The 69,461-nt window shown below is 58.4% G+C and overlaps 1 long non-coding RNA gene across 6 annotated transcripts; it reads left to right on the top strand.

The window, feature by feature from the left end:
* Positions 1 to 21,933: 21,933 nt before the first annotated feature.
* LOC123617486 (uncharacterized) lies at positions 21,934 to 41,535 on the top strand. 6 transcript variants are annotated; one of them, XR_012511023.1, is made up of 6 exons: positions 21,934 to 22,270; positions 23,208 to 23,438; positions 29,525 to 29,671; positions 30,006 to 34,631; positions 34,716 to 38,754; positions 39,343 to 41,535. It is a non-coding gene; the product is annotated as an uncharacterized LOC123617486 (long non-coding RNA). The 6 variants fall into 6 exon arrangements; XR_012511024.1 differs by lacking the exon at positions 21,934 to 22,270 and having other exon boundaries at positions 22,293 to 23,438; positions 34,716 to 36,968; positions 37,378 to 38,754; XR_012511025.1 differs by lacking the exon at positions 21,934 to 22,270 and having other exon boundaries at positions 22,294 to 23,438; positions 30,006 to 33,045; positions 34,557 to 34,631.
* The last annotated feature ends 27,926 nt before the right edge of the window (positions 41,536 to 69,461 follow it).

The following is a 69,461-nucleotide window of genomic DNA, read 5'->3' as shown; positions in this document are numbered from 1 at the left end:
ACTGAGGGTCCCGTGTCAACTTGCGGCCTGTGTTCCCCACACTCGTCTAACCGCGGATCCCTTTAGGGCAATCCCCTCAGCAGCCCGGGGCGGGGGCGGGGGTGGGGCTGAGCCGGTCTGGATGCACAGTCACGATGGCTTTGCCTGAAGCGTCCACTTCCCGGGTCTTCTTCCGGGGGGGTGTGTGGGCCGGGAAGCGGGAGGTGAGGTCTGGTTATGCCCGGCAGCCCGACCCCCCCCTCCTTGTGGTCGCTGACCAGGGGCCGTGGCCGGGGTGGGGCACAGTCCACTCCAGGGGCCATGAAGGAGGGGCCGCCCGTCCGACATGCCTCTGACTTGATCAGACGTGCTCAGTTAGGTTACAGGTCACACGCGGTGAGCCGGGTGCCACGCCGGGCGGCGGTGCAGGGCGGTGGGAGCGCCTGGGGGCTGCTCCGTGAGCCCTAACCTGCCCCGCTGCCTGCCGGCCACCTCCCGGCCCCACGATGCACTCTTTCTCCGGGACCCGGGCTCCGCGTTTGGGGTAACTCGAGCCCCAGTTCTCTCTCTGGGCTGCTCCCTGACCCTCTCGCTCTGGGGCCTCCTGCTGGGGCCCCGACACAGGCCCTGATGGCGTGCTGGGGGCCCCAGGCTCAGTCCGTCTGGGCTGGCCCCGACGGCGGGCGCACCGTGGGGCGAGCTCACTCCTCTCTGACCTCCCTGAAGGCAGCAGCCGGTGGGCAAGCCGGGGGGACGCTCAGGGTGAGAAGACCCTCCCGGGACCCTCACGCAGGTGGGCTCTGCCCATCCGAGCGGAGGCAGGTGGCCTCCGGCTCCAGGCCCTCTGTGCTGCCCGGCTGCCAGAGTCAGGAGGCGGGAGGTCAGAGCTCCCGCCTTCGCACTTCCATCGTCTCATTGGGGAAAGAGCGCGGACCCTCAGAGGAGGGTGTGGCGGGCTCTGGTCCCGCCGTCTACGCCGATGCTGTCGTTTTGGGTCCTCCCCCTCTTGTTGGCTCGTGTCAACAGAGCAGTCACGCCAGCAGAGGCGGTGGGAGAGGCAGCCGTGGGCCGGCCCCGTCCTTTCTGGATCGCCGCCTCCACACCCCCGCGCTCGCGGCCTCGCGCTAACAGTCTAGTTCGATGCACCACAGTCTAGTCAGACGTGACAGCTCTCAGGTGCCTGGCCGGGCACAGCTTGCAACCCAAAATTATCTGATCCGTCCAGAACACCTTAATGCTGTCGGTGGGCACGGGGCCGAGCCTGCTTCTGGTGACAAACCTGGAGTCCAGGATCCCACGACCGGGGGTCTGAAAGGGACTCTCTCTGCAGCCAGGAGATGGAGGGGCCGCTCCGCTGGGGATCGGCTGCTTCTGCTCAAGACAGAGGACAGATGATTTGGGACAACGGGCAAATTCTTGGCACCATAAACCAAGTTCTTTCCTGCAAGGAGGACTCATAGGTGAGTAGACCTTACCTCCACCAAATTCTCAGGCATCAAATGAGAAATCCCTGCACAGAATGGGTTTACAGGGGGAGGGGCGGCGGAGGGAGTCAGGGAGGGGGTCCAGCGTTCACCCGCCCGCCCAGCTTCTGTGAATGGATGTTTATTGTCACAGGAGACTGAGCGAGCCCAGACCCCGGTCAGCTGGCCCCTCGGGGTGGCTGTGGCCTCGGCTCCGAGCCTGGAGCACAGGGTGTGGGTCCGATGGATGGGGGAGGCCACAGGCTCTGCCCATGGGGGTCTCTGAGGGAAGCACGGAAGAGGAGACCCCACGCTGGGGCCAGGGCATCAGTTTGGAGCGGGGCGCTGTGTCTAACAGGCAGAGCTCCCGCCCCAGTCTAGGGGAGGGAACCAGGGCACCTGGCGGTGGTTGGCAGGGTCGGCCCTTGGGTGGGAGGTGACGAGGTCGGGTCTGCAGATGGGGAGGCTCATATCAGACCAGCGAGAGGACGGGGGCCGGGGCACCTGGGTCCCTGTCCAGGTGGGAGGCGGGTGGGAGGCAGGTGGGAGGCAGCGACCAGCGCTTAGTTATTTCGCTTTGGGTATTTTGGGTGGAACATTCTCAGATACGCCAGGTTCTCTCTGTTGAAGCAGCCTCACACACCCGCCACACCCGCCACACCCGAGTGTGGCACAGGCTCCTTCCTCACCTGCAGCCTCCTCTGGCCAGCGCTCACCTCGGGACTCAGCCCCCCACGGTCCCGCGCCTGCAGAGTGACCACCCGGCCCCCAGACTCAGCCCCACACTCAGCCCTCTCCTCGTCTCCTCCTGGTCTCCTTCTTCTTGCTTGTCTCGGGGTCTCCTCTGGGGGCAGAGAGGGCCTGCGCCTCCTCCCGCCTCCCCCTGCTCTCACCGTGACGTCTGCTGACATGGACGTGGGGCCACAGCTGGCCTTTCCGCTTTGTCTGTCACTGACTCCAAAAGCTGAAAACAGACATCGTCCAGTCACTCTCCCGGTGCAGGAAATGTTCCCGGGGCCAGGCCTTGCGAGGGTGGTGCCTTACCCGCACCCAACCTGGGGGTGCCGGCCCCCCCGCACCCGACCTGGGGGTGCTCCTTACTTTTTGCACGCAGCTCTTTCGGCCCCAGGGGTCATCCCTCTGGCTTCCTCACTTTGCCTGCGTTCACTGAGGTGAGATTCATGTGACATAATCATTTAAGGGTGAGCAGTTCAGGGGCATTTAGTGCATCCACAGTGTTGTGGGGCCACCACCTCCATCCAGCTCTGAAACACTCCCCCCCCAAGAGGGGACCCCCATCAGCAGCCACCGCCCACCCTCCCCTCCCCCGGCCCGCGGCAGCCACCACCCTGCCCCCTGTCTCCACGGGTTTGCTGTTCTGACACTTCCTGTCCGTGGGTCCGCACGGTCTTTGCCCTTTTGGGCTGGTGTCCTTCACTGAGCGTGATGCCTTCAGGGCTCGCCGTGTTGTGGCCAGTGTCAGAGCTTCGTTCCCTGCTGAGGCTGGGCCGTGCTCCGTGCAGAGGACGGGCCACCTCTGTGCGCCCACCATCAGCTGGGGGCGCCGGGCTGCGGCCTCCTCTTGGCTGCCGCGGCTCTGCTGCTGTGAGCGTTGTGTCTGAGTGTGCCTGAGTCTCTGCTCAGGTCTCCTGGCGGACACCCGGGCGTGGGATTGCTGGTCATACGCAGTTTTTTGTGTGACTCTTGGAAGAATGCCCAGCCCACCTCCCACCTCTTATTTTATTTCCAGTTTCATTCTCATTTCCCTTTATTTGAGCTTTCTTCCGACAGCTTGAAAAAATGCGAAGAGCTTTTCAGCAAAACGAAGGAACCAGCGACAACTCGCATGCGAGTTAGGTGGGATGCGTTTAGCGTGTGTCCCCCACCCCGTTTGGTTTCCTCCACGTATCTGCCCCCACACGCGGCGTTCACTTACGCAAGGCGGCGTCCTGCAGCTCTGCTTGTCTCTGTCCTGAAAAAGACCTCTGTTCAGCGTCTCTGGAAGGTTTTAGTCATCTCTCTCCCTTTTGTTTTCCTGAGAAATTATGAAACGCCAGTGGGTTTTAATAATGAAACAGCGGCGAACCGCAGGCAGGCTAAGGTTTTAATTTTAATTGATGGGCAGGACTAATAACTGAAACGTACATGGGGTCTGAGGCGCGGTGCTGACGCGGCCGCCGGCCTGGAGGATACCATTCTCCTCCGGGTCGCGGGGCCTCGGTTGGGGACGCGCTGCCGGGAGCCCCCTCTGCTGCTCCCCACCCGCTCCCGACGCCCCTGCCGGCTCTGTCCTCTCCCCGGCTGCTGACGTCCCACCTCCGGGCGCCTTCTTTGCTCTCCCTGTGCCCCGAAGGTCAGCCTGGAGGGCGCGGCGCGTCTCTTTTCTTCACCCTCTTCCCCGATGGCTCCTGGGTGCAGCCGGATGCACAGCATGTGCCTAATCAGCGCTGGGCAGGTGGACGGATGGGTGGAGCCCAGCGTGCCCTCCCAGAGTGGTTTGTTTCCGTCCTGAGATGCCACACGACTGTCATCAAACATGGGGACCCCTGGAGTGCCCCCCAGCACGTGCCCGACTCGGGACACCCCGGACCTGTCCTCCCAGCTGAGGGAGGGTCCGAGGGAGGGTCCGAGGGAGCGGGTTGACGGCGTGGGGGTGGGGGTGCAGTGAGGGTCTGCTGGGCTGGGGGGTGCAGTGAGGGTCTGCTGGGAGCCCCGTTGCTGTCACGGGGTCTCATCCCGCACAGCTCAGCCCGGTGACCCCTGGCCGCTGCTGCTGGCCAGGCCGGGGCGGGAGGCGCTCGCTGTCCGCGGATTTCTTGCCTGTTTGCCAACTTCCCACGTGCTTCTCGTGATCCCCACCTCGGCTGGGAGTGTGTCATCCCTCGGCAGACGTGTTCCAGAGTTTCCTCAAAACTGCCGTGTTATTGGACATTCACGTTGTTTTCGTGCTTTCCACGCGTCAGCATTCCTACGTACGGTGTCTTCTGCTGGTCTGAAGGGCTGTGCTTCTGAGACGTGAAGGCCGAGGCGAGCTGTCTTGGAAAACTGCTTTCCCAGAAGACGGGCTTTTATCTCCTCGGATTGTGTATTACGGAGCTTGGGTCAAGGTTCAGAACACAGTGACCCCGTGTCACTTCCGTTCTAACGTGCCTGGTCCGATCGCTAGTGTGAGACATTGAACCTCAGAGAAGCAGGTGCATGGAGGCAGGGGCACCTTCGCCTGACGTCTCCGTTCCGCCTCCTCCCGGGAGACGTGCGCCACGGATGGAGCTCCCTTCCCAGCCCCGGCCCCACCCCCCCGCCCGGGGCGTCCAGGACCGCGACTCTGGGTTCCGCCCACGCCACGTGTGCCGCCACGACGGTGTGTCTTCCTTGTGGGCACGTTATTTCGATTTTTATAAGATGCAGCCACAACTTGCCCTCCTGTGTTTTCCAGAACGGTTTTCCTTCGCTCGCACAGGCTCAGTTCACCCACCGAGCTGCAGCTTCTCATCCCAGAAATGAACGCCTGGCATTCATTTTTTGTGCCTTGACCATCAAGGCGCTTTCAGTGTTTCTCGATGACAGACGAGACGGGAATAAGTGTCGTGGCCTCCCCTGCAGGGCCGGGCCCGTCCCCCGTCTCTCTCTCTCTCTCTCACACACACACACACACACCGGAGGGGTGAGGGTCCTGTTACAACGCAGCTTCTGCTGCAGCAGGTCTGGGCGGGGCCGGAGACGCTGCCTTTCCCCAAGTGGTACTTCTGCTGGTCCAGGATGACACGCTGCCCGGCAGAGCTCGGGGCATCTGTCAGTCTGGGAACAAAGTGCCTGGGCTGTGGCCGTGCTTTCAGCCGACGCTGCCGGATGCTGCCGGCTACCCTGGAAATCTAGGGGAGCTTCCTGAGTAATGGGGGACACTGTTTATGCCCTTGAAAATCTGTTGAGAGGCTGGCTCAGACCCTCTCCTTCTGTCCACGAATGTGGTAAATTGTGCCAACAGATTTGATGTGGCTCCACTCCTATCCCCGGGACAAAGCCTCCTTGGTTGAGACGAATAGACTGAAAAAAACGCTAATGTTTTACATTGATGTATGCTCACATCTGTGAGGAATTCAGCTTGCTGGTGACTTACTCAGTGCTTTTCCAGTTCTGGGCTCCCTTCACTCCCAGCGAGAACCCGATTACTTTTTTTCCCTGTTCCGCTGTTTTTCACATGGTTTCGTCTGGTTTCTGTCAAGACTGTCTTTATGTCATGGACTTTCAGGACTTTGTGGCCTGAGCTGCGTCTGGGACTGGCTGTGACCTTGCTCGTCCGGGCTGGGGGCGGTTTGAACTCCTGGCACCTGTGAGTTAATGTTTCCCACGACGTGTCTGGCCGTTACGTGTGTTCGGCAAATATCTGTATTTTCCTTCCTCCCTCTCGTCCTGGCCTCCCAGGCGCGTGCACGTGAAGCCACTGGATGTTGCCTGAGGTTCTGTTCACTTTCCCTCAATCCTTTTCACTCTCAGCATTTTGGGTCTGGCAATTTTTATTGTTTTATCCTCAAGTTTCCAGTTTTTCCTTTGGCCACCTCCAAGTGGACGTCAAGGCTACCGAGTAAATTTATCTCTCAGTTACTGCAGTTACCTGTTTTAGAACCCCTGTCTTCTTCAGTGTCCGCTTGTCTACGGAGCTCCCATCTGTTTACTCATCGATACGATGTTTTCTTATACTTCTTTATACACATCGTTTTTAGTCTTTGTACCTTTATCTTTTGAGCACATTTGTAACAGAGGCTTTGCTGTCTTTTCCTGCTAAATCCAACCTTGTGCCCACGTGGAGTCAATTTATATTGATTGCCTTTTTTCCTGATGGTGGGTCCAAATAGCCTGTTTGCCCATCTAACAATAGGCTAAAAACTGGACGTTGCAGGTGATGCACTTCGGTGACTCAGGATTTCTCTGTGTTCTTCTGGGGGTGATTTTTCCTTCTCGGCTCAGCAGGCTTTTCTGAATGGACACCGTACGTCTTGCTTCCCTGGCTTTATGTCTCTGCTCTGCTTTCATGGCTTCCCATGATGGCTGTTTTCAGTCTGGTCCCTGGAGGGTCTCCCACACCTTTATAATTTGGTGGCCAGCCTAGGGTTTGGGCAGGGATGGGCCTTCCCTCGGCCTCCTTATTTCTCGAGATCTCCCCTCACTGGAGCAGTGCGGCTGTGCGGCTGGTGCTTCACGCCCGCAGCATTCAACTTTCTGCTGCTCAGGACCTCACAGCCGGGGATGTACTTGGTGGCCGGTCTCCCAAGAGCAGATGTCTCTCTGACCTCTGCCTGCTGGTCCGCAGGCCCCCGGAGCCTTCCCTGCAGGCCTGCAGTACCGCCATCAGCCACAGATTCGGGGAGTTTATACTCAGAATTTGGGTTTCGCTCCTTCCCCCACCACCAGGGCTTCCCTGCATGTTTCCAGCTCCTTGAGGGCCCTGAACACCGCTCCCCGGGACTTTCAATCAGGATGGCTGTGTCTTTCCTCCACCGCTTCCCGCAGGCACCGCGTGGTCCTGGAAGACACCATCCTGGTTCTTACCCCTTCCAGATACCGTCTTTCAAGACTGATCTTCCTGTAACTCTGCTTTGGGGAGCTTTCCAGTGTCTTTAAATAGGTTCTGGGCAGTTTTACCCGGTGTCATGACTGTCGCCTGTGAGAATGGCCATACATCCCCTTTACTGCTCTGCCGTTATTTCGAGGAGTCCCGACAATACATTTGATTTTGGCCGGGCAAGTCTTTTCCCACTAATCTTTTTCAAATTATTCTTAACTATTTAAATATTTTTTTCAGGTTCATACCCACAACTTTAAAGTGAAGACATAAAAGTCCACCTTACGATTCCCAGAAGTTGCCTTGCACAGCAAGCTTACGGATTTCCCCTCTGAATCCTGCGGAATGCCCGCGGGTCTCTGGGGACCAGGCTTCTTCCTGGCAGACAGGAGCCGATTCTGCTTTAAAGCAGCTTGTAAGGAAACGACTCTTTGCATGGGGTTTTGTTTAATTTGCCCTGAGCCAAGAGCCTGGAGTCCATTTCCCATCACGTTAACGAGACAGCTGCAAAGACCCTCCTTCCGGGATCAGTTCCATCCTGGAGCGGCAGCCGCTTAGCGCCCACAGCCCCGCACTTCTAGCTGAGTAAGGGTCAAACCATTCGACGTCTGGGCAGCTGCCCGCCCATCACACTGGACGGGAGGCCACGCTGGAAAGGTTAATGGATGTAAAGCACTGGATTTACCTCAACAAGCAGGTAACGATGCCTTGGAAGGACATTTCCATTTTCATTCTGTTTAATGGATGGGTATTTGTGGTTTTCAGTTCTGCCAGCTCCATTAGGGTGTTCGCCTGGGAAACGCCGTCTTGCAGGGTCAAGGCCGTCCTTTGCCAGAAATCTCCTCTCTGATTACCTGTGGGAGCAGGAGAACGGTGCCTGATGGAAGCAGAGGCGATAAATTAGCAGATCATAGCCCCCTTTCCAGTGACGCCCCGTGAACCAAGTGCATTTTAATTAGTCCCTGCCTACGGAAGGTGGCGGGGGTGACAAGTGACTGTCGTGGGCAGCTCTCCCTGGGGCGGGCCGTCTCTGGCTGTACCTGGGGCAGGAGCCCGTGGTCCAGACAGGCTGCCTCACCCCCTGAGCTGACGGGGGTGGGAGGTTTCTGGGGACAGGGAAGCCATCCAGCTGCAGGGAGGGCTCTGAGGGAAATGTCGCCAAGTCCAGGGCGTGGGAGTGGCAGGCCCTGCACTGGAGGATGTGCCCTTGATTGTCTACAGGCCGGAGCACACGTCGGGGAAGCCTGTTCCCCCACCGAGGGGGCTGACCCCATGGTCGTGTGCTTGTCGGCAGGACCCTCACCCTACTCCAGGTGTGCTGGGGGCCAAACCTGGGCATTAAGCCCCTTTCAGACCATGCGAGCCAGGGGTCCCCTGAGGCTCTCCTCGCTCGGTCGGGGCAGAGCCTGGAGAGGACCTTCTTTTGCTGCCACAAGTTCCTGGCCTGGAAAATGGCCTTGGCCGTCAACAGGTCAGGGGCCATTCCTGGCATGGCGGGCCGTCCGGTACCACTGGACGCAACACTCAGGGCCAGGCCCCGGCTGGCTCTCGGTGTGCATGCCTGAGCGAGCAGGGCTGCCTGAGGAAGTGGGCACTGGGGGAGGCCTCGGGACTGACCAGAGGGCCCCTTGGGGCTGGGCCGCGCTCGTGAGGGTGACCCCAGCATCTGAGGCCGGGGCAGCTGAAGTGGGGGCGGATGCCACGGTGCGTGTCTCCCCGTCTTCTCTTGCCACTGGGATCGAAATGAGGCCATTTCAGTTTCTCCGCGTTTTCTTTTACTTTTTTTTTTTTTTTTTTAAAGAAACCTGGATGAATTACTTGTTTTATTGGGGGTTGAATAAATACCAAACAGATGTTGGCAGCATGTGGAAGACAGCCCCCGTACAGAGAATACGTTTCTTCTCATTATCTGGCTGTTTGTTTAGGCTTCATAAACACCCCGAGAAGAGGGGCCTCAAGCGCGTGGCGTGTCTAGAGCCTCTTTGGAACCTGGCGCGGCCCCGCCCTCTGCCCTTCCTCCGCCCGCGGGCGAGCGTCACTTCCATCCCGGCCGCGGGCTCCCCTGGCGGGCGGAGCCGGGCTCTGAGCTTCTGCAGACTCGGCTCAGGCCCCAGGCCCACGTCTGGAGCTCTGCCCCGGCGTCCAGGGCCGGGTGTGGTCTTTCCGCGTTTGCGCGTGGCTGCGCGTCCCTCAGGAGGGCTGCATGGAGCTCCCCCGCAGGGTCCGCATGCCCCTCTCCGTCCTGCTTAGTTCTGGGGCGGCCTACCCTTCTGTACCTGCTGCAAAGCGGGCTGCTGTCTCCCACGCGCCCCCTAACCTGCGACTTGTACTCTCATGCTGCAGTTTTACATCCCGGCCCCACGCTTGGTTGTCTTCCTTGTGGTGGATTTGCTCTCTGGGTGCTCGTGGGTTTTCCAGGAGCACAGTGACACCAGCATACATCGCACCTGGCCATAATTTACCTCCCTCGCCCCAGTCCTTGTCCTCTGGTTCTTCCTCTCGGACGGCTGGATAGGGTCTGGCCTCTAGCGCGGAGGCGCTGACTTGTGGTGAGACAGCGGCACGCGGTCCTGACTGCAGGGCCCGGGGCGAATCCTGGCAGGTGGCGCCCACCTGCCCTCCCACAGCCGGGAGGGCACGGGTCTCAGTCAGGAACGCGCACAGAGATGGTGACCTGATGTTTTCTCCTTATACCTACTGAACCGAAGAATTAAAACAGTAAAATTTTTAAAATACGATTTTAAAGGTTTCACTCCCATTTCCAGTTAATCCAAAATATTGGTTGTATTTCCCGTGTTGTACACCCAACAGCTTGTGCCTCTGGCCCCCCTCCCACATGCCCCTCCCCCACGATCCCCACTGGTTTGTTCTCTGTACTTGTGTTTGCTTCCTTTTTGTTATATTCGCCAGCTTGTTGTATTTTTTTCAGATTCCAGGTGTAAGTGATACCATACAGTATTTGTCTTTCTCTCTGACTCATTTCACTTAGCATAACACCCTCCAAGTCCATCCCTGTTACTGCAAATGGCGAAAGCCTGTTCTTTTTCACGGCTGAGTAGTATTCTACCATGTGTGTACACCCCCCTATCTTTATCCACGTCTCCCAATGGGATCTTAGGCTGCTTCCATGTCTTGACAACTGTAACGAGTGCTGCTGTGAACGCTGGGCGGCAGGCGTCTTTTTAAATGGTGGTTTCTCTGCATGCGTGCCCAGGAGCGGGGCTGCTGGGTCACAGGGTAGCTCTGTTTTCCGTTTTTAGGGAACCTCCACGCTGCCCTCCCCTGGCTGCCCCAGTTTGCATCCCCGCCCACGGTGTACGCGGGCTGCCTTCCCTCCACACCCTCGGCAGCGCTTTCTGTCTGTGGTCTTTTTGATGACGCCCTTCTGACGGGTGTGAGTGGCTACCTCACGGTTTTGATTTACGTTTCCCTGAAGGCTTAGCGAAGTCGAGCCCCGGCCTGATGGACTTTGTCGGGACGTTTCCTGGTACCGAGTCAGGCGGGCCGGCTCCGTGCTGCCGCGTCCTCTCGACCGCTCTTTTTGACGGCGTTTGCCCCGAGACGTGCCAGGGCAGTTCACTGCGTCGTGTCAGGCGGCACTCGCTCCACCAGGAGGGCAGTTCTCCCTCTTCCTTGGCGTCTGCAGAAGCCCCGCTGGCCTTCGAGCGCTGTCCCCCTGGGAGCCTGTCGGGATTCCCGGTTTTAGGGGCATTTATACTTTTCCTATTTCTTCTGCGGACACCTCCTGGTATGGTTTTGGTAGCTGACATTTTCCTAGAAAATCACTCATTTGAACTGAGTTTCCAGCACGTTTACAGGCCGCTGTGGGGGCGGCCCCTGACGACCTCGTTAGTCTCCCGTGCTGAGGTCACTCCTTTGCCAACTGCTGTTGTGGGCCTGGTTCCCCTCTTGTTTCTTGATCAAACTGGTTAATATTGTGTCTCTTCTGCTGATGTTTCCAAAGATGCAGTTTTAAAACCCAGTTACGAGGCTGCCGGGACTGCCGCGCTAGCCCTGCTTGTCTTTCCACAGGCCTTTCTTTGCGCTTTCCTCAGACGTGCGCTGTTCTTTCTAGAACTTTCTGCGTCAGATGCTTAACTAATCTCTTCTTCCTTTTTCCCTCTGTTTTTTGCCATAAGAACTCGTGGTTATGGGAGTTCCTCCAAGTATGGCTTTAACCCCCCGAGATTCTAACTGTCACGTTTCCATCATTACTGGATCTTTTTTGATGTTCTGTAATTTTGGTTTAAATTTCACTTTAACTCACATTTTTTTAAAAAGCACCTTTAAAATGTCCAGGTGGAAAAGCTTTTGTGTTTTCCACGTTTTCCTCAGTTCCTCGTTCTACTTACTGGTACCAGAGGCCGCTGTGCACACGCAGACTCACCAGGCGCGTCCAGCGTCGCTGCACTGACTGACCTTCCTCTGCCCATTTTTTGTGACCGAGCTGAGGGCCCGGAGGGGGCGGAGCCACCCCAGTCATTCTGTTTCCAGGTTTCTGTGTCCCCACCGCCTCCTGTGTGGGCCGTGAGCAGGTGACTCAGCGGCAGGTGGGCCGTGAGCAGGTGACTCAGCTCCAGGTGGGCCGTGAGCAGGTGACTCAGCGGCAGGTGGGCCGTGAGCAGGTGACTCAGCGGCAGGTGGGCCGTGAACAGGTGACTCAGCTCCGGGTGGGCCGTGAGCAGGTGACTCAGTTGTCTGTGTTAATTTCCAGGGGAAAAGCTGGACCCAGCCTGGTCCTACCCTCCATGCGACATCCGTGCAGAGCCTCCCTCTGTGCAGGAGGCTGCTTCTAACTGTCCTTCTTCTGACCCGAGGACAGTCCCTTTCTGCTCGAGGCCGATAACCCACAGCCCCTCCCTCCTTCAGACGCCCTCTGTCTGTCTGCTCTGAGCCCGGCCAGGCAGCCTGGAGCCTGCAACAACCCCCCACCCCCAGCCTTGTCCCCTGTGGGTACTTTTCATTCTTCATCCTTTTAACCTTTAGCATCTTGATGTGCACAGACTTGCTTTACCTGATTTTTCAGTAATGAATGGTCGGTACCGACTTCCTGATGTTACAGGGAGCTGCGTTTATTTCAGGGGCCACCTTCTCTCCCTCCTTTTCTTGCTAATCTGCCATTCGCACACTGTCCGGATCAGTAGGTGTTCCTGTGCGTCCTGGCGCTGCAAACCCGGATTTGTGCTTTGATCTTGGAGCTCGGCGATGCCTCCTCGGTGTCCCTTGGCAGACATTGGACATCGGGGCACTCACCTGTTGGCTCCCACAGGCACACGCTGATCCCCAGTATCTGCAGAGTCAGAGCTGCCGGCCCTTCTCAGTCCTAAAGGCCCGCAGGACCAGACACTGGACTCCTGGGTCAGCCTGTCTCTCATCATCAGGAAGGGACCCTCCACCGACCTGAGGCTTTGGAGGGGAGCTCACCCTGTGTCCTTTGCTCTGAAGTGGCCGAACCTTCCCTCTGGTGTCCAAAGGGCGGCTGCCTTACACTCCAAGCCCAAGAATGTCACCTGCCGGCCCCGTGCTGAGCATTTGGCATAATTCCCCTGAAGTGTGGTGTGTCCTTTCTCATTCAGCTTCACTTCTCCTTTTGCTGGAATTATATTTGTAAATTTATCCATTATCCCTTAAACAAAAATAATGTATTGATTTAAGGTTAAACTTTTCCTCAGTTCAAATGTTCTGGTTTTCCCTGGTCCCTGGGGCTCCGCCTGCCTTGGTCCCCTTCACGCAGGAGGGCGGTTCCCAGGCGTCAGTTCTTCTTCCGGGCCCTGGGACGTCTGTTTTCCCAGGCGACCACTGCAGTTTACTTTTCACTTATGAAGGACTTCATGTTTGTTTTCTGAAAATTCCAGCCTCAGGCTTATCTTCTGTGCTTTGTCTGTGTTGTCCTGGTGTCTCGTGCTTCTGCTAACGGCTTCCTTCAGAGTTGCAAATGTTCCATGGAGGTTTTTGTTAAATTAAAAAGAAAGAATTAAAGCAATGATTAAAATTAAAGCAACGATTACATGTTGGGTTACAGTTTCACTTGCTTTCAAGCTGCGTTCTGTGTGTGGAGTTTCGTCGTGTCCTGGGCACTCCGTGGCGGTTCCCGTGGTTCGTTCCGACGGGTTCTGGTGTGGACATTTGTTTGTGCCGCTCTGCCCCCGTGTTTGAAAGCGTCTGGTTTTCCTGCCCGAGGTGGACAGGCAGTTCCAGGAGGGCGGGAGGGCCACCGCGGTATCCAGGTCTCTGTCCCGATGAGCGGACTGTAAACCCAGTGGCCTCGCACCTCCCAGGACTGACCCTCTGGTCCAGCCTCGAGGGTAGAAATATGTGTTTTGAAATATTTCCCTTTTGCTCACATTTTTGCGGTTGAGAAATGTCACGATTTCTGTTTCCTTTAACTGGAAAACACCTGTTGGGTGAAGTTCACCACCGGGCATTTGTCTGGTGGTCCCAGCCCCGCCCCCATCCCGTCCCTGTCCCCCTGCGGGTGGGAGGCAGCCGTGGCCCCTCGCCCAGTGGGACTCACTCCGTGCTGTGTGCAGCCTGCACCTGTGTTCCCTGTTCCTCTGATGGACTAACAGCTGGGGTGGGGGGTGGGGGTGGGCAGGCCTTCTCGAGGTCACGGCCCTGCCTTGGGGCCACCTGGATTGATGGAGCCCTGGCTTTTCCAAGAGTGACCGTGGTCCTGCTGTGGCTCTGCTGGTGTCATCCTCGGGTCTGGTCCAGCAGGTGTTGGTGACCTGGCCCAGGGCCTTGCCCCCACCATTCAGGACGCATGACCAGCTCTGGCTGATGCCCCACGTGAACAGAACTCGTCCCCACAGGGATGGGCCCCTGGTTCTGCCAAGTCTAACCCTGGCTGGACCCCTCCCTGTCAGAGTTTCCTCGGTTTACCTGAAACCCCTCTTGCTGTCCTGGTGCCTATTCCGAAGTTCATCTCAGTCTGGAGCCGGCGCCTGCCCGCCCGACTGCCCACGGCCCGCCACCCACCAGGGTGCCCCAGGCCTCAGGAGGAGACGCCCTGTGGTTGCACCTGCCAGGCCCCCTCCTCACTTCTGCGGAGACCTGGACAGAGGGGTCCCCAGGCCGCGTCAGACATCTCCCCCGTGATCACAGTCCACATTTTCGCAGAGACTAAGTCTTTCAGCCACTGGGACATGCCTGATGAGATGGTCTCTGAGCAGTGGGGCAGGAAGGCCCTTGAGCCGAGCTGAGACATGGCTGGTGGCAGGACCAGCCTCGGACTCCGCCCCGGACACTCCCGGGCTGGACGCTGGCCTCACGGGGCTCCACCCCCCCAGCAGTGGGCTGAATCACTCCCTTCTTAACCCATCCCTTGGATGTGGTGTAGACCCCTGGGTCACAGCGAGGTGTCTGGGGGTTGTTGCAGTTTAAGGCCGTCATTCCAGCCGGCCCCTGAGAGTATCGGGGAGAGTTTGGTGAGGGAATCCATTGTTCCCAAAGAAAACACCAAATCTGGTTAGCCTGTTTGCAGGATGGGGCTGTCCTGTCTCTGAGGAAGGGGTCGGGGACTGGTGCCTGGAGGGGCCTGGCAGTGAGGGGATGGTGACCGGGGCCTGGCCTGAGGCCGGGAGGGGCTCCGTTTTCAGGTCACCTGTCCGGTTGTTCGGGGTCTTGGAGGGGAGCCAGGTGATGCCATCTCCGGTCCGAGGTGCTGACCAATGGAGGATTAGGCCCTGGGTGGCCGAGGGGCCTCCCAGGCAGAGGCCTGGGTCCCTACTCCCTCCAGAAGGGATTCGGACTCATCTCAGAAGCCTGCTCCCAGATTGGATTCTCTGGGGCAGGGAACTGGGGGTTTTTCCAGTGTTGCTGGGTGGAGCCTCCCGTCCGAGGTCTCTGCGAGGGCCCTGGACACGCGTGGGGTGGCGGCACCCTGGACAGCGTCCTCCCTGGTTCCCTTACATCCTCCCCTCGGGTCCCTCGTCCCTCGTCACAGTCACAGCACGCGCAGCTGTCTTGGTCAGTGAGGCTGGATGGACGACGTCTGTGGTGAATAGGCGGGGACTCAGTGCAGTGGCAGGGCATGTCTAGTGGGGGACAGAGCGGGCCGTTTACCACACGGTGTGGGCCCGTTGGACCTGCGATCAGAGAATAGAACTAAAGTCGCATGTCTTAGCCCAAACCATCCTGGGAGAGTGCGTTCCAGAGCCGGTGTTTCAGGGGAGGGGGTGGGATGCTGAGTGACAGTGTGAGGGTCCGCACTCAGAGGACGGACCCTGGGGGCTGTCCACCCGGAGAGCCCACGGGGAGGATGGGGAGCAGGTGGACACGTTCATTCGCTCCACGAAATTGCTGCACCTTTTGAAATGGGAGCATTATTTCAGAATAACATATTCTTATTTTAATTAACTTTTATTTTTCCAAACTTCCAATTACCGCGCAGCTGAGCGAATGACTCGGTCGGCTGGAGCCGGCTCTGCGATTCTAAGATAGGCTGGCGGAAGTGCGTGGGGGCGGCTCAGGCGACCCAGCCCGTTTCCTCTTCATGGAGACCGCTGTCCCAAACGGGTCCTCCCCCTCACAAATCCACTGTGACATGTGTAAGTGGGACTTTGAAAATTCCAAGAAGTTCTGGTGATGATGCGGAAAATCAAGCAAAATAACTCAGTGGACAAGTCACGTCCTGAAGACCTGAGAATGACGCTCAAGGGTCTACACACCGAGTCAGCAGCGAGTCTCTGGCGGCGCCGTGGCCTGTGTTTTCAGCAGCACAGGGGAGGTCTCTGCAGGCACCTGCATCTGTGCTGTGTGATCCTAGGGGCTGGCCCGGGGGAGGGGGCCTTCGGTCTCCCGGGTGCAGGCATCTCTCCCGAGTACAGGACCTGCATACCTCCCTCCCAGGTCAGCAGCCACCCCGCCGGGTCCTGTCTCTCCTTCGTCTTTGGATCTTGCATCTGGGGAAGGTGTCTCCCTGTCCCCATCTCTCTGCATCCGGCAGAGGGCTCAGAGCCCAGGCCGGGGGCCAGTTCCCAATGCAAGGCCGGGGCCTTGCCCTTGGGGGTGTCACTGAGCCTCCCACTTGCTGAAGCCAGAGCCCCCTTGCTCAGGGTAGCCTGGGTTGGTGTTGGGGGCTGGAGAAGGGTCTGGGGCCTGAATTTGGGGGCCCCCTTCTCCCAGTGAAGCAGCTGAGCCCTGGCCCTTCCCTCCAAGCAGACATTTTTGTCTTGGGGTCATGTGCACGTGGCCTCTCTACCCTGCCAGGAGCATCCAGGAGACCATCAGGGCAGGAAAGGGGGTTGAGGGTGGCCCCCCACCCCATGTGTCTGTGTGTCCTTCTCCTGCCAGAGGCTCCAGGGCGCAGTGTGGGGCTCCATCGTGATGATGGGCTGAAACCGAGGCTCTGCTCAGGGCCCCAGAGTCATCGCACTGCCCCCCCAGCCCTCAGGACCCCTGGACCCCACATCACAGGTGGGAAAACTGGTGGGTGTCGAGAGCGATCAGCCCAAGGTCGTGCAAGGTTGGTGGGCTGCGGACCCTGAAGGGGGGAGCTGGTTCCTGGGAAGCACTGACGAAACCCTAAAACTGGGAGATGCTAGATTCTACTCCCCGCAAGTTAACGCCCCTGGGTTTGAGAACTAGGACGCTGAGAGCCGGGTGCCCCGCGCTGGTCCATGGGGCCCAGCTTCCTTCTCCATGGCTGCCAGCCGGCGGGCAAAGAGGAGGCCGGCGGGGGAGGCGAACCCTCCCGTCCAGCAGGGTCTGACCCCTGACCTCGGTCCTGGTGGTAACGGCCCAGGGTCCTTGCAGACAAGTCGGGACACTGACTCGCTCCTCAGCGCAGGAGGCGTGTTTCCTCCAGTTACAGTTTGCCTTTAAATTACTTAGTTTTTTTTTTTTTAAATAGAAGTTTCATTTTTTTGTAGTGAAATCTAGGGTGTTCTGATGGCTGGATGTCACCAAAGCTTTAAGTTTGGGGATTATTGGCCTCTGCTTCCTGGCAGTGGTCTAAACTCGCCCCTCCCCTCCCCTCCCCTCCTTTTTCATTGTTACCCGAGGAGCTTACCGGAGCCTTGAAATGTACACGTGCATTCGCCGCCCAGTAGCGGACGATGAGCCGTGTTCTCTAACTGCCTTGCTGGGGCATTCTTGTTACTCATGGGACCGCCCAGACCCGTGGCGCGAGGCTCAGGGCGGCACCGTCTGGCCTGCCGGTCACTTTTGCAGGCTCTGTGCGCTGACCAGGCCCTTTGGAGAGAAATGGCCACTGGTCCCTGTCCTTCCCAGGGTCCTGCCAGGTGGGCAGCTCGTATCCCAGGTACAGGGGAGGCTCCATCAGGACCCCTCCCCTGGGTGGCTGCCCCTGTCCTCCGTGGCTTGGGGCAGAGCGCCACCACCCTGGAGCCCTGGTCCAGCAGCTGGCAGGAGCTGGACACCCAGCTTTTGTGCATCTTTTGCTGGTTGGCTGGCTGGTTTTTCTCTCACCAAAGAATTGTGCCTGTAAAGAAACTGGTCTCGTTGCAGCCCCTCCGCTGAGCGCGTGGCTCTGTGGCTGCAGGAAACCAGCGTGTGAGCAAGCCAGGGGCCGAGGCTGCACTCAGGGCAAGTGCGTGTGCTCCCAGGGCGTCCTTGGCCAGGACCCTTGTCCCTGCCCCCTCCTGCTGCAGCCCTGCCTCTCCCGAAACCCTGAGGTGCGTGGACGTTCCCCAGACAGCCAGCCACCCCATCTAATTTTGCTGGGGCTGTAGCTCAATTTGAGCCAAACCCTCGGCAAGGGGTTCATCCTCTCCCCATAAACCGCCGGCCCTGGCACACAGCAGCACCGCGGAGACTGGGGTGCCATTCACACGCCAGGCTGCTTAGATGAAAACATCTAATCAGAGAAACATTGGGGGCTTAGACGACATGGACCAAACAATTCCAAAACAATTTATCTTGGAAATTAATTCCGAGGAAAAGTTTACCCAGGGGGCTGGAGCTTAAAGTTTTGTTTTCAATTTATTTAAACCCCAAAGCCTAGTTTCCCACCAGCACCGGCGTCAGCATGGCTCCAGGCAGACCCTCCATCTCCGGCCGCCCCTCCCCGCACGTCCCACGCCCTGGTGGCCCCCAAGTCCCCTGTTCTTCCCTGAAGCCCCTGCCACCAACTCCTCGGCGTGTGGAACCCTCAGGCCTCTCTCCCTCCTGCGTCTCCAAGCGTGTCTGGGGTTGTGCTGAGTCTCCCCTGCTCAGAGCCGGTGCCCGGTCCCCACCCCTTCTGAACACTGAGCCCTAGTAAGCCGGTGCCCAGATCCTTGGAAGGGCTCTCGGCATGTACTGTGACCTGCCCGCCTTCACTTCTTCTCAAGCCGGCCCAGGGGCCGCATCCCCAGGGGCAGTTCAGGACAGTGGAGAGGCTGATTTTGCAGCCAGCCTGTGGCTGAAGAGCTGTGTGGCCTTGGGCAAGTCACTGGCCCTCTCTGTGCTTCATATATGTTAATTGTGAAATGGAGGTGATGGGAACAGTCTGCTCATGAGCTGGGAGAGGACGCGATGCTTAGTATTTAGCGCAGACTGCTTGGAACAGGGGAGATACGGGCGGGAAACCGCAGCTGCGGGTGTGCAGTCAGATGCTGGAGGGGCTTGCGCCCAGGCTTGGGGCCAGGGCGAGGTGAGAGGGCGGGAGACGGGCCGGCCTGGAGCCCAGACAGCTCCGCCTGCTCACTGGGGGCGGGGGTCCTGGGGGGCGCCGTCCTCAGACGGTGAGGAGACCCTGCAGAGGGACCCCTGCTCCCGCAGGCCCCGCGGTGAATCACGAAGAGGAACTTTGAGCTCGGCCTGTGAGCTCTGAGCACTTGAGAACTGAGTTTCTCAGTAAACAGGGAAATGAAGAAAGTTTCAAACTGCTAGAGAGTCAAGTAGATTCTCAGAGGGTAGTAAGTGGAGCCATCTGGGAAATGCAAAGAGCACCTGACCCCAAGGCCACTGCCACCTGCCTTCACCCTCGCGTGTTGACCCCCTTCCGTGGTGCCTGGGCCCAGAGTGCCCGCCCGCCGTGCAGACCCCTCCGCAGGCGAGGCCCCTGGCTGGGGGACCCCTGCTGCCTCGCCAGGGTGGCGGTGCCGGGAAGGGAAGGCTGGGATCCTGTAGGGACTCAGCTCCGGCTGGAGTCGTGGGGCCTGAAACGTGGGGGGGGCGCTTCCCACCTGGACGTGGTGGCTCTGGGTGTCCGGGGGGCTTGCTGAAGCTCCCCCGGTGTGGCTCATCGCAGACAGGGCCCTTGAAGGATGGGGCCCCGAGCGAGGACGTGGGTGTGGGCGTGTCCTCCGGGACGGTGGACGCAGGCTCTGGGCCCCTGCAGCCTCTGCTCTGGAGAGAGCGGGCTTCTGCACAGACGGCTGCTTCTCCCAGGCCCCCCTGCATCTGCAAGTGGACGGAGTGTCCTGCGTGATGTGCAGGGTGCCCGCCAGGCTCAGCCACCTTCCTGCTGGCTCTCGGGGTCGTGGGGGCCTGGGGCAGCCTGACCCCCGCTCCGGCTCTCCCCATGCACGTGCAGGCGGCTCACAGGAGGGAACCCACCTTGGTCCTGGGGAGGCCGACGGGGAGCTATGTGGACACCAAACTCCCCAGCATCGAAGTCCGTCGGGGCGGGCGGGGGTGCGCGCAAGCTACAGATTTTGATGAAGTCCAGCTTTCCTGTTTTTTCCTTTTGTTGCCTGTGCTTTTGGTGTCACATCCAAGAAATCACAGCAAGTCCACTGTCAGGAACCTCCCCTGTGTTTTCTTCTAAGAGTTCCATGGTTTTAGCTCTGGCAGGTAGGTCTTTGGTCCGTTTGAGTTAACTTTGGTATCTGGGGTCAAGTAAGGGAGCTTTGGAGGGAAACAATTGGGGGAAAGCAGCAACTTCCCCCAGGAAGGAGGCCGTGGGCACAGGGCCGGGCAGCCGTGTGTGCGCCCCCACGCCGCTCCGACTCCCGGGGACGCCGGGCTTCCCTCAGGGCCAGGCTGTCCTCACGGCCCAAGAGCTGACCGGGAGGCGCCTGGAGGCTCTGAGGGACCTCTGGCCACTCGTGGAGTCCGGGGGTCCCGCCAGTTCCTCGTGGGACCCGGGCCCGGCATCCTTACATAAAAGTTTTAACGCCGTGGGAGGGACACCGCAACGACTTGGACGGCTCAGCGCAGCACGCTTCCTCCCAGAGCGACTGTCTGGGCCGCTCAGAGGTGCGGCCCCTTCCCCGCGGGCTCCGCCTCTCCTGTGCTCAGGCCGCAGCACAGGCTCTGCAGGTCCCAGCTCCACCCTTGTGAGCCACTCCCTCTCCCCGTCTCCCCAAAGGCCCTCACGCGGCTGTCTGCACACACTTGAGGCTCAGAGGGTGTTTGGTGAAAGGAGTGTGCCGGGGAAGGACGAAAGAGCCAGGGCCAGAGGGAGACCCCCCAGGACCCCACCAGGGCCAGAGGGAGACCCCCCAGGACCCCACCAGGGCCAGAGGGAGACCCCCCGGGACCCCACCAGGGCCAGAGGGAGACCCCCCAGGACCCCACCAGGGCCAGAGGGAGACCCCCCGGGACCCCACCAGGGCCAGAGGGAGACCCCCTCGGGTCCCCACCAGGGCCAGAGGGAGACCCCCCAGGACCCCACCAGGGCCAGAGGGAGACCCCCCAGGACCCCACCAGGGCCAGAGGGAGACCCCCTCGGGTCCCCACCAGGGCCAGAGGGAGACCCCCCCGGGACCCCACCAGGGCCAGAGGGAGACCCCTCCTAGGATCCCACCAGGGCCAGAGGGAGACCCCCCTAGGATCCCACCAGGGCCAGAGGGAGACCCCCACGGGACCCCACCAGGGCCAGAGGGAGACCCCCCCTGGGACCCCACCAGGGCCAGAGGGAGACCCCCCCTAGGATCCCACCAGGGCCAGAGGGAGACCCCCCCTAGGATCCCACCAGGGCCAGAGGGAGACCCCACCGGGACCCCACCAGGGCCAGAAGGAGACCCCACCGGGACCCCACCAGGGCCAGAGGGAGACTCCCCCTAGGATCCCACCAGGGCCAGAGGGAGACCCCCCTAGGATCCCACCAGGGCCAGAGGGAGACCCCCCCTAGGATCCCACCAGGGCCAGAGGGAGACCCCCCCTAGGATCCCACCAGGGCCAGAGGGAGACCCCACCGGGACCCCACCAGGGCCAGAAAGAGACCCCACCGGGATCCCACCAGGGCCAGAGGGAGACCCCCCCTAGGATCCCACCAGGGCCAGAGGGAGACCCCACCGGGACCCCACCAGGGCCAGAAGGAGACCCCACCGGGACCCCACCAGGGCCAGAGGGAGACCCCCCCTAGGATCCCACCAGGGCCAGAGGGAGATCCCCCAGGACCCCACCAGGGACAGAGGGAGACCCCCCCTAGGATCCCACCAGGGCCAGAGGGAGACCCCACCGGGACCCCACCAGGGTCAGATGGAGACCCCCCCAGGGCCAGAGAGAGACCCCCCCAGGCCCAGAGAGAGACCCCCCCCAGGCCCAGAGAGAGAGGCCCCCCCACTGCCCCACTGGCAGCATCTCCGGCTGCGGCAGGGTCACCCTGGAGGGCCTGGGCTTCCACGAGCTATGGTCTGGGCCGGTGGCGGGTGGCTTAGCAGGACGGGGATGGCACAGCTGAAAAAGCAGAGCCAGGGTGGTTTCCTCCTTGGGGACGGGGGCCCCGGAGGCCCACCTCCGCGCCACAAGCCCCCCGGGACGGCTGGGTGAGCCCACGTGTGACCCTGGAGGCAGCTCTCAGCTGAAGCCAAGTCCTGCTGAACGCAAGTGCTTATTCAGATAGTTTCCCCTAAAAATTATTCCAACTAATTCCATGCCTTTGGTGCAAGAACTTCTTGTTCCTGGCGGCCCCCTGGCCCTTCTGTTGCAGCGGACGGCTCTGGCTCTGGGGGGCCCCGGTTCCCGTGGGGGAGCCCCGCCCCGCCCCGCCCCGCCCGCCGCGCCCTGCAGGTGGCGCTGTGGCCCCACGTCCACCTTTGATGCAACCACTTCCAGGACCCGCTGCTGACTCAGGGATTTGGGAGCCTAAGTTAAAACGGAGCAAATACGGGAACCAGGGCGTCTCTGCCTTTCCAGTGTGACTGTGTCTGACCCATTCCCCGGTTAACGCCCGGATTTGCCGTGTCTCCTCCTACGGTCCTTCGACTGCATCTCAGAGGGGGCCTTCCCGGGGCTCTGCCCAGAGAGAGGGGGCCTTGGCCCAGGCTCTGCCCGCCTGGTCCCGGGGAACTGCCGGCCTGGTCTAGGACCGGGAGCTGCTCGGGGAGGAGCGGACGGGAGTGCCGGAAGCCCTGCAGCCCTGCCCCTGGTGCAGGTGAGTCGGGCGGGTCCACGGGGTGCATCGCCTGGAGGCCGCCTGCTCTAGCTGGGCCCTCCCTGCCCTTGGCCCCTGCCTGCTCCCGGCGGCGGGGAGGGAGCCGGCCCTCCTTTCTCCCTCCCCACCCCCACTTTCGTCCTGGACACTGGGCACACTGGGCACACTGGGCATGAGCCTCTTGCTGGGACAGAGCTTCAGTTTTCAGGCCGTGCTCTGGGGTGTGTGCACACTGGTTTGTTTCCGGGACGGGACGCGGGCTTGGACCCCGACAAATGACACACTTGGTTTAAGTTCTAGGGACACCTTGTTACAAGGACATTGGGCACCAGGGGCAAAGGGACACTTTAGACTTCCCCAGAGCCACGCCCTGGGTGCCCTCTTTCCTGGAAGTGAGGTTGGAGGCAGCGAGGGGGCCTCGAAGGCCTTTGTCGTGGGGTGTGCGCTGCTTCTGAACGTTCAGACCAAGACTGAGTTCGGATCTTCAGGGAAACGGAGGAAGGGACTATGTGCTCTCTCCCCGCGGGACGCACCCCAGATCGTTCCCTTGTTGGGGGAGGGCAGTGGCCTCAGGGCTCTGGGCAGCGAGGCCGGGAGGCCACGGAGCTGCCAGGTCCCGCCCAGTTCGGGGCCTCCCAAGGGCTCTGCCGGGCGTGGGGAGGGGGCCCACCTCACCTGCCGCCTCCCCGGGGGCTGGGGGCTCTGGGAGGAAGTGGGGCTCAGGCCTCGCCCGGGAGCAGCGACCGCTGACGCAGGAGGGCTCGCGTTGCCCACACCTGTGACTGGCTGTGACCCCCCGTCCTGTTCCCGGCTTCGCACGGGGTCTCCCGCTCTTTCTCTGCCTTCTCTGCTTTCGACTGAGCCTTTCACACGCTGTCACTCTCTCTCCTCTCTCAGCACATCAACCGCGCTTTTATGTTTTCTCGAACTTCTTTAGTGGCTGCCCGCGTTGGCAACACCCGTCTCCCAGGGGTGCGGGTGCGCGCGGCACGGCGCTGTGCCGCCTGGCGGGAGTGCAGACGCCTTGCCACGTCCCAGCTCCTCCCCTGTCCCTTGTGACCCGGTCGCTGAAGCCCTCACCCCGAGGCTGCAGGCCCCACACTGCTGCCGCTGCGGTTTTGAACAAACGCCTGCGTGCTGGATCAGCCAAGGAGAAGCAAAAGAGAAGGTTGTATTTTACTTATTAAGAAGAACACTTTGCGGGGAGGCCGTTAGGTTTGCTCATTCTTGTTTTTTATTGAGGTGTGGTTGCTTTACAATGCTGGCTTCAGGTGTGCAGCAAAGCAGCTCAGTCGTGCACACACACACGTATGCATTTTCAGTTCTTCCCCATTACTGTTACAGGGAATTATGTTTTCTTTTCTGCTGTTTTTTGGTGGGGAGGTAATTAGGTTTATTTATTTATTAAACAGAGGTGCTGGGGATTGAACCCAGGACCGTGTGCTCGCTAAGCACGTGCTCCGCCCCTGAGCTGTAGCCCCCCCCCCCCCCGGTGCCCCAGGAAGGTTTCCTTTTACTTCCCTTGTTCTCTAGTGTTTCCTCATCGAAACTAAGGTCTGGGACTCGCCGCCGTTCAGTCGGGCTCCCGCGGCTGCCCAGGACTGGTGGGAAGGTGTGGGGAGGGGCACTTGGCCACCCGACAATGCTGAGGTCCGGGTCCCCGGCGAGCCCGTGCCCTGAGCTGCGACCCTCACGCGCGCCGCTCTGGTTCTCCCCCTGAGCTGGGAGCGGGCTGGAGCGGGTGCCTCGCCTCCCCAGGTCAGCCAGGCCTTGATAAGCCCGCAGCAGGTCAGCCGCTGGGGGCGCTCCCCCCGGGACCGGACAGGCTTGCTGAGAGCAGACTGACCCCCGCTCCCTCCTGTGGGAATCGCAGGGCTCTCCCTCCCGCTGCGCTGTGAGGGCCGGCGGGCGGGGTCCCGGAGGCAGTAAAACTGGTGGAAGTGGGGTCCCAGGCCTGGGCGCCCCGAGTCTGCAGCTCTCAGGCTCGTCCACGCAGAGCCTCCTGCGAGTCGCCGCAGCCAGGCCCCCGCCCTGACCCCCGGCCCAGGCCCAGCAATCGGGGTTCTGCACGCCTGCCGCCCGTCTCTCCGGCCGAGGGAAGCGGTCGCCCCGTGACCTCATGGCCCTGACTTTCGGGTGGTTCCGCTTTCCCTCCTCGTCCTCGCGCGCCAGCTGGGAAGCCAGGGGCTGGGAGGGCTTCTGAGCAAGGGGGCAGCGTGGTGAGACTCAGGGAGGCTGCGCGCCCCACGCCCAGGGGGCTGGCTGACCCCGACCCCGGAGCGCCCGTCTGCCCACCGGGGAGAGAAGGGGGCTGGTTCACGGCGGGACCGTGAGCGCGATGAGGGTTGTCCTGGCGCAGGGAGGAGTCAGGTCTGCAGCAGCATTGCCCTGAGGGCGGAAAGGCCCAGAACAGACTTTAATAAAGGCCTGGGAGGGAGCGAGGTCCCGAAGTCGCAAAGGAAGCGACTGTCAGATCTGCCGCGGGGCAGCCGGGTGCTTCCCGGGGCCCCGAGGTGCCCGGTGTCTCCTGTCCCACCCCAGCCTCGGGGGCTCTGCTCCGAGCCAGGACAACCCCGCGGGCTGTGGGCTCTGGGGTCTCCCTGAGGAGCCTCTCAGGAAGGGGGCAGCGCCAGGGACCGGCACGGTGACGGGGTGCTGGGAGTGGGGAGGAGGCCGCTGCCTGGGGAGGGGCGGGCACGGCTTCCCCCGTCGCCCACCCACTCGGGGGTGGGGGCGAGCAAGCCCGGCCCAGGCTGAGGGGCCTGCACGGACTTCCGCCCAGCGTCCACGGCGCCACGGCGCTGGTGTCACCGAGGACGGGGGGATGGCAGGCACAGGTGGGGCATCCTGGTGACCGAGGCGGGTTTTAAGAGGAGGGAGGCGGCTTGCCTGGGCCACCTGGTTTGAGACACCTGACTGGGTCACTGCCAGCAGCCCGGAGCGGAGGTCAGGTGCGGAGATGCCGGTGCAGGGCTGCAGGAATCGCTCTGAGGGACACGGGCACCAGGGGCTCACTGGGCGCCCGTTCTGCTGGGCGGAGCCTGGTTTCCCCTGCTGCCCCGCACCCCTTCTTGGAGCAGGTGCCCACTTCTATGACAGATGTGCCCTCCCCCGGCCACCAGGAGGCAGGTGGACTGACCCAGGGGCGGGACTGCGTCTCGCCAGGCAGGGCCCCTCTGTGCTGTCCTCAGCTGGGGCCGCCAGCCCAGAGGGTCCCCAGGGGTCTGGGGTTTGCGGCTTCGAGGGTGTCCACCGGGTCCCAGGCCCTCCCAGCCCTGCTCACCGCCCCCGGCCACTTGGGCAGGTGCCTCTGAGAACTGCCTGGTGCTGCCCCCTCTCCTTCTGGGTTAAGTTTATAACTGAAGCCACAGCATGAGCGACGGCTTCCAGGTGCAGGCCAGGATGCTGCCCGCCGGGCGGGGCTCTGACCAGGACGCACAGACTAGCTTCCACGAAGCCCCCCAGACACCCGTTGCCACCATGTCACCCTCTCGCCCCCGGGTTTTCCTAGAACATGGAGGCCTCACAACCTTTCCGATCTGTCAGACACGAGTTGAAATGCAATTGCTTATTTATGAACGAAATTAAAGGAGACGTATTAATAAATTATGTGAATCCATTTTTCTAAAAATATGGTGGCAGAATTAGTTGACAGATTAGAAATGCTGTGGTTTTTATATTGCGATTACTTGTTCTTTTAAAGCAGAAAGCATCTTCAACAGCTCAGAAAAGGTCTAATTAACCTCTTTGTTTACATGAGGAGGTTGCCTGGAAAGTGGAGGGGTGGTTCCCCCCCAGAATTAACAGGGACGGTGGGAAAGCTCTCGAGGAGACATTTATCACGGGGGAAGTGTCGGCTTCATGGCACGCTGGCGCTGTAAGCTGAGTCTGAAGCAGGTTCAGTGTTGGGTGTCTACACTGGGCGGCTGGGGCTGGGACTCAGACCTGCTCCCGGGATGAATTCACTTGTTGGGAGAAACCCGACAAACCCCCCCAAGACGCCTCAGCTCGGGGACCTGTGCTGGCTCCTGGGGGTCTTCTGGGCGCTGAGGACGGTCGGCGAGGACGGGAGAAGCTGTCCTCCTGTGGACGCACCGCCGAGAAGCCCGACGCCTGGGGGGCACCGCGCCGTCCTGGGGGAGGCAGGGCGCCCTTCCCCGCGCTCCGGCCCAGCGAGTCCACGCCGGCCCCGTGCTGGTCTGCTCCCGTCCTGAGCCCGTCTGTCCGTCGTGGTTGCCCTCACCTGCCACCCTGTCCTCAGGTGGAGGACGCGTTGCTGCGACGGGGCTGGACCCCTCGCCTTGGTCAGCCCAGGCGTCGGCTGGTCAGTACTGGCCGTGGGACGTGGGCTAGACCTGCCCCCACTGCCCAGCCTTTCTTCCCTGCCCCCCGGAGCAAACCGTCTTCCTCCTGCTCTCACGTCCTAAACCCATCGCCACCTGCCACGGGCAGAACCGTGCCCCCAGTTTCAGACGGCGAAGCCCCAGCTCCTCAGACGTGACTGCGTTTGGACAGGGGTCTTGAAAGAGGTGATCAGGATGAGATGAGGTCACTGGGTGGGTCCTGGCCCAACAAGACGGGGGTCCTCAGGAGATGTGGAGATGAGGACGGACGCCCAGACCGAGGGACAGACACGGGGGGAGGAGCGAGGCCGCGGGAGGAGCCGGCCGGGCGACACTGGGTCCCTGTCTCGTCCTCTGGGATGTGGGAGCACAAGGTACGTGTCCGTGGACGGCCCCGCCCTCCACAGCCCTGCCTGTCAGAGCCTCTGGCCGGGGGCGCCGTGGGGACAGGGCCCCGGAACACGACGGTGCTGCAGAAGCCCGGCCTCCCCTCCCTGTCGCTCCCTCCGTCTACCTTGGGGGTCATCATCCCTCCCCCTGCCCCCCCCACCCCGGGGGGCACAACCTCTTCTGCTCAGAAGGAGCTGGAAAGAGAGCTTTCCACACGGACTGGTCTGCCGGGCTGGACGCTCTCTGATGCCCAGCCTGGGAGCTCTGGCCAGGCCGGTGCCCGAGCAGACGGGTGCTGCCCTGGGGCGGACGTGACCGCTGGTCACTCTGGCTGGCACGCCCCTCCCCCACCGATGGCTCCAAGTGGTCCTCACGCTGTGTCTGTGGCTCCAGCAGGTAACACACCTGGAGTGGGCAGGTCCTTCTCGGTCGGGGCTGTGTGGCCAGTGCCGGCGGGCATCACCGGGTGCAGGTGGGCCCAGCCTGGGCTCGGTGGCACAAGGACTTTTGTTTCTATACTTCCCAGCAGCCCTCAGCCCCGCCGACTCTGAGTCACGTCAGGACCTGCGGGATGGGGTAGCCAGCTGACCCGCCGTGAACCAGACCCCGCGTGCCGCTCCCTGCGGCTCTGAGCCTGAAACGCTGCCTCTGCGTCCTTCTGGCCCAGGCTCGAGCCTCTCAGGCAGTGTCTGTGACCCCTGAGTCCCCTCCCCAGCCCCCTGGGGCTCCCGGGGTCCTGAAACTGAAAAGGTCTACAGAGGGTTGTTGGTTTTGGGCCGTGGGCAGAGAAAGATGGCCCGGCCTCCTGACGAGAGAAGGGGGCTCAGACCCCTGTGAGGGCAGGTGACATGGCAGCTGACACTTGTCTCTCGTTGGGGATGCTGGGGCTGGAGCACCGGGCGGAGGGCGGCGTTGGACGCTGCTGCTGGCACTGGCCTGGCTCTCAGGTCAGTGTGGTGGGTCAGTGTGGTGGGTCCCGGGAAAGGCCGGCGTTGGACAGCCCCCAAGGCCTGGAGGAACAAGAACGCCCACCGCCTCCGGGGCCCCGGCCGTCCCTGGGTGTCACGGACCCGAAGCTGGGGAGAAGCGGGGCTCAGCCCCAAAGGCAAGGGCGCCCATTAGATTTCTTGGGACTTCAATGATTTGAACTCCAACTTGCAAGGAATTTAATGTTTAAACTTTAATTTCTCTTTAAAACTTTCATAAGGGGAGAGGGCTCATGTTCAGCTCAGGGACATCTCTGTGCTGCCGTTCTGTCACTGGGGCGTCTCAGGCATGTGTGTCGGCGGTTTCTCTGTGGTCCCTGCAGCCCCCGACGTGGTGTTGGGCACACGGCGTCAGTGCGGCTCCCACGGGAGTCGAGGGGCCTCAGGCAGGTGCACAGAGCTCCAGGCAAGGCCGCCCGCGCTCGGGCTGTGTCCTTGTCCAAGGAGATGGTGTCTGCACACACGGGGGTCCCGCAGGGAGGAGGCGTGGTGTGGGGACGGGCTCCGCTTCCCTGCAGCACCTGGCGGGGGAGGGGTGGAGGGTGATGCACAGGCTGTCCAGACACACCTGGAATGTCCTGATTGCATCTCAAACCGCGGCGTTGGCACCAAAAGGAGCTTGGGTGGAGGACGGTGGTTCTGTTACAGCAGAATACCATGGGCCGGGCGGCTGAGCGGCAGCAGCGTTGATCTCGTGCAGTTCTGGGGGCTGGAAGTCGAGGTCCAGTCGCCTGCAGACTCCGTGTCGGGTGAAGGTCTGCGCCTGCGCCGTCTTCCTGCTGCGTCCACACAGCAGATGGGGCGGGAGTTCCCTCTGGGTCTCTCGTACAGTTGGGGCACGGATCCCATCACGAGGGCTCCGCCCTCAGGACCCCATCACCCCGTGCCCCACCTCCCGACAGCACCGCCTTGGGGACAAGGGCGTCATTGTGGAATCTGGGGACACTGACATCTGGACCACAGCACAGCCAGCACCCTTTTCTCTCTCTTCATTTCTCGGGTGAGGCATGTGAATCCGGGAGAGGAATTCCTCCATCCCCGGCCCCGCCTCAGATTCGGGGCCCCCATCTCTGCCAGAGTCGCCTTTGCTGAGGGGAGGGGAGCAAAGGCCACGCATTTGCTCAAATTCAGGCATGAGATCTCAGGAGGGAGGTGTCCCGTCTGCTTTCTCGAGCTCCGGGCAGAGATGTGCGTGTGATGAGGTGTTAGCAGACTTCGGATGTTTGAAAGTAACGCACCTCAGCTTTGGCTTATCCCTCATTTTAAAACATGCCTTTATTGTAAGACTGAATGTGCTCATCACTGAGGGCTGGGGAGACGCTGAAAAACACAAAGAAGGGAGTTAGAAATAGACCGTCCACCCTGCGTTGCCCAGAGGCAGCTCCTGTCCATTTTTGGGATGTATCTCTTACCACGGTTGGGTCTTCGTAAGAGTGTTGTGTGGGGACGCGGGAGTCACGCCCCACGCCTAGACTCCTGTCCTTAACACGGAGTAAGTGATTCCTAAGTAAAAGCTTTTGTTTCATTTTCCTCAGTGATAAACTGGAGCCGGACCTGCGTGTGTGGATTGCGTGTTCCCTTATTGTCTTCTCTTTCCGAATTAAGTTACTGACGCCCTGAACACAGGAGGGTTTGTCTCCCGTTGTTCTCCAGTGAAGGCAAGCACGGCGCGGCCAGACAAGGTGTGTGTCCACGGGGCTGCAGGCTTCCCTCTGGGAGAAGGAGGTGGTGGCGGGTGAGCCCCTGGGAAGACGAGACGGTCTGCGTGGGGCTGAGAACGACGAAAGAGCTGGATTAGTTAGTACGTGAGGGTCCACACTCTGTGCCGGGCGTCAGGGCCGTCCCGCCAGCGCGTCTGCTCCGAGCCCCTCCCGGCCCCTTCCTTTGGGTGGGTTTTCTCCTCACCCGTCCCAGAGACTCACAGAGCCCAGGACTCCCCAAGGGGCTGCCCTTGGGGCCGTGTGGGTGTGTGTCTGTGTGTCTGCTCACAGCCAGCCATGCTGCCCCCGATCTCAGGCTGGATGGACCCTCGCCGCCCGATGGGGTAGCAGACACGTGGCCCCACCTCCTGGGCCTGAGTCCCTCTGAGGGACTGCGATCACCAGTGCGTTCAGATTGGCTGACTTAAAAAAGAATGAAAAAGGGAACACTGCTGAGGTGAGGCCGGAGCTGCAGGTCAGGACCCCTGCCGAGGGGGCCCCTACACCCCAGCTCCAGCCCCTGGAGGCCGGCCCACAGGCACGGTGGGCAGCGTCTGGGCAGAGGCTGTCCTGTCCGTGACCGTGAGGCCTGAGGGGCGGCCCTGTGAGGCGTAGGGGCCAGGGGACCCTGCTTCTCGACCTGAGCAGCAGAGCTGTGGATACTCTGAGCCCCGGCTTGGGGAGGGGTGAGCCCCTGGCCCTTGCCCCTACAGAGGCTGTGTCCATGGAGGTGACATGCCTAGAGGGTGGGCCCGAGTCACAGCCCTGCAGGGAGGGGGCAGGGCGGTGGGCGGGGCTGTGTGTGGCTGCGGGACTGGCTGCGGGCCCTTCTGGAAGCGTCTGGGCTGAGCTGGGGGTTGGGCCAGCCTGGGGTGGCTGGGGCATGAATGAGCTGTCCAGGGCTCCCAGGCCCAGGAACGCCAGGCCCTTTCGTTTTCACAAAAGGCGCCGATGGAGAACCGGACAGTGGCTGATCTCGACTTGGAGGGCCGTGTGGTCCCTGTCTTAGTTCTCTGCTGCTGCAGCCCCGAGGCAGCAAACGGGGTGTCACTGAGTTCCAGGAAATTTACTCCCCAAACGGCAGCACCTGGGGTTGGCCCGGACATAGTTTGCTCCCTGCTGTGCATCAGCCTGCGTGGGTCAGGCCGTGCTGCGTAATGAGCCGTCTGGGTCCCAGTGCAGCCCTGGCAGGTCTCCATCCACCCGAGAGCCCAGTGGGAGGGGGGGCCGGAGGGGCAGCAGGGCGCCTGCAGTTAAGTGCCCGTGGTCCTGAGGTGGGAAGGTTCATGGTCCTGTGGGACCCCAGGAGTGTGTGGGTGGGTGAGAGTGAGGCCCCCTTGGGAACAGGCAGTGAGGGACCCAGGAATGATGTCGCCCTTTCTAATGTCAGCCCCGTCAGCTCAGGGAGGGAGCATCTGCGGAGGAGAGCTGTGCAGCAATCGGGGTGCGGGTGACGCAGTAGGGCCTCGGGAGTGGACCAGCGCTTTCTGGGGTCAAAGGGCAGGTCCATTACAACACCCAACCCTTGGTGACCGTTTCTGTGGAAGTCTCCCCAGGGGAGTGAGTCCGTCACCAGCGGAGAGCACCGGGACCAGCCCGGAGACGCCAGGGACACCCAGCAGCCCTCGGGACGTGCTGGCGTCGCCAGCCTGCGTCTGTGTTGGCTCAGCGTCCGGAAGACCTAGGTGGCCCCCAGCATGTTTGTACAACGCGCATCTAACTGTGCTGAGAACAGCTCCTGCTGACAGGTGTTTGTGTGATCTGTTCATTTACACCTGTCCTCTCTCGCAAAGAGCATTGTGACTCCACCGCTCGGGAGCCAGAGGTCACGGGGACAGTGCCCCTTGTCGGGCGCCGCGATCAACGTGGCGGCAGTGGAAACCTCACCAGGAGCAAAGTGGATGGTGTCTGGGGAGTGGCGCTGGTCACACGTGCCATGTGCGGGGGCCTGCAGGTGGAGTCTCCCCACCGGCGCTCGCGGCCCCGGCTACCCTCTGTGCGCCCCTCCCCTTAGCAGCCTGGCGTTCAAAGTCGCTGTGATGGAACGGCTGCTGTGGCCAATGAGCACAGTTTGATCAGTTATGCACGTTGGTCCCCTGAGCACACCCCTCCGTGGTGTGCGCGTGGACGGCCGATGTGGGGAAGGGGACACGTGGTCACAGACCTCACAGCGGCTTGCAGGTCCTGGGGAGCAGGTGGTGGGTGGCCGCCGGGCAGATGCTTTCTGTTTCGGGTGGACCCTGCACTCAGTCCCTTGTGCACCGTCTCTGGGACGCAGCACCCTGGTCCAGGCCTGGCTCCCTCCTGCCCAGCCTCTCTGAGGCTCATCCCATGCTTGGTGGGCTCTCCAGGACCTCCTGCAAGCCCTGACCCTCTCAGCCCCCATGGGGAGCCCCTGGGACACCCCTCCTCCTGTGACTCGCAGCCCCAGCCCGACCCCTGACCTCCCCAAACAGTCCCTGAGCTTCTGGGTCCAGGGAGACTCGGACCTGCGCCTGCGGGAAGACGCTGCTCTGTGCGGGGCACCCAGCCCTCCTGCCTGTTCCCTGCTCTGTTCCCTGCTCTGTTCCCTGGGTGCGCCGGCAGCAGACACCAAGGGGCATCCGCGTGTGAGCACCGGGCCCCCGCAGCTCTCTGCATCCTGGGTCCCGAGATGCTCTGCCTCGTGGAGGAAGGGGGCTCCGCTCGTGGCGCTGGGGCTGCAGGGCGAGGCCCTTCTGCCACGTGAGCTGAAATCAGGATTCCAGAGCAGCGCATGGGAGCCGCTGTGACCCGCCCAGCATGGCGCCCGTTGTTGGTTCCTGCATGGTGGAGACACAGAGTGTCGGAGGCTCCCGTGGGGGCTGGAACCCCTGGGCTGCGTCAGGTGGGTCCGGCTCCTCCCGTGTAGCTGCGCCAGCTCCCGACCGACAGATGTGGTGCCGAGACGGCGCAGAGAGCACCTGGCACAGGCTGCAGCACCAGCTCCCGCGACGACTGCTCGGGAAGAAGGAGCTGTGCCCGCGGTGCCGGCGGCGGGCAGCGGGGTTCATGGTGGTAGCGGGAGAGCTGCCGGTGCGGAGGAATCGGAGGGTCCTCGCCCCTCATCACCAGGTGTGCGCGCGAGTGGAAGGGCTGGTGACAATGAAAGGGGGTCTGCTCTGCTCAGCCGAGCAAATCCTGCCGGTTCCCTGCGGCCTCGCCCCGACCCTCCTCCAGCGGCTCTGTTCCCTCTGCTCCGAGCCCACCTCCAGTGGCCCCAGAGCGTCCTTCAGGGAAGGCTCCACCGTCACCCTGCCCCGAAGGTGGATGTTGGTCCTCGTGGGCTGACGCTGTGTGGCCGGGACAGGTCCTGCGCCGCGAAGACTGCACTGAAGGTCTGTACGTCTTAAACCCCGATGCGCACCCAGGGTCTCTTCCCAAAGCCCGGAGCGCTTCCACCCCACCCCCGACACGGGGTGGCGCCTCTCCACACCCTGCGGGCGGGCGCCGAGGCCGGGCCAGCGTCCTCATGTGCCGTCTCTGTGGCCCGGTGAGCCTGCGTGTCTGTGGTGCCGTCGCTGCTTACCTGGCCTTTCCAGCTCAGTCTCGCTCGAAAACCGGGGCTGTCTGTCCCTTTTATCGTCGGTTTCCGTCCTGGGGCCCCTGGGCCCCTTCTGTCCGGAGTGTCCCGCACGCTTTCTGTTTGGCTTTTGACGTGACGCTGTCTTTCCGCTGGTCACTAAAGAACTCCTGGAACGTGTCTCTGTTTCCTTGGTGGGGTTTGATTTGCCTTCTGTGTCTGAGAAGCGTGTGTAAATATCCTCTTAAATCTGGGTCGGCGCTGCTAGCGCGCGGCTTTCCGACCTGAAACCATCTGTGGTTTATTTTGGTGTGGAGCACAGCTCTGCCAGTGCTCCCGGGCGCAGGGCAGGGCACGGCTGTCCCCTTGCTTGTGCACTTACCCCCACGCCGTCCCCTCTCGCCTGAGAGCCGCTCGGTCACCGTGGCCTGCAGGTCCCTCACGGGTGGCTCAGGCCGCTGGCCTCCCTCCGGCTCCGCCCTCCTCCTGGTCTGGCTGCCATGTCCCCGCCTGCATCTCTGCAGGTGGCCCTGATGTCCTCCAGCCCCGTGTCCCTGCGCCGCCAGAGGCAGCCTCTGAGTGGTCTGGGCCAGAACACCGCCCCCGTCACGTGGCTGAGGTTCACAAACCCGCTTCTCGCTCTAATGGGACACGTCTCTGACCCCTGGTTCTCCTTCCTGTCCAGCTGCAGGGGCGCCCACCCCAGGCTGCGTGCCCCCCCAGGGCAGGGAGACCCGCTCAGCCCAGGGAGCAGTGCGGCCCTCCTGGGACTCCGCTGGGTTTTGAGGGCAGGGTCGGCCAGCATGGCCTGTGGGAGAGGGCCTTTCACAGGCCCGGGGTCGAGGGGAGCGGGTCCCGGCTCAGGTGGCTCGGCCTGTCCACGGCGGCCGAGGCAGGAGTCACTCAGGGCCCCGCTCTGGAAGGTGCGTTGCGCTTCTAATTTGCAGCACGGAAGTTTCTGCACAGTTTGGGGTTTTCTCTCTGGCGCCCTAAGGCTCGGCAGAAAGAAAACTCCACTAGGAAAGAAACGTTGGCCCTAAAATCGCGGTGGTGCTGCGGGAAGTGCGGGAGGCGGGAGAGGCCCACCCGAGCAGGAGGGAGGGAGGGATGGCAGGTGCTGCCTGGGGAGGCTGCCGCGCCTGCAGGACACTCTTCACGGGGCGGAGATGCTCCTCTTGCATCACGTGTGCCGAGCAGTGTGTGCCAGTTGGGTTATTTCAAGGATTATCTAGTGGACGATTTCATCGCCTGGTGGGTTAATTCCAAGGTTTATTTTGTCAAAAGCATTTGCTCGTTTGAAGGTCTTTTCTTTCCCCACGCGGTCAGGTCCAGCGCCAGGACGGCTGACTGTTCACCAGAGGGACGCGTCCCCCTTCCTCGCGAAGGCCCATCCAAACAGCTGTGAGTGCACTCAGAACCCTACCTGAAGTAAAATAATAGCAACTCCACCTTCGATCTGGGCCCTGATTGAAAACCCGTCCACAGAAGCCCCTGCCAAGCGCCGAGGCCACGTTGGGGCCGGATGTTCCCGCCGTCAGCAGCGCTGTGGGGCCGGCGTCACGTGTCCACGGCGTCTGGGAGCCCGGTGGGCCCGGGGTCACCCGGGTCACACCTCCAGCAGCTGCAGAAATAGCCATCCACGGCAAGTCTGCCAGGATCGCAGCCTGTGGGCAGCAACGTCCTTCCCTGCCGCCTGGAGCCATGCCAGCGCTTAGGTGTTTGTGACAATCTACCCTCCCGTCAGAGCCCGAGCGGCAGCGTGGTCACAAAGGAACCTCCTTGGTCCATTTTGCACAGGGTCTGGTGGGGACCGCGGCCGGCACCCCCGTCAGTAGAGACCGAAGCCACAAGCACATGGCTTGACGGGCAGTCGTGGGAAATGAAGGCTTCTTTGCATCTGTTGGGTTGGAAACCTGTCCCATGTTTTTCAGACAAAATGAAATGGAGAGACATATGGGCCCCATGAGTGCGTGCCTCCCGTCTGGGAGGTCGTGGGGCTTTAGAAGAGGCAGGCTTTGGAGGAGACGCGTTGGCTGTGGTAAATCAGGCAGCCAGTAGCTGGCGGTGAAACCAGGGGTTCGCTCAGAGCCAGTCTCCTGGGTTCCTTGTGGCCCCGGGGGTGTCACAGCTTCCCAGGGCCCCTCACTGTCCAGCGCATGGTGTGTTCTGTCTGTCCTTGGCCCTGGCAGAACCAGCCTGAGCCATGGCCCCAGCTCGTGGTGTGACGCACTGCCCGGAGCTTCCCCAGGGAGTGGCCCTGGTCTCTGTGTGGAAAGTGCTCATCTGGCCGGAGCTCGGCGATGGGCTGTTCCCGTGAGCGACGCTCACCCCAGCGAGCAGCGGGCCCTGGACGGTGGCTGACCGGTGCCGGGGCCGGTCCCCTCGGCAGCCGAGGCTTGGCTGCATCGCCACCTGCTCTCTTTGTAGACACTGGTGAGGCTCAGGGCCTGGGGGCTGGCCGGGAGCCCTCACTGTCCCCTCCCCTGGCAGGGCGACCTCAGCCTGGGCTGTGCCCCTCGCTGGGCTGATGCTGCGTGGCCTCACGCTCTGGGCGTGGGGGGCCTTTTGCGTGGGTGTGGGGTGCGCGCTGGTAGAGGTCCCTGCACGTTGGAGAGACTGGCAGGGTCAGGGCAGGCCCCTGAGGCTCCCCTCAGTGAAGCTGCCCCTCGGACACCAGGAGGGCGCGGAAGCCGGGCGCAGGGCCTGACCCGGGGGTGCTCAGCGGCATGTCCAGCACCCTGTCCTGCCTGATGCAGCCACAGGGACCCAGCTGAGGGGAGAGGGGTGAGCTCTGCAAAGTGGGAGGGACGAGACGGGTGGGCCGGGTGGGGCTTCGCCTCCCAGGGTCGCGGCTGAACCACGTCCCCTAAATTCATCCAGCGAGGTCCAAACCCCAGGACGCGAATGTGGCCCTGCATGTAAATAAGGTCACGGCTGAGGTAATGAGCTAAGATGAGGTGGTACTGAAATAGGGTGGGACCCAACTCAGTACGGCCAGTGTCCGTATCAACATGGGAGCTGGGCCCAGACGTGCAGGGAGACGCCGCCGGGCGGTGAGGCGGGGACGGGCGATGCTTCTGCAGGCCGGGACACCGGAGGTGACAGCCAGCCATGGATCTGGACAGAGGCCTCAGGAAGAACCAGCCGACGCTGTGACCTCGGACGTCCAGCCCCCAGGACAGGGGGGAATGAGTCTCCAGGATTCGTATCCTGACAGACACCCCAGCCCAGAGGCTCCAGCAGGTCTCGGTCCTCCTGGGGCCCCCTGAGATCAGCACCAGGGGCTCAGAGCGGGTTGGGGGCTCCACGGAGCCCCACGTCCCCTCACCGGGGCTCCCTCCCCACTTCACTCGGGAGGTACCCCACCCCCGCCCCCCGATGAGCAGACAACAGTCCCTGGCAGACACACCTGGGGTGTGGGCCCCAACCCTCGTCTTCTTACAACACCCAGCTCCATCCTCTTTCCATCCTGTGTTTCCTGCATGTCAAGCACGTCACAGGGAAAGTCGCGACCCCTGGCTCCTCCGTGCGGAAGCCGCACGCGCAGGTGACTCAGCGTCTCGCCCGGGAGGGGTGGCGACGGTCGCCCGCACCTCTGGGCCGTCCGTGTGCGCGTTGCCGCGTGTTGCCGGATGAGATAAACGGGCTGGGCCCTGGCGGTCGGCACGTGGTTCCGGTCTGCCGGGTGGAAGTGGATCTTGGCACCTCCCGGCTGGTCCGCTTCGTGGGCCCTGAGAGGTGAGTGAGGAGCGGACGCCGGGCCCCGGGAGCAGGTCCTGGGCCCCCGGGGGTCCTCCTCCTGCAGCCCCCGAGGATCTCATTTATTTGAACGCAGCCGTGTGATACAGTATTTAAATGGTGCAGCGTTCTTCACATTTTATTTATTCCCCTTGGAGGTTATGATAAATAACTCGGATTTCATGAAATATATATCTTAAATGTCTTTACCCACCAGAAAGTCAATTCCCTAGCATGTTAATTAGACTGGAGAGAGGAAATTTGAGGCACAAGGAGTATTTATAACGTGCCTTATCAATCGTTGGCTGCCTCCAAGAAAACAATCACGTCAGACAAATGATAGCATTTTGCTCTTACAACCGTCCCTACGTTTGCTCAAGACTCTCAGTGCCTCTCGTTTGGTGTCCAGTCCGTCAGTTTTCCTGGACAGACCGGTTGCTCTCTTTCCTGCTGAGCGGCTTTGCTGCTTTCAAGGCCGGGAAGCTGAGGGCGGGCCGCCAGGAGGGCCGCTGACATCCGTGTCGCCTCGCGGTCGGGACGAAGCCCAGGTGGCGGTCTCAGCAAGGGCCCGGGGCGGGCGGCGTGGGCTTCGGTGGGAAGGACGGGCCTGTGGTCCGGCAGCTGCAGGAGAACTTGGGGTCTTGGGCGTCCCTCCCGCCTGTCTGGGGGGGGGGGCGAGCGGCCTGTTTCCAGGCTTGTTGGGAGCTTCCCACTGTCCTGATGGGCCCTGTGCACCCCATCTGCACCCTAGTCCTGGGCATCCGTGCTGCTCCCACTAGCCAGCAGCCCTCTCCCTGCCGGGACCCCTCGCCCACCTGCCCGTCACCCTCGGTCTCGGTGGGGACGTGGGCTCCCCCGGACCCCCGCCAGGCAAGCACGTCTCACTCAGGGCAACCCCCCCATCACGCGTGGAGCTCGCTGACCGTCCTCCTCCGCTCAGCACACAGGCGGAGCTGTGCTCTGCTCACCCGATGGGACACGGGTGTGTGCTGGGGACCCCTGCCGGGCCCTTTCTCCCCGTGGACCCCTCCCTGTGCAGCCTGGAGCTCACAGGCTGAGTGGCAGCCCCGTGAGTAGCCAGCCTGGGAAATTCTTCCCTAAACCCACCTCCGGCGACGCCAGACAGCTCCACTCGCGACAGAGCAAATGGAGGCTCCCAGGTTGTAGATGGAGAATGGCATCCCCGAGCCGCCCCACCTCAGAGCGCAGGTGTGGGGAGAGCTGGTAACAGGGCTGGGACCGCACTCCGCAGGGGCCGGGCGGGCAGGCGGGGCGGCGAGCCTGGGGCGGCGGGCGTGTGGGCAGCAGCTCGGCCGGGCCTCCGGGGTCCTGGCCCGGATAGCATTGATTCTGCTCATCTGTCCCCCTGGGGTGTGCGGGCCCCTCCCCGGGCACTCTGGCTGCTCCCTGCCCTGCTCTGCCAGCCGAGGGCGGGTCACCTGCATCGTCACCTGGGCCCACCTGCCGAAGCCCTGCCCCCACCTGGTGTCGCCTGGGCTGCCCACCTGAGGGCTGGCCACCTGAGGGCTGGCTTGCTGCCCCCCACTCTGCCACGTTCCTGCTGGGTTGTTCCAAACTGGGGGTGAAGCAGGGGGTGGATGAGGTCCCCACCGGCCCCGGCCCCCTGCAGAGCGGACGCCCAGATTCTCCTTCTCTGAGGTGGTGCTGCTCATCAGCCGGGGCGCCGACCCGCACCGCAGCCCGGCCCGGAGCGCGGCGCCTCCCGCCGGCGTGGACGTGCGGGCGTGACTGTGATGTTTCCGGATGATTACATGCTAATCACTGAGTGAGTGTGGAGTGATAACACGGTTCTCCGTGCGCTCGGTAATGGAAGCCCAGCACCTCGGGGTCTGGGCGGCCCGTGCCCTGCCTCGCGCAGAGGGGCCCCGGGCGCGGGGGCCGCACGCCCTCACTCCCCTGCTCCGACGGCCCCCGGCTCGGGGTCCCCTTCCTTGGCTGTGCTGAGTCTGTCGGGGCCGAGACGGGAAACCTCCCTCTGAAAGACGTGTGGCCCGTGGCCAGCAGCTCCCAGGCCAGCAGGGCCTTGGCCACTTGCGTTCCCTGCAGGTCGTCTGAGCAGTGGCTCTGGGGCCGGGCCCAGGGGGGGTGCCGGGCTAGGGCGCCAGGCCGGGGCGCCGGGAGGGGGCTTTCTGCCGCTGCTCGGTGCTCGTGGAGAGCTCGCAGCTCTTAGGGTCATCGCGGCAACACGTGCGCGGTGTTGGGCTGATCGCCTGCTTCTTTGCTTCCGTCCGCGCCCTTCTCCCTCAGTCTTCCTGTCCGCTGGAGCTGCCTGCTTCCTGTGTTGTCTGAACTCTCAGACAGTTCTGATACCTTCCTATTTGTTCTAGTCAACTAAACCCTACTTGTGTTCAAGACAGCACCACGAGCCGCGCTTTGAGAGACTCCCCGGCCGCAGACAGTCCGCAGAGCTGGACAGCACGGGCGTAGAGGCACGCCTCCGAGCATCCACGGCGAGCCCTAGACCGAGGCAGACACGTGTTTCTGGGGGCCGCTGAACGGGCGCCCTGAAGGGGACGAGGGGCAGACCCCCCCACTGCCTAAAACCAGAGTCCGGCTGGAGCACCTCCAGGTCCCGGGAGCCTGCGCTGTGGGCGACGGCCCCTCGTCTGGGGCACCTGCTTCTGTGTCTGCACCCCTGGGGCAGCAGAGGCAGGGAGCCCGGACAGACGTCTGTGGGTTCCGTCACCTAGGCCGTGAGCATCTGCGGTGTCGGGGACCCCAGACCTCGAGCGACCCAGACACCCCAGAACCCCGGCCGAGGGGAGAGCAGGGCCGTGAGGAGGAAGGAGCTCCCCGGCCACGCAGGGCGACGCTGCAGCGCACACTCCAGCTTGCACCAGGGAGAGAGGTGCTCAGAGAGAGGCCGGGATGCCAGACGCCAGGGGCGAATCCACTCCCCAAACCCAGCCGTAGTAGAGCTGCCGGGAGGGGAGTTTAAAATAACTGTCTTCTGTCCTTGGTAGAAACGAGCAGGAACCGATTAGGCGTCCTGAAAATAAACCCGCCGTCCTCGAAATAAGCAATCCAGCTGATGAGCTGCTCCTGGACGGTGACCTGGTTGCGGGGCCACGTCGTCCGCTCCGGGGACTCAGCGCAGCCTGTGATGGCTGGCGTGACGGTCGGGTGGCCAGGGCGGGGTGAAGCTGGGGACCACAGCTTAGGAGTCAGGTGACGGGCTGTGGAAGCCGTGCTTGGAGACGGACGCTCTGTTTGCTGGGCAGCCAGACGTTCTGGTCTCCACGGGGTGGGGTGAGGAGGGTCGTGTTCCCCGCTCGCCACCTTCGCTGAGCCAGAGCTGGTGGGTAACACGTGCCAGCGTCAGGTGCACAACCTGAAGACCTGGCTCACGCTCGTGGTGGGAAACGGCCACCACGACGGGGCGAGTTAGCACCTCCGTCATCCCACGTAATTGCGATTTTTGTGTGTGTGGTGAGGACATTCAAGAGACACTTTTAGCAACTTTCAAGGACATAATGCAGGAGGGGGTGGGCACGGCAGGGGATGGAGGCGCCCAGAGACCATGGGGCAGCCCCTGGGGTGCCTGCCCGTGGGACTGGGGCAGCGTCCTCCTCAGCGCGGGGTCACGGCCGTGCTGCCGTGCCCCACAGGGCAGCCCTCACGTAGATGGTTTTAACTAGGAGGTGAGCAGTTAAAGCCCAGGGAAGTTCCCGTCTCTTCTCCTCCTACCGTGTGGCCTGGGGCCTCGAGCAAGCCGAGTCCAGCTGCTGACAGCAGAGGAATCGCAGGCCTGGTCCCTGAGAAGCAGACGGCAGGCCCTTCCCGGGTCGGCGGGTGTCCTGGGGCATCACCGGAGGACACACTCCCAGCATCTGCCGCATGCACGCTGAAGCCCCTGGGTGCCCGCGCCCGGGGGTGAGGGGCTCGGCCCCTCTTTGTCCTGGTGCTGGCGAGTCCTGGCGCAGTTTTCCCTTCTACAGTTCTGGGGTGATCTGAGGGGCCCTACTGAGACTCTGCCTGAGGCTTCTTTTCCACAAATGGTCTCTTTGTCCTTGTGGCCCTGGCTGTGGTCGCGGCCACAGGTGTCCTCAGGCTCTCTGCCCAGGTAGTGACCACCTGGGGCCTTCAGGGGAGCGTGGGGGACGCCCAGGCGGTGGGCGGGGGCAGGAGTGCAGCCCGGACCCCGTTCATGGCCTGGAGAGCCCGGTCCGTCCCCGAAGCGCCAGGCCGCACAGCCTCACGATCCCTGCCCGGACACCCGCCCAATGTCCTCTGTGTCACACTCAGCGATCACTCTGCCGGCTCTGCTGTGGCGGTGAGAGCGGTTTCTACACACGGCGCCCTGGCACTAATTACAGCACAGACTGCGCGGGGATTTGGCGGCCTGCACGGTGGCAATCCAGATTAAGCAATTAACCTTGATGTCACTGTAATTATTAAGATACTTTAACAAAATGGACTAATTTCCCCACAGGATGTTAAACCAAAATCAACTTCCACTCTCTTTAAGATGCCAAAATAGGAAATGTTAATGGAAAATTACGTTCGGGTGTTTAATAAATCTCCCAGGCTGGTGGCTCCCTGTGAATCCCGGGCTGTGGGTGCCTTTGGACGCGTGGGCATCCTAGAACTGGTGGTCAGCGTGCCCGGGACTCGCCGGGCATGGCAGCTTCCCTGGGGCCGAAGGGTGCGTTTCCGGGGCCACGTCCGGATCTGCTGACCCCCAGCTCCCGGCACCCCGTCCAGGCTAGAGTGCGGAGGGGGAGCTGTCCGCGGTCCTGGAGTTCTCGGCCGGAACCTCCATCCTGCAGGCTCTGCTGGGGCGTACGGGCCACGCAGGGGTCCGTCTGTACAGTTGTTATTTTACAAAATATCTTTCACATTTTGTGTGTCCCCCTCACATCTGAAAAAGGCAGGAGGTCAGAACAACCTGCTGGCTTTCCTCGTGTTCCGAAACCAAGAGCACACTTTCTAAAGTCACCTTTTTGACATGATTGCCCCATTAGGCACTGGAGTGCCCTCCCGGCTGCTGCGACAGCCCCATCTGGGCACTGCCTCCCACCTCTCGGAAGCTTCCTACCTGGCAGCCAGCCGCCTCCTTGCTCCCTTTGGCTTCCCTGAGTCGAAGACTTTCTCCTGCTCACTCACTGCAGCCCCGTTTCTCCCTCTGGTCTCAGAACCATTCGTTGGCAGATTCCCAGCAGTCGGCCCACGTCCCTCTTCCTCAACTCATACAGGGGAGATGGGGTGTCCCAGGATACATGGGGTGTCCTGGGAGAAGGGGTGTCCCAGGACACATGGGTGTCCTGGGGGAGATGGGGTGCCCCCAGGGGATCTGCGTGCTCTTCGTGGGTTCTCAGACTCCCAGAGCCCCTCCTCTGAGGCTGGGCTGCACAGCAGATGGACAGGCCCTGGGAGGACTGGGTGAGCCAAGGCAGTCGTCTCCAGGCCGGGCTTTCTGGGTGGACGGTCTGAGTGCACTTGTGAGAGCCGTGGGTCAGGGTGGAAGCCGGGTTCTTGGGGGCTGTGGACCTCCCTCCTCCGCTCTGGAGTCACAGTCCTCCAGACCCAGGCTCGTGGCTCCCCTCGGCGACACTGTCCTGGCACTGGCCTCCCGGAACACGACCCCTGGGTAAATGCAATCCCGGGTAAACTCAGGCAGGTGTGTCCGGTTGTGAGCAACTATTCGTACCTTTATCCACTATTAATTCATCCTTGAAGTTGCTACCAATTAAAAAACTGTGAAATAAAAAGACAGATTTTCATTCATTTTAATAGAAAAATAGAATGCATTTCATTTCACTCCCTGCTCAGCCTCTGCCCCGTGCTCTGTCCAGGCTGCGCTTGTGGGAACCTGGGTTGAACTTGTGCACCAGCACAACCGCAGGGCCACCTGCCCATGACGCAGGGCCCCTCCACGGTAACGGTAACGCAGTCTGCCTTTCAAAGTTCTTTCCTGTTTCTGCCACAGCCCCGCTCTCTTGCTGGAGTCCCCACCTCCTAGAGGAGAGGAGGTTGAGCAGGGGAGGGGCTCAGGGAGTCGCGCTGGCCCTCAGGCTGCTCTGAGGTCTCTTTCATGGGAGCCCCTCCCTTTGTGACAGCGGCTGGAACAAAGCCCTTCAGACCTGTGAGGATGATGCACTCAGCCGCTCAGCTCGTCTGTTGGAAAGGGTTAACAATTTCAAATAATGTGTTTTAAACGGTCATTATCTTTGTAATTACGAGATGAACTGCAAAGATGTTATGGCTAATTATGCACTTAGTGGGAGCCAGCGTCCCAGCCAGCCCTAGGGGAGGGGCAGGGTTGCTTGTGAAATAGTCAGTTCCTCAGGGCTCACCTCAGCTCAGATGGGGCACTTCTGGGGAGGTGGGCGGGTGAGGGGGGCAGAGGGGAGGCGAGGGGGGCAGGTGAGGGGGAGGGGCAGGTGAGGGGGAGGGGCAGGTGAGAGGGCAGCAGGCTGGGCAGAGGCGGACAGTGTGGAGAGGGGAGGAGGGGGCCCCTCCCCCTGGGAAACCCTACCTGGCCACCAGCTCATCACCTGGAAGCTGCCGCCGCTGGGGGTGGGCTGGACCCAGCAGAGTGCCAGCCGTCCTCCAGGATTTAATGCCCTTGGCCCCTTATTTTTGAAGATGTGGTTCTGATGTCGTGACTCCTCCTTACTGGGGTTTCCGAGGCCGGTGGGTTGGCCCCCCAGCCCACTCCCTGCGGAGGTCACAGCGGCCAGACCAGCTCGGCTGTGGCTTTTCCCTCTGAAGCCCCCTGGACCCTCCTCTGCTCCGCTCAGCCCCACCAAAGCCCCTGCAGGGACATAGCTCTTCTTGTTACTTCCACAGGGGAGGGTCACTCTGTCCTGCCCCCAGGACAGGGTGCTGTGTCGCTGGATGTCCAGAGGATGACCTGTGCAGGGAGAGGAGCGCTGGGGCTGGCGGGAGGGGCCACGCGTGTACCGGCTCCTCAGTCTCCCAGCTCCCAGGGCTGCCCTGTGCCTTGGTCAGGGGCTCCTCGAAGCTGTCACTCCATCCTCTGCTCCCTCGTCATGTGTTATCTGATGCTGACCCCCTGCCCCTATACAGAGAACTCCTGGGATGACACTGGGCCCCCTGGTAATCCAGGGTGGGCTCCCATCCCATATCGTTGCCCTAATCCCTGCTGCAAAGCCCCCCTTGCTGTGTCAGGGGACACACCTGTCCATCTGGGCTCAGGAGAGGATGCTGTAGGGGGGCTGGTGTTCCATCTGCTCCAGGCGCTCACCATTAACCTCCAGCTGTGGGGTCTCAACCACACAGAGCAAACCACCATCTCTTCAGGAGAAAACAGGGTTCTGGGTTCCAGTATGTTTCTGGCACATTCAGAATCCCTAAAGGACCAAATACCCCGGGCTTACAGTTGTTCAAGTCATCATGACAAGGAGGAATGACCCTCCCAGACTTCAGACAACACTACAGAGCTACAGTAACCAAGACAGCATGGCGCTGGCACAGAAGCAGACACATGGATCATGGAACAGGACAGACAGCCCAGAAATGAGCCCACAGCCTACGATCAATTAATCTTTGACAAAGGAGGCAAGAACATACAATGGAGCAAAGACAGCGTCTTCAGCAGGTGGTGTTGGAAAAACTAGACAGAAGCATGTAAATCAAAGATGTTAGAACACTCCCTCACACCCTATGCAAAAATAAACTCAAAATGACTTAAAGACTTACACACAAGACAAGACACTGTAAACCTCCTAGATGAAAACATAAGCAAAAAATTCTCTGACATAAATCTTAGCAATGCTCTCCTAGGGAACTCTACCCAGGCCACAGAAATAAAAGCAAAAATAAGTAAATGGGACCTAATTAAACTTAAGAGCTTCTGCGCAGCAAAGGAAGCCATAAGCAAAACAAAAAGACAACCTATGGAATGGGAGAAAATATTTGCAAAGATGAGACTGACAAGGGCTTAGTCTCCATAATATATAAACAGCTCATACAACTTAAAAACCAAAAAAACCCAATCCAAAAATGGGCAGAAGACCTAAACAAGCAATTCTTCAGTGAAGACATACAGATGGCCAATAGGCACATGAAAAAATGCTCAATATCAAAAATTATCAGAGAAATGCAAATCAAAACTGCAATGAGGTATCACCTCCCACTAGTCAGAATGGCCATCATTCAAAAGTCCATGAATGATAAATGCTGGAGAGGCTGTGGTGAAAAGGAAACCCTCCTTCACTGCTGGTGGGAATGCAGGTTGGTGCAGATGTTTTGGAAAACAGTATGGAGATTCCTCAAAAAACTGAAAATAGACTTACCCTATGACCCAGCAATCCCACTCCTGGGCATATATCCAGAAGGAACTCTAATTCAAAAGATACATGCATCCCAATGTTTGTAGCAGCACTATTTACAGTAGCCAAGACATGGAAGGAAACTAAATGTCCATCGACAGATGAGTGAATGAGGACATTGTGGTATATTTAAACAATGGAATACTACTCAGCCATAAAAGAGAATAAAATCATGCCATTTGTCATACTAAGTGAAGTAACCCAGAAAGAGAAAGAAAAATATCATATAATATCACTCATATGTGGAATCTAAAACAAGAAAAGAAGAAAAGAAAAGAGGACACTAATGAACTCATCTAAAAAACAGGAAAAAACTTGCAGACATAGTAAACAATCTTATGGTTACTGGGGGAAAGGGGGTGGGGAGGGAGAAATTTAGGAGTCTGAGATTTGCAAATGTTAACCACTATATATAAAAATAGATAAAACCAAATTTCTTCTGAATGGCACGGGGAACCATATTCAATATCTTGTAATAATCTTTAATAAAAAAGAATATGAAAATGAAACGTATGTATGTATACGCATGACTGGGACATGATGCTGTACACTAGAGATTGACACATTGTAACTGACTGTACCTCAGTAAAAATTTAAAAAGTTACCATGGCTATCGTGACAGGTAAGGAGTGTGTGTGTGTGTGTGTGTGTGGCCCTTTGCTGCTCATCAGATGTGCCGCCATCTCTGCCCTGATTCTGGGTTTCACAATGAGCCTGAGGTGCAGATGCAGGACGCCTCCGTCCAGGCACACCTCTCAGCAGCTCACCTCCTCACCCTGACACGCCATCCCCGAGACGGCCGGCTTTCCTGAGCCCAGAAGCGCAGTGACAGCACACTGGACGCCCCAGCAGGCGAGTGCTTGACGCTGGGTAGGACCACCTCGCACGGACCCAGCGGTGACCGGCCCCTGGTGCCTGGGTCCTGACGTCTACAGTCCGTCCTCTGCAGCTGAAAGTGTGAACTCGTGCGTGGGAACTGGCTTTATGAGACACGTAAACCTTCATTTAAAGAGAAAAGAAAATGGTGACACAGGAAAGGGCTGCTTCCTGACTTCGAAGCGCCCTCCTCTCGGGGAGCACAATTACGCTTGGACAGATTTTGTAGCTCCTGTCAAGTTGTCTACGAGAAACACTATTTTTAAAGACTATCACGTGGTAATATAATTTCTGCTCCAGGCTCAACTATCCTGGATCAGGCACCAGCCCCGGAGCTAACAACGCTGCAGCCTTTCAGCGCGTGCCCCTGGGTCTAAGCTGTAAATGAAGAATTAACAGCACGAGAGGTATTTTCAGTAACTGCAATTTTTTTCGTCTCCAAATCTGGAGTTATCTAAGTTAAGACATTTCAAAGTCCGTGGAGAGGCACTTCCGCCCCGACACCCGCGTTGCTCCCGCCGCCCCGCCCCCGCGCCCCTCGCGGCTCCGAGGCCCGGGTCGCTGGGCGCTGCCCTCGCTCTGGCCGGCCCTGCTCTCCCGGAGCTGACCGTCTCGCAGGACGGACATAGAAAACCTAAGTAGCCCCACGTCAGCCACAGAAACAGAACCGGTGAAAACCAAACAAAAGCCCAAATCTACCTACAGAGAAGAATCCGGCCCCAGACGGCTTTGCTGGAGAACTCTGTCGACCATGTGAGCAGCAAACAACGTCGGAAAACGGAGAAGGAGAGCGAGCGTCAGCTCACTCTGTGAGCCGGTCGCGCCGGCAGGAAGCGAGGCAGTCGCTGCAGCGGCGGTGACTCGGAGGCCGGCATCGCTTGCAAACGCAGATGCAGAAGCACTTCACCAACAGCGACCACTCAGACCCCCCTCCAGCGAGACGCGGAGCCTCACGCTGCGGCCACGTGTTTATCTCAGGAAGGTGAGCTTGCGTCACGTCCGCGGTCAGGGTCACGCAGCACATTAACAAAATAAAGGCGAAAAAAGTGACGGCCTCAATATACGTAGGAAAAAGGACTTGACACAGTCGACCCCTGTTCATGACAAAAGCTCTCAGAGCTGGCACGGCACAGCGTTTTCTAAACCCAGCAAAGGCGCCTATGAGAAGCCTGCAGCCAACACCTTCGTTAACATGAAGCCCTGGGCGTGTTCCCTCTACGGCTGTGGAGAAAGCCAGGATTTCTGCATTTCCCGCTTCTTGCCCGCTGGAGGTTCGAGCCAGCACACAGGCAAGAAAGACTTCAACGCTGGGAATTCGGCTGATTGGCTGGAGGCAGGGAGGGCAGGCGGGCAGCCGCGGGGGGCAGGGCGCAGCCCGGGCGGGAGGAGGGGGGGGGGTCGTCGGCAATTTTCCAGGGAGACGATCGCGCTCAGTCTTCTCACAGGCTGGACAGTCGGCCGTGCTGGAGAGGGACGCACAGCAGAACGACTGCGTGTGTCCCTGGTGGGCTCCGGGCCGTGACCTGAGGGTGCCTGCTCAGTGTCCCCGTGAGCGGCCTGGTCTGGGGTGCTGCACCCGCAGCCAGGCCAGGGCCGTCTGCTCTGCGGAAGGACGCGCTGGCTTGATGACTCTGCTGTAATGTGGCTCATGGGGGACCCGAAGGGGGCCGGGCCCCAGTCAGCGTTGGGTGCCCATCGTGACAGCCGTGATGTGCCGGTGTCCGCTTCCTGGGGCGGCCACAGTGAAGCACCACAGACCGGGAGGCTTGGACAAGAGAATTTCATGCTCTTATAGTATGAGGTCTCGGTGTCAGCAGGGTAAGTGCCTTCTGGGGGCCATGAGGGATAACCTGCTTGAGACCCCGTTCCCGAGTGTGTAGGAGCGTCAACCGGCCTCTGCCTTTGTTTGCCCCCAGGAGCATATGGGGCCAGAGGAGCGGCTGTGGGGAGGGGGGTCGGCATCCGGGCAAGCCGGGGTGTGGGCAGGCTTTGCTTGGCTGACAGAGTGCGGAGGGAGGGTGGCGCATGCCCGGAGGCCTAGCTCACTTGTGCTCTCTCTGCTGTGTGCTCGGGGACGACCTGCGGGAGGATGGGGACCAGAGCTGTGTCAGCCCCGTGGTCCCTGCGGGACCCCAGCGGGGGCAGAGCCTCCCACAGAACCCCTCAACTGTCAGCAGGTGGCTGTGAGTGGTGGTTGTCAGCTGCTGTCTCAGGTGGCTTGTTACACAGTGGGAGCTGACTGCTACACACGCCATAATAAAGCAGCGTGTGACTGAGGTGGGGGCTGCTTTAGCCAAGACGTCAGGAGGGCACCTCTGAGGAGATGTGTGAGTGAGAAGCTCGCACTTGTGTGAAGACTGGGACAGAGTTCCCAGCAGAGAGAGAGGCTTGTGGAAGGGCAGGAAGGCGTCATTGTGGGGATGGGGAGGGAGAAGGGGACTGGGAGGTGCAGCCTGCACCATGGGGTGGGGGCTTGCATGGTGGGGGGCTGTGGGTGGGAGGCTTCAGCCGCCTTACGGTGGACACGCCCTTCCAGCTTTTGAGGGGGCAAGTTAAGAAGGAAGCTGGAGTCTGGAGCATGAAGGGGCTTTGAAGTGTAAGCTCAGGACGTGTCCTGGACTGGTGTGCGGTCAGAGACGGGGCACACTTCATGGCCTTTCGTGCCTGGCTTCCTTCACTGAGCACCACTTTCTCAAGGTCCATCCACGCGGTGGTGTGAGCCAGAACTTCCCTCCTTGGGAATGTTCCTGAGTAATGTCCCCGGGTGTGGATGGACCACGTTCATCCGCTGATGGGCGCTAGGGTGGTCCCTCCTCTGGGCTGCTGTGGGCATCCTCGGGCCGGCTTCTGCGTGGATGTGTTCCCAGGTCTCTGTTATCAGGATCCGTGGTGATGCTGGTGGAAACTGGCACAGCACACCCCGAGGTTTATTATCCCCAGGATCTCAGAATAACCTCACCGGGCACATTATTCACTCTCGTGCCCCCAGAAGGGTCACTGCGCAGTGGCTGAGCCCTAACTTCCAGAGTCTTGGTGCTGATAACTCCATGTCAGTCACATGACACAGGAGGCCGGCGGGGGCCCGGGGCCACCATGGAGCCGGAGATGGTGGGGCCGTCAGATTAAACCGAGGTTTACAACTCTCGACGCCAGCTGGGGATCTCTGTAGGACACTAAAGCTTTCCGCCCTCGGACCTGCGTGGCGCTTGTGGTGGGTGGGCCGTGAGGTCCATCAGGCTCTAATTGCCCTGCAGGCCTTGTCCTCGGCTGGGTGGGCAGGACGCCGGAGCACGCCGGGACTTCCATTGTGAGGGGTTAGGCAGAACCTTCCAGGGGAGTGTCTGTCCTCCAGCTGGGTGTCCACCCCGACCCTCCCTCCTGATGACCTGGCCTCGCCCAGGAGGCCAGCCGTGATGGGCCTGTGGGTCTGGGAGCTCTGTCCCTGTGGCCAGCAGGTGGGGGAGAGAGAGGTGTGAGGGACTCGGGGCCTCTCCCAACCCCCAGGATGGGGCTCCGAAAAGAGACGTCCCTCCTGCATCTCTGGGAGCTGCTGCTTTGCATGTGGTGTCTGGAGCAGCTGTGGATGCCTTCCTGCTGGGCTGGGGGGAGATCCAGGAGGAGGGTGCTGCGCAGGGAGAGGAAGGGGCCTCGTGGGCACCCTTGGCCTGCTGACTCAGCCACCGACCTCTGGGTTTCCTGTCCTGGGAGCCCTGACTTTCTGTAGGAGATTAAAGAAACAAAACCCATAAATTTTTCACAGCTCCTCCTTTCAAGAATTTAGCAACTAAATATCCATCCATGGGTGAATGGAAAAGATGTGGTATGTGTACACAATGGAATACTACTCAGCCACAAAGAAGAACAAAATCTTGCCATTTGTGACAACATGGATGGACCTGGAGGGTGTTATGCTAGTGAAGCAAGTCAGACAGAGAAAGACAAACACTGTATGATTTCACTTATATGTGGAATCCAAAAAACCAAAACAAAACAAATGAGCAAACGTAACAAAGCAAGAGTTACAGATACAGAGGACAAACAGGTGGCTGAGATTAGAAGGTACAAACTTCCAGGCACAGAATGAATGAGTCGGGGATGGAATGTATGCTGCGAGTAAGCCAATAACCACGTGATGTCTCTGTGCGGAGACGGGTGTAACCAGCCTTCTCGTGGTGATGATTGTGAAATGTGTGGAAATAACAAGTCACCATGCTGGATAACAGGAACTGACAAGGTACTGCAGGTCAATTAAAAACAAGCAAGCAAACAAATTAATAGAAAAAGGGATCGTGGCCTGGCTTTGCCTCCCACTGGCCCTTGTCCTGGGATCCCGGCTCCTCTGGTGTCCAAAGTGGAGGCAGAAACGGTGGATGCCTCGAGGCTAGTTTGAGGGTGGATGAAGCACTGGAGACGTGGTTAGGCCAGCACGTGGCTGCGAGCAGCTCCTTCATGCCTGTTGTCTGTCAGGCGTGCGCTGGGGGCAGCCCCCATGTGATGTGTCCCCACGTTTGGGCCCAGGAGTTCAGGGCAGGGTCTAGGGGTCCACTTGGACCGGGACCTGGACTCCAGGGGTCGGACTGGATTCAAGCCCAGCCAGAGGCGGGCACTGCCTGTAGCCTGCGGGCTTGGGCGGAGGGAGCAGGCGGAGCTTTGGTGACGGCTGGGAAACCAGCTGGGGCCCCCCCAGGGCCCCGCTGCCTCCTGCAGGGCAGCTCAGATGGAGGCCTGAATTTGAGTGGGACCTGTGACGCCCCCTGTTCATGGCACGCCAGACCAGGTGCCACGCGATCCCTTCCTGCGCGGCCGCGGGCCCCCGGGGGCAGCCCTCATCCCGTGTCGCCCACCGTTTCGCTCTCATTTTATTGTCCCTCCTCGAAGAACACAGCACAATGACACTTTCGCTTTATTTACATTAAAATCAACAGATGTTGGCCAGTGTATGTCATTTATTATATAAGGTGTGGTGACAACACAATTAGTATTTTTTAAACTGTAATTGTAAAATTGACCTTATTAAAATTCCACTTCCTCCATAATTAAAAAAAACCTAATTACTTCTAGTAATTGGACCAGAAATGACATTTTCAGTTCATTAATATTCAGCAAGTTGTTTTTTTGCTGTTCTGGCTGGCGCGCTGTCAGTCTCTGGGATTCCTGCTCATGTCTTATTTAAATGTGGGCTGGAAACAATAGTCTGCATTTTAACAAGCTGTGCATCCCCGGACCGCTTTTATAAATAAAGGTTTAATTGCTGATTAATCTGTGGGGACTCTTCCCTGCGTGACCGTGGCGGGGCCGCTGGCGCCCGGCCCGGGGGGAGCGCGTCACCCGCCCGCAGCCCGCCGTCGCCCCTTGCCTGGGCGGGCGGGGGCTCCGGTCACGCTCCGCTGTGCCTGAATGCCGGGGCCTAATTGCCCTGCACCGGGAGGCGGAGGCAAATGAAAGTAACGGAGTGCGAACTAGTTTTGTAATTAACTGAGCTCAGCCGAGAGGAGCCTTAAAGAATGAAAATCAGACCGGGTCCGGCTGCCATGGAGACGGGGCTCCGGGCTGTCCTGGGGGGCCCCCTCGCCCAGCCAAGACAGAGCTGGTCTGGGAGCCGGTCCCGGTCTCCCCTGTCCCTGCGGCGTCACGTCGCACGTGGGCTTCCTGTTGGCCGGGCGATGCCCCCACCCACTCCTCTGTCCCGGAGCCCAGAGAGGGGCCCATGGCCCCACGGGCAGGACAGGCTGGAGAGGGAGACGGTGTCCCCAGAAGAAGGATGCTGCCCGTCCAGAGTATTCCCGCCCCCAACACACATCCCCCCTGCCCGAGGGCCCAGGAGCCAGAGGGGAGGCTCCGCACTCAGGGCGCCGTGGGCAGGCGCTGTGCCCCAGATGAACCCCGGTAGGCTGGGAGCTCAGGGCCCTGGGGCACCCACCCTGGGTGGGATCGCAGCCCTGCTAACAGTTTCTGCAGGGCCCACCTCTCTAGAGTTGGATGGCTTCTGATGGGAGAAAAAGACTGAATCCTTAAAAGAAAAAGTGCAGAGACCAGAGAGGATCCCGGGTGCTGCAGTCCCACCAGGGGCCCCAGCTGTCCCTCCTTTCTTGGGGACAGTGTGATTTTGGTGGTGACGGAGCCTCTGCCGCACTCAGCTGAGGGGACAGTGGGGTCCTGAGGTGACGAAACCTCGTCCCCAGTGGCCCACTGTCCCTGCCAGGCGGGTTCAGGACTTTTTCCCAGGTGCCTGTGGGGAAAGGCTGCCTTGGGCCCCAGCTCAGAACCACTGTGCACGTACCCTGACCCCGTCCCTCCTCTGCTGGGTGGGAAAGGCTCCAGGAGCCGGACCCCGAGTGAGCAGACACTACAGGAGTCCCGGACCCCCGGTCACAGGCAGGCACGGCCGGGAACACACTGGGCTGGGTGGTGGGGGGCGTTGGTGTTGGACATGCCCACCCCGCATGCTGGGCTCCCTCCTGCCATCTCCCCCAGGGCCCGCGTGCCCCCCAGGGTGACCCTCCCTGTCCCTGGCAGCACCCAGGCAGCCCCCAGGCAGCCCAGCTGGAGAAGCAGAGGGGTGGGGTGGTGACCACCGTGCCAGCCCACACCGGCCACCGCACACGTCTGACACTGTCCTACTGCGGGCGCAGGCCCTTCCCCTTCTCCCTGGGGTGGCCTGTCCCCCTCACCCCCACACTTGTCCTGCCTTGATGGGCCCAGGAGCCTCCCATGGACTCACAGGGGAAGGCTGGCCAAAGAGACAGGAGAGGCCTGGATGTGTGGATGCAGCACCTGTCGGGGGGCTCAGAGCCCCTCACCCACCTCCATCCTGACACAGGGAGCTGGACGGCCAGGCTGGACAGAGAGGCCTGGAGCCTGGACCCAGCTCGGGCCCTTCTTCCTGAAGACAGGGTGAGCGCTCGGGACCTGGGGTCAGGCCCTGAATTCACGGTGGTCGGAGGTGGGAGCCGAGACTCCCAGGGCCACCTGGAGACCTGCTGTGGGGATGTAGGCAGGCAGAGCCTGGGGTATGCTGGGTGGGGGGTGCTGCCTGCGGGCCAGGCCTGTGCCTTCTCTTCCATGCTGTCACCCAGGCAAGTCCCCGAGGAGCAAAGGAACCAGGCCCTGGGGGCCTGGAGCCCTGGGGAGCTGTCCCCGTGGGGAGGACGCTGGGGCTCCTGTACCTGGCGGGTGTAGTTGCAGGCTCTGAAGGCTGCAGGCCTGGTGGGGGCGTGAGGTCCTGCTCTCCCCAGCGTCGGGGTCCTGGGGGTGGTGCCTCTCCTTCCTGCAAAGTCTCAGGGACCGCGCCCTCCAGGGTCCCCCAGGCAGAGCACGCCCTGGGCCAGCGCCTCAGAGGGGGTCCAGCACGTGCTGCCCGTCAGGGCATGGGGAGAGACCCCTACTCCCTGTCTCTCTGTCTCTGTGTCTCTCTGTGTCTCTGTCTCTCTCTGTCTCTGTGCCTCTATGTCTCTCTCTGTCTCCCTGTCTCTGTGTCTCTGTGCCTCTCCCTGTCTCCCTGTCTCTGTCTCTGTCTCTGTCCACTTTTGGTTGTGAGCACACTGGGTGTCTTCCCTCCAAGTTCAGGTCAAGTCCACATAATCAGACCTTGGGGGGCGGTGAGTGAAACCTGGACAAGTGACCTTCTGCGCCTTGACCTCCCCTCCCAGCCTGCAGTGGCCTCACCCCCCGGGGGCCCTCCCCAGGCAGCTTTGGAGCTCCGGACGGGACGGGACATGCGCTTGGGGCGTCTTTGTTCCCAGGGAGGGGTGTGGTCCTCGCGGCCACCTGCCCTCCTGCTGGAGCTGGCCGCCACACGCGTCAGTGTCCAGGGCGCGGGAGGCCCCTCCTCCCGTGGGCGGTGGCTGTGCTGGCCGCCCTCCTGGCTGATGCTGCTTGCCTGGGACTGACTTCCTTTTAAAGCCATAGACACATTCATGTAAACGAGGAGAAAGTTTAAGTTTCCTTCTAAGTGGAGACCTAGTGGCCCTGCCCTGAGGAGGGTCCCCCGTGAAGGCACGAGCAGGGGACACAGGGCCTTCGATGACACCCGGGTGACACTGCGGGTGGCTGTGTGCTGCGCTCGGCACCCCCAGCCCTCGCCAAAAGGGATTCCGACAGCTTCCTGGGGCTGCCTGACACACTGACACAACGCAGCTTCAGCACTGGGGGCCGGTCCCCCCACGCGCCGGAGGCCGGGAGCCCCGGATCACGGTGTCGCAGGCCCTGCCCCCTCCAGGGCCCGGGGACAGGCCTTCCTGCCTCTTCCAGCTCCTGGGGCCCCAGGCATCCTGGGCTGGGCCCTCGTCATCCCGTGGCCCTCTGTGTGTCCGAATTCCCCTTTTCACATTAGATTAAGGGCCTGCACTCATGACATCATCGTCACCTGGTCACATCGGCAAGGACCCTGTTTCCAAACAGTTGCACTCTAGGCACCAGGGCCTAGGACACCAGCGTGTCACTTCGAGGGATATTAGCAAAGTCACACGGTTGAGAATTTCTCCTTGACCTCGTCAGAAACGTTGAAAAAAGCATAAGTGTTCTCCTTGACAGTCCTGCCGGGGGATGCGGTGACATTGGGGACCGTGGGCGGAGGCCTGGCAGGGCCTCAGAGAAGGGGTCCTAACTCAGAAGCAGATGAGAGGGTTGGCTGAGTCTGAAAAGACACGAGGAATCGGGACCGTGGACAGGTGAAGACTGCGCCCGAGGGGTCCGAAGGTTCGGACTAGCCTCTCTGCGCGTCGGCAGACGGTGGGCGGAGGCGCGCCCTCGGCCCCGGTGCCTGCGCCGCCTCGGCACACCTGCGCCGGGTGCGACCCCTCCCCGCAGGTGCGTGCCCGCCAGGGCTGCCCGCTCGCCTCTGCCGCCAGCAGGCGCCGGGGGCTCTGAGGTCGGGCGGTGGGGGGTGTGGGCTGAGCGCCTTCGAAGGAGGAAGGGCAGCATCTGCCTCCATGCAAATCAGAAACGAGGGATGTTTTACTCCAAGGCCGTGTGGAGATCACACGCTGCAACTTGACACTTTCCTTCTCTTTTTAAACTCCGATGAGCTTGCAGGTAAGGGGGGATGAGTGGTGATTTGAATGTGAATGTTTGCACGGATGCCAACAGCGTGGAAAGTAGAGGCACTCGCTCTGCCGAGAAGGACAATGGCGTGGGGCAGAGTCTTTAAATCTCATGGGGTCTAGAACAACACCGCAGTGAGCACCTTGTGTCACCTCCTCACCTAGTGTCAGAGGCCAGCGCTGCCGTGGAAGCCCCGTGCACCCTGCCCCGTCCCACCTCAGCCGCAACAAAAGTGTCCCGAGAGCTGTGTTTCCCCTCCACTTGTCTTTATCTTTAGTACAAGTTTGCACATACAGTTCTATTTCTGCATGGTTTTGGATTGTGTAAGACAATCACACCGTATTAAGTGGAACCATGTCTAAGACTGGCTACGTTCTTAAGGTGGTTGTGCTCCTGACGGAATATGGCTGCTGCCGCCTGTCGCTGAAATGCGCTCACGCTCACTGACAGAGCGTGTTCCTTCGCGTGAATACATAAACGTATCTCACTTACTTATTCTGCGATTGCTGGACATCTGGGTTCTTGCCAGTGTTCTAGTTTTGTGCTTTCCTGGACGAGACGCCTGTGAACTTCCTTGCACATCTCTCTGGGCAGGAAACGTGCTAGATCTCAAACCAAGACGTGGCATTGCCTGAACATAAATCACGCTCAAGCTCACTCTATTTGACAAGTTATTTTCCAAAGTGATTGCTCGATGGTGTATAAATATTTCCAGTTGCTCCGCATCCTGCCAACACTTCGTACTGTGAGATTTAAATTCATATCTGTTCTGCTGCTGATGGACAGTTGCCTCGGACAGACAATTACGTATTGAAAACAAAGTGGCTCTGAGCACTCGGGGGCAAGTCTTTTTGCAACACTTGTTCCTCACCCTTGGGTGTATGCCTAGCAGTGGGACTGCTGGCTCAACACTTGCACACTTAACTGTGTAAGACACGTCTCAGCCGTTTTCCAAAGCAGGCCTGGTGCTTCGCATTCCGATCAGTGATGGAGGAGAGCTCTCCTCGCCCCAGATGCTTGTCAGTGCTCGACAGGGCCGGTCCCCTTGTGCTGAACTCTTCTGGAGCTTGTGCGACGGCAGGCCACTGGGGTTTTAATTCGCGTCTTCTTGATGAATATTGGTCTGAAGCACTTTCTCAGATGTCCAGCACCCATTTGCATGGCTTCCTGGGTGGAGACTTTGGAAGCCCTCTGTCCGTTTTTCATTGGGTTATTTGTCCTTTTTATAACTGAGAGGTAGGTGTTCCTTGCCCCATTCAGACACACATCCTTTGTCAGATATACATCTCACAAATATTTCTCCCATTGTCTGCTTGCAGCAGAGGTCTTCAATGAGCAGAAGCTCATGCTTCCAAGGATGCCCCTTTGTCAGTGCTCTCTCTTGCGGTCATTGCCTCCTACGACCTTTGCAGGAAACCTCTGCTTACCCTCAAGTCGTTGTGGGGTTCTCCTGCGTCTTGTCTTAAGGCTTTATGATTTTGTTTTTCTGTCTGAGTCCATGATCCACCTCAAGCTAATTTCTGAGTGTGGTGTGAGGTAGGGATGAACGCGTTTTCCCCGTCTGTCTCTGCGGTTCTCCCAGATCTCGCCTCGTGCGTTTGGAGGCTGCGTTGCCAGGTGCGTCCCTGTTACGGGCTGCTAAGACTTCCAGGAGAACCGACCCCTTTACCGTTATGCAATGTCCCTCGTTGTCTCCCACGATTTTTTTCTTGCTGTCAAGTTTGCTCTGCCTGGAATTGATACACCTGCTCCAGTTCTCTTCTCATTCATGCCAGCGTGGCCTTTCTCTACTCCTTTACTTTTAATCCACCGTGTGTTTCTGGAGGAAGTGAGTTTCTTGTGGACAACATACAGCTGGGTCTCACTTTCCCCCTCCTTCTTTTTTTTTTTTTTTTAACACACTCTGATAGTCTGTTTCATAATTGATGCATTTAGATGGTTGGTGTTTGAAGTCACTGTTAACATATTTGGATTAACATCTGCCACACTTGTCCCTGTTTCTCTAGCTGCCCTTCTTCTTTGCTTCTTTTTCTTGCTTTCCACTCTTTTTTCCTGCCTTCTCTGACTTTAATTGAGCATTTTACAGGATTCCATTTTCTCTTCTCTCAGCATATCAATCACACTTAAAATTCTTTTTAGAGTTTACAGATAACTCAAGTCCACCTGCGGAGCAGCACGAGGTCACTCACAGACAGCGCGCGTCCTCGTCACGGCGCCGCCGGCTCCCCCCTCTGGGCCTGGGGTGCTCGCTCTTTTCCCTCGTGCTTAAGCTACGATCGCTGACCACGTTGTTGCCGTTACTATCGAACAAATTATTATCTGCTGCATCAATTAACATTAGAAAAAGCAGTCAGTTCATTTTACCTTCGTTTATTCCTTCTTTAAGGTTCTTTATGTAGATCCAAGTTTCTGACCTATATGATTTTTCTTTTCTCTGAAGAATTTTTAAAACCTTTTCTTGCAAGGCAGGTCTACTCATAATTAATTCACTCAAGTTTTGTTTGTCTGGTAAAGTCTATTTCTCTATTTTTGCAAGATGATTTTACTGGATACAGAATTCTTTTCTCCCCCCAACATTTAAAACATTTTGGTTCACTCGCTTCTCATTGGCAGCATCTCTGAAGAGCCGTCTGACGTAAGTCTTTTCCTTACCCGCCCTCCCCCACCCCCTGCAAATCGGCTTCAGGGTTTCCTCCTTGTCTTTGAGCTTTTGCTGTTTGGTACAGATTTCCTGGTATTTACCCTGCTTGGGAGTCTCTGAGTTTCCTGGGTCTGTGATTTGGTGTGTGTCACTAATTTTGGAAAATTTTCAGTCTTTGTTTCAAACAACTACTTTTACCGTTCTCTCTTCTTGTGGTGCTCCCGTTAAACCCGTGCTGTGTCTTTCACGATCGCCTCACAGTTCTTGGGTATTCTGTTTTTCCCCTTTACCTTTCAGTTTGGGACATTTCTATTGCCGTCTCTTCAGTCTCACTGATTTCTCCCTCCACTGTGTCCCATCTACTAACGAGTCCACGAAAGGCACGTGTCGTTCCCATTCGGCTCGTGGGCTCGCGCTCCCGTTAAGCCATGGTTCTTTGTGTCTGTCTGTCTGTCTCTCCAGGTTTAGGACCTCAGTTCTCTGATGGGTCTAAGAAGAATTGTTGATTTTCAGTTTGCTCAGCTCTTCTTCTTGTTGTGCAAGACGGGACTGAGGACTTCGCAGCAACTCCCATGCAGACCTTTTTCTTTCTTGTCCGGTGTGGATGCCCAGGTACGTGAGCACCGCTCCTTGGCGATGTTTCCTTTCCCTAGTGACCTGTTTTGATGCTTTTGCCGAAGACGTCAGTTGACCCTGTAGTTGTCAGCCCATTCCCAGACTCTGTTCTGTTTGTTCTACTCACCTGTTTGTCCCCCCTTATCCTTGTACGTTATTTACTTCCCGTCTCTGTAAACCCTAAAGCCAGCATGTGTGAGGCCCAGCATTGTTCTGTTATATAAGTTGTTTGACTTTTCAAGATTCTTAAATTTCCATAGAATTTAGAACCAAGGTTTTGATTTTTATATTGAGAAATGGTGTTGAGAATCTATTTGTGATTATACTGAATCTAGAGGTCAGTTTAGGGAAGGTTGACAACTTAAAAATATTTAGCCATCCAATCCCAAAACTCTCTTCATTTGTTTAGATATTTAATTTCTCATCAACTTATGTAGTTTTCGGTGTAGTTTTGCACGTCTTTTGTTAAATCTGTTTCCAAGAATTGCATGTTTTTGGACATTATTGTAAACAGGACTTGTTTGAAAGAGTTTATCTTTAATTTGTTTTCTGCTAGTGTATAGAAATATAATTTATTTTTGTATATTGACCTTGTATTCTGGATAAATTCATTTATTAATTTTAGTAAAATATTTTGATTCCCTACTTTTTTCTGTATTAATAACAATCATGACATCTGTGAATTCAGTTTTTCTTCCTCCTGTTCTATCTGTGTGATCTTTGTTCTGGCCTTTTTGATTCTTTTCTTGTGATTTTTGTACCTGTTTGGCATAATGTGAAATGGTTGCTCTGGATTTGTGTCTTTAACTTACCACAGTCTGTTCAGAGTTCACATGGTATGACTTGTGTAATGTACAGTCCTCTGTGCTATCGTGGTTTAGGACTTATAAACCTCATATACACATTTTTTTGGATTTAAACTATTCTATGTCTTTTAAATAAACTAAGGAAAGAAAAGAAACTGTATGTACATACTTTTATACATCAATATACCATGCAGGAAATAGTAACTCAGCAGGTCTGAGTGGCTCAAGCCCCACACATTCCCAGGAAAGCACTGTCTTCGGGGCTAAATTTTGACCAGCTCCGTGGGGGTCACCTCTGAATGCTGGAATATCCTGCCTAACATGAGTATTTTTGTGCATCTAAAGTTGCAAGCCCCACTGGCTCTGCTTGACTTGATGGTTTATGCTGACAGTGTGACTCAGGCGGATGCCTGTTTTGGCGTGCCTACGGCCCTGGGCGACACCACATCACTGTGACCTCCGGGGGACTGGGACTGAGTAGCTGGGGTCAGTCGTGTGGGTGTTTCACGCCGAGGAGCCTGACCCCCGGTAACGACTCCCGGACACAAAGGCTTGGGTGAGTTTCCCTGGTTGGCAGCTCTGTGCGTGTCCCACATCCTTGCCGGGAGACGTAGGCGAGCACAGTCCAGGCAACCCACTGCGGGGACACCTGGGAGCTCGCGCCCGGCCTCCTAGCCTCTGCCCAGCCACCTCTTCCTACACTCATGTTCATCTGTCTCCTTTTGATGTGATAAAGTGTCACCATGAGCACACAGTGTTTCTGAGTCCTGGGAGACTTTCTAGTGAATCGCCAAGCCCAAGGGGTCTCAGAGACCCCCCAGCACACGTATAAACGCATACATGTACACGTCTTTATTCCCTTTTTGTTCTTCTATGTTTACCCGCATAGCTGGCATTTCCGGTAGTTTTTTCCTTTTATATAGATCTGAGCTGATCATTTACATCATGTCTTGTAGTGAGAACCTACTTGCAATGAATTTTCTCAGTTTTGATTCATGTAAAAATATCTTCACTTCACCTTTACTTGTGAAGTTTATTTATTTATTTTTTATATATAGATTCATGGGCTGACGTTTTCCCTTTAAAGATGCATTTCCATTGTCTCCTGGTCTCTGGTGGTCCTTATGAGGAGTCAGCTGTCTTTCATGTATCTGTTCCTATGAAAGAAATGTATTATTTTTCTCTATTTTCAAGATTCTGTTTGTCCTTCGATTATAATTATTTGATTTTGATGTGTCTTATTGGTGCTTCATTTTTATTTATCCTGCTTGTGGCTCACTGACGCCTTGAGTGTGTACATTCGCCAAATTTGGGATTTTGGAGGGAGTGGTTACTTTCACTAATATCCTTGGTGTGTTTCAAAATAATGTGAAAAACGTATCTTCTTCAGTTTTGGGGTATAGCTTGTTAATCGCGTCACTCAGATCTTTTATTTTGACGCGGATTATCCTTCTGCTCGTTCTGTCAGCTACTGAGAGTGGTGCTTCCTTGACTGTGAATTATTTCGCTTCACACACTTCGAGGCCACGTGATGAGGTGCACACAGATTTTCAAACGTGACTTCTTGAGGAGTTAAACATTTTAGCGTATGCAGCCCTCCTTATTTCTTACAATGCCTTTGACTTGTGGTGTATTTGATTCTCATATTAATATAATTAGACTAATTGCGCAGGTACTTACCTTTCAGTTCTTCTGTGCCCTTATGATTTTCTTTTACTTGCAACTGCCATATAGTTGGATCTTATCAGGGCTGATATGATTGTCTTTGCCTTTTAAATGAGCTTTTATTCTAGTGCATTTGTTTTAATCAGTAATGTATCTGGACTTATAATCACTCTCATATTGTGTTCTTTTTCTAATCTTTCTTTGTTCATTATTCCTCTCCTTTCTTGTTTTATTCTGCATTGATTTGTTTTCCTCTTTCAAATTTTTCCCTGACAATTCTGACAACATACATTATGTTTCTATTATTTTAGCGATTAGTCCACGACTATTACCCATTCCTACATTCAATTCATCCACGCATAACATTAGTTAATCTTCTTAACCTTCTCCATGTATTACAAAGACCACAGAATATTGTAATCACCTCTCTGACTTATTTACTGTAACTGTTATAAACTTAATATTCCTTTTTTAAATAACATAACAAGATTATTATAGTTTTCGTAGTTAATTACATTTATCTCATATTTTCCAATTTCTTTATGCTTCACCCTTGTTTAATTTCAGACCTTCCTCCCGCGATGCTGTCCTTCTATGTGAAATGTATACTTAACTTCTTTAGAAAGAGTCTGTTGGTGCAAACTATCTGTGTTTGGCTTCTGAAAAGCCTTTATTTCACTCTTGTTATTGAAAGGCGTCCTCTCCAGGTGTAGACGTCTAAGTTGCGCTGTTTTGTCTCGACGCACGGTGGACGACTTCAGCTGTCTCCCTGCCTTCACTGCTGGGACTGGTGAGTCAGCTCTTGGGCTAAATGAGGTTCTTTCAAGGGAGTCTCCGTCCTCCCAGCTACCTTTAGACATTTTCTTTGCTGGTCTGTAAGTTCACTGTGTTGTTTCTGTGCACAAATTTTGTTCAGATTTATTCTGATTGGAATTAATTGGCCTTCTTGAATCAGCGATATCTTTAATTGCCTTCTGTCTTTTATTTAAAAAATTTATCAGCCGTTGCCTTGAAAACTATCATCTCTTTCATTTGTCTGCCTCCACCCCTTTCTGGAACTCCGGTTAAGTGCATGTTGACCGATCTCACTCCGTGTTCATGCTTTTGACCTCCTTTTCTCAGTCTCCACCTCTTGGTCTTTCTCGATGCAGTTCTGTATCATGTATTCTTACGTAACTACTAGCTTATTAATTCCTGCTCCTTTTCAATGTTGCCTAATCAGGTGTTAAATCTATCCACTGAACTATCAGTTTCCACAATTACATTCTTCACTTGCAGCAGACGTGTTTGCTTTATTGGAAACCTGCTCTTCACTGTTCGCCTTCGTTAGTCTCTCTCTGTTTTGGGGAACATATTACTGGTTTGGGTCTTTTATTCATTTCTGGTTCCTTTGTTTTCCTTTAATTCTCTGTCTCTGCCATCGCTGGCTCACTGTCTCCTGTTTCTTTGTCCACTCCGTGATCTCTTTCACAGCGAACGGTGCACTGCCCTGGAAGCTCTCCCTGCGAAACGTCCCCTAGCCCCGGGTGCACACGGCTGCTGCCGGCGCGGATCTGGGTTTGGTTCCTTCGGGATTTGGAGAGTGAGGCCTTCTAGGACCTCTCTCCACTGGATGCTGGGCTGACGTTTTATTTGGACCACACAGTGAGTATGAGGAGGGTTGATAATCCACGCCGGAGTGGCTTTTGGTTAAGAATCCTGAGAGGAGAACTTCCTCTCCTGGCACCAGTGCGGGGCCCGGCACTCCCCCACGCTGTCTCCCGGGGGACTGGTGGCGGTGTTGTCTGTATTTGCCCCATGTTCTGAGAGGTGTTCCCCGGGGGGCCCTTGGAGTGTTCCCACCTCAGGAAGGTTCTGGGCTTTGCTTTCTTTTGAGAGGCCATGAATATTGAAGTTCAAGTTCACCACAGATGGCCTCAAGGTGAAGACCGTCTCTAGTGCTCTGTCCACCTCTCTTGTCCTTGTCCCCACTCGGCTCAGGGATGGCCTGCTTTTTGTCACCCCATGGATGCACTTAACAACATTATAAAAATTATTTTGTCTGGACTTTTTCTTCAGGAGGCAACCCGGATATTCATGCTGCCAGAATAAATTTCAGAGTGCAGCTTGTAAAACCACGGTTACCAGGATTTGATCGTGAGGTCTGTGTGGCGGGTTGTGACTGGTATTTTAAAGTCAGACAGCAGGAAATGGAGCGGAACAGAAAATACCAGGTTTCATCGGACGTACTGAGAATAGGTGTTCTGTCATCAGACTCTGAGCTCAAAGACTTACCCAGATGTCCACATATGGGCGATAGGGTTCCAGGAGTGAGACAGGAAGGGAGGGCACAGCTGTTCAAAAAATGAGGAGGGGGGCACAGTCACTGAGAAAAGCAGGCTATGACACAAATTGGCAGGAACCAGCTAAAATAAAGGTGGCGCCAAGCGTGATCTGGTCATCGATGCATCGTTCCTTCATTTTAATACTGAAACTCATTCCCCTCCCGCAGGACAGGCACCATGACAGTTCCAGGGATGACCACAAAGGACCCAAATGTGGGCAGCGGCCCAGCCCCTCCCCCAGAACAGCAGGAATGCCCCTCAGGCTCACTAGCGTGCGACATTCCCCAGACCTCAGGCGCTGACAGCCCCTGGCCGGGCCCCTCGCCCTGGGACGGTCCCCACTCTGTCTCTGGCTGTGCATCCCTTTGAATAAATCCGCTTTCACTCCGCTTCAGCTCACTCTTGAATTCTTTCCTCAGGAGGCCAAGGGCCCTCCCTTGGCACCCGTCCCAGGGACTCATGCGCGTCCCAGGATGTGACACTTCCTTCTCCTACGTCAGGAAGATGTGTTTCTCATTTCTGGTAACACTGCAACTTTCGCTAGCATAGAGCAGTGCTCCTCAACCACCTGGGCTTCCTTCCGTGCAGGGCCTGGTTCGGCAGGGCCTGGTTCGGCAGGTCCGACCCAGAGGCCCGAGCCTGTGCGGCTCCGGCAGGCTCCTGGCGGTGCTGGGCTGTGGGCCTGTGCGGCGCACGCCGAGGAGCGGGCTCTGAGGCGCACTGAGGTGGCGTGTCTTTATCTGCCACCTCCCACCAGCAGCTGGCTGGGAAGTAGGTCAAGAGCACAAGTTTGAAGTGATGTGTTCATCACACCAGAGCCTCGCCCGTGCTTGGCTCCACAGAGCCTTCCATGCAGCCAGACCAACAGGGCCCCTCGCGGAGTTGCGCCAAAGAGGTGCCGGGGTCGTCTGGTCTCCCCCCGAGTTTTGAGCATGCCGGGGACATCTCCTGTGTCCCCTAACACCATGACCGCATGCACTCAGGACTGTCCTTCCCTGCAGCCTTCTGAAACAGCGGTACCGTTTATCTTCACGCACTCACAGTTCTCTCTGCTGAAGACTCTTCCCTCCCTCTACAAGATGCGCATACCAAATCTCCAGAAGTCAGTCACCGAGGGCTAATAAAAATGCCCAATAAACTCGGAGTGCACCTTCAGATGAGAACGCCATAGGCAAATGACGACGTAATTCCATTATTAAGCATTATTCCTGAAGCCCTCGCGTGGCAGAGCTATTTAAATTGTGGGTCCAGGATAATTGCTGTTGTGTTTTCTGACAGCAGCCATGGCTGTCATCAAATGGCTGTAAAATATAACGGGGGCTCTCCCGCCCGCCTTTGTTTTCCAGCGGAAACTACTTGCATTACTATTTACATATCAATGCAAACTTCCTTCTGCTAAATCACGCAGATGAAACAGCCGGGCTCAGCACAGCCCGGATGGAGCGCTGGGGATCACTTTGCAGGCCGTTTCTTTTTCATTTATCCCAGATCCCCAAACATTTGGAATGGCCAGGCCGCTGATGCAATTACTCTGAACCGCTGGCTCAAAAGCGCTTGTGTTCACGGGGCCTGTGTGATCCAGCTTGGATTTAGAGATTGGGGGCCGGAGTGGCAGGCAGCCGCTGGCCCGATCTCCGGTGCGCTGGCTGAGACGTGGGGTGGATTGTGAGGGACGCCGGGGAGTGCTAAAGTGCCTGGTTTTCCTTTCTTTTTTTTTTAACTTTAGAAATTGCACAGTCTTGACTCTACACTCTCTAATCGTCAGTCGAGTCACGGTTTGGTGTCAGGGGAGTGCGTGCAGGCACGAAGCGGATGGTTCCTCATGCTCAGAGAGGCTACGGAGACGCACGTGCAATTTATCAGCCATCTCTGTTGACAAAGATGTCATGTCTCTGCTGTAACTGGGTCAAAATCCATTCCTTTCCCTAATGATTCCAAAATGGAATTATGAGTAATTGTGAAGGCAAAGGACCTGTGAAACATCAACGGCCAAATGGTGATACAATCCTGACCCGTTCTGCGCGTGGAGTCCCCGGCAGTCTCCGCCGACCTCTCACGTTCTGAGATCTCATCTCTGAAGCGTCCCAATACACGCCCCCCCCCTCCCCCCGAGAGCGCAGTTTAGTGTTTCCTTTTGTTCCTGTTCACAGGCTCACTGGGTGACAGGACAGCAGGTTCCGGAAACGCCGGGAGGCCCAGGGCTGTGGCTCTGTTCCGGCGGGGCTGCGGTCTGGGCTGCAGGCTGGGCCACAGGGGCCTCACAGAGCGGTCCTCTGGGAACATGTGCATAGGTTTTGGTTAATGACATCACCTTCTTTCTTTAAATTAAGGAAACATGAGGGACAGGGCAGATCTGGGGAGTCCCTGATTCGGTGTTTGAAATAGTCACCGCCTCAGGCCAACTCACTGACTAGCCAGCAGATTTCTCAGGCCGGGACCCTTCTCTGCATGGACTTGGCGAGGAACTCACATTACTTCTCAACTTTGAGCCCACCCAGAGCCTGCCGTGGGTGCCAGGTACTGTTCCCACAGAGCAGGGTTTTGTCTTAGGGGCTGGGAAAGAGCTCTTCTTTCTGGGCGGGTGTTTTATAGGCTAACAAGTGGGAGGATTATTCCAGCTGTTTTGGAGAAGGGTCCGGGATCTCCAGGAATTGTGCCCTTGCCCGCTTTCTGGCCTTTTGTGGGCAGCCTTGAAGCGGTCGTGGCGCGTGTGGGAGTGCCATTGAGCAGCTGATACATTACAGTGAGCGTATAATGAAGGTCAAGGTCTGCCGGGAGCTGAATCTCCTGCCATCTTGGTTGCAGCCAGTTTCTGTTGTGTCCTCAATGGCTGTGCCATTCTTTTATTGGCTGCCACCAGCCCCCGCCCTCCTGTCTCAGCACCATGCAGTGCCTCACCTACATAACTTAGGGCCAGGCTCCTCAGCACTGTGACCATTGGGGTGGAGGCGGCCCTGGCCTCTACCCACTGGATGCCAGGGTCACCTCTTAGTTGACAGTGAGAAGTGTCTGCAGACACTGCCCCATGGCCCCTGGAGCACAGTCACCCCGGAGAGAAAACTGACTGGGGGTATGCTGTCTTAGGGGTGTCTGCCTGCCTGAACCCCGGCCACCTCTGTGTCCACGCAGCTTCCAGGAACGCAGCAGGCAGGCTGAAGGGGCCCAGTTGAGTCCTCAGGGAAGGCACGAGGGAGCCCTTCTTGGCCTTATTTGGCCCATTGGAAGTGCCAGCTACAGAACGCCACTAGCCAGCTGGTGCTACAAGGATTAGGTCAGCAGTCATCGCATTCGCTGACCTTCAACACACGCTGGAAGGAGCTCGGGGTGGAGGGCGGGAATGAGGCTCTGTGCCCTGGGAACACTGGCAGATCAGGCCTTCAGACAGTTAGGTATTTTCAGGAGAAGATTTTATGAGCTCCAACTCTTGCATCTTCCCATAATTAAAAAAGCACTGAAATCTTTAGCTAAGGTGTCTGTTTCTGGAGACTAGCAGCAACCTTCCACTAAGATGTGTGTGTGTGATTCCATGAATCCCCCTTCTCCAAAATCACTGTCTGCTGACCTCCCCCCACCTCTTTGGAGCCATTGCTCAGAGGTTTCTGAGATGCTGCCTCCCGGGCTATAGTCCTCAGGACGTCCTCAAACAACACTGAAACTCACAGCTCTCACTTTGTGTCCATTTATTTCAGTTGGCAGAGGAAAGGCTTAAATCAGTTAGTGAGCACTTTCCCTCAAGAACAGACAGCTTGAATAGCAAGGACTTAGGCAATCAAGGCATCCGAGGATCCCACAGGATAAGACTTTGGGGCAATGTCATCAGGGGCCCACCCTTTCTCTCTTCCTGATCTGCTCTCGTGTTTTCCTCTTGCTGGCAGCTTCATGGTGGTAAGATGGCTGCCACACCACCAGGCATCACAGCCACATTCCAGGAGGGAAGAGGCAGCCTGGGCTCCCTCTAGGTCTTTCCTCAGAAAAACAGGCAATCAGTGCTCTCTGGAAGATCCCTGTAGACTTGCCTTTAGGTCCCAGTAACCAGAGCTGGTTATGGGGCCACCTGTGCTGCAGGCTGGCTGGGGAGGTGGGGTGGCTGGTGGGAGGAAGATTTGTGGCCTTGTCTTCAGTGTACATATTCCTTAGTGGTGACGTGTCTTGCGTCTTTCAAGTCCGGTCTCCTCACTGCGGGTGGAGGGAGCATGTTCAAATAAAACCTGACCCTTGAATTCATTTTTCTCTCCCCTCCACCAAGCCCCCTCCTCTGCTCTGTTCTACCAATAGCACCGACAGCCCTGCTGTTCTCACTGGCCTCACTCACACTTGCCACCCGCTGTTCAGTCCCTCAGATTCCCCACTCCCCCAGCGGGGTCTTTGTCTATTTTGCCCTGACCTTCCCCCACCTTCTTAGCTTCTGTGCACCCAGCAAACATCAGGTTTCCTCTAGGAGCAGGGCTCAGCCCCGCCGGGGGGCGTGCTCGTCGCACTGCTCGGTGTTGGGTCACTGCAAGGTCCCTGCCGAGGCTGCGTGTCCTCCAGGGCTGGGCCATTTCTGTCTTGTGTACTGGCCAGTGCTGGACTGACATGTACCATTTGCTCCATAAATATCTGTGGATCATTATGTGGACAGAGGAAAGAACAAAACTCGTCCAACAGGCATGGGATGGAGCCCACATTCACAGCCTTGTCTTTCTGGCCCCGAAGTAAGCATGTTTCCCCTTCCCCGATCCATTTCTAATCATCATGGGACAAAGCAGAGCCACGGGGGGGTGCCGCGTGTCAGAGTGGACACTCGGGCTGAGCACAGTGCCTTTCTGTGCTGCCCTCTGGTCCCACTTGGCCAGATGCCCAGGAGGCCACCAAGGACTCCGGCTCCAGTGCCAGTCTTGACCCGTGAAGTCACTTCCATTTATCAGCCCACACGCTCCTGTGGGCTGGTCCTGATGGTGACTTTGTGGATAATATGAAACAGATGGAGACATGGTCGTGGGAGTGCGGGGGCTGTGGAGGTGTGTCTCCGTGTGCTGGCCTCTCTGGTGCATCACGTCAGCTGTCTCGTCCAGCGACACCGGAGATTGGTGCAGCTGCTCCTGTCCAGTAAGGCCAGCCAAGCTGGGGCCGAGCCCATAGTGGGGTCAAGATGCCTGCTTCCTGCTCCCTCACCTCCTTATCTTTTGAAATATGACCATGTGCAGGCGCTGGCTATGCTCCTTGGATGGATTTCCGTGTTGAGTCCCCACTGTTGGGGACATCACGGCACCCATTTTGTAGGGAGGAGATGAGAAGCACGGGGGCTCATCTACATGCCCAAGATCACGGGGGATGGAAATCTGTGTTGTGCAATCAAAACCTGGGCCCCTGAAGAATCAGTCTTCTCTAGTCCCTGCTGGATAATCTCTGCGATTTGGGGTGGGGTCAGGGTACTTCCTAAAGGGTTATCCACTACTCCTGAAGTCCTTCCTCCCCTCCTTCACAATGTTTTGCGTGCTGGCTCAGTGGTCCTCCTTGCTGCCGATGCTGACACATCCCCCAGGAATGAACATTCTGGATGTCTCCTTCTCAGAGCATGTGTTCTCACCTTTGATGTAATTGGCTCTCCTAGCGAGTGACAGCTTTCTCTTATAGCATTTATCACGAGAAGCACAGAGTGACTGGATTACTGTTGCCCCAGATCAATGAGAAGCCCCAGGGGGGCCTTTGCCAAGGTCCCCTCCCCCCAGCAGAGCTGCTGGGTCAGTGCATCCTGTGGGAGAAGGGAGACACAAGGGCCTGTGCTGGGCCCTGGGGACGTGGAGACACGTGTGCATGGCCCTCCCTCAAGGACCCCACAGCCTGGTCGGGGAGGCAGCACGGTGACCCCTCTTTGTGGTGCGGATGCTGAATGGTAGCATCGTGAATTCAGCACAGAAGGGCAAGGTCAAGTGCTCAGTAACAAGGGGTCAGAGAAAGCTATGCCGGGGCGGGTGAAGGCGTGTGGGAGGTGGGGGTTGTTCACTATGCAGATGTGGTGGGGTCTTTGCTTCTCTCACTGCCTGGTGGACAGTCTATGTCCGAGGAGTTTGAGTGTCTGGCTCAGAACGGTGTCCTCAGAGTTGCCTCACACAGAAGGGAATCACTGCATTTTCATTGTACAAATTATTTGAAATTTGGTGTCTCTGACCAACCACATTTCCTGGTTGGCTCATCCATATTGGAAGCAGGGGATGTGAAGCCAG

This window comes from Camelus bactrianus, chromosome 12, assembly GCF_048773025.1.
Source record: "Camelus bactrianus isolate YW-2024 breed Bactrian camel chromosome 12, ASM4877302v1, whole genome shotgun sequence".
NCBI classification, from domain to species: Eukaryota; Metazoa; Chordata; class Mammalia; order Artiodactyla; family Camelidae; genus Camelus; species Camelus bactrianus.
Note: the sequence above shows the minus strand (reverse complement) of the source record. Positions and strands in the feature narration are given on the sequence as shown.